Source organism: Apteryx mantelli, chromosome 34 (assembly GCF_036417845.1).
Source record: "Apteryx mantelli isolate bAptMan1 chromosome 34, bAptMan1.hap1, whole genome shotgun sequence".
Lineage (NCBI taxonomy): Eukaryota > Metazoa > Chordata > Aves > Apterygiformes > Apterygidae > Apteryx > Apteryx mantelli.
Genome location: NC_090011.1, coordinates 1,509,292 through 1,580,119, shown reverse-complemented (window position 1 = coordinate 1,580,119; position 70,828 = coordinate 1,509,292). Strand labels below are relative to the sequence as shown.

The following is a 70,828-nucleotide window of genomic DNA, read 5'->3' as shown; positions in this document are numbered from 1 at the left end:
AACTGATGGTTTTGTGTTATCCTTTCTAAATTAGGAATCGCATTATTTTAATGGATGTTACTAATCCAAGAACTTGTGTGAGGAAATAAACATCTTTTTTATTATTATTATATTACTGTCTCAGTCGTTGCTCCCGAACCTTCACAGCATGACAGCATGACAGACAGGCTGCCACACACAGCAGGCTCCCCTCCCTCCCCCAGGGTCTGTCGCAGCCACAGTGCATTTGCCCCTGCCTTGGCACCACACCTCACCTGTGATGGTCAGGTCGCGGGGGGCACTGAGCAAAGAGCTTCTCAGCCAGTTGCTCCCATTCCTGTGCTGGTAGCCACACGTGTACCTCCCCATGCTCTCCCGGGAGACCTTCAGGAGAATGGAAAAACTCAGTTGTCCCTGTTTGGCTTTCAGGCTGTGCACCTCCATCCCATCCTTGCAGAAAACTATTCGGGTAGCGGGAAACTCTCCGTCCATGGAGCAGCGAGCCAAAACTAGTTCTCCCTCCTGAGCCCTGGTCGCATTCAGGAACAGCTCAGGAGCTGGGAGGTCACCTGGAGGGACGACACAGGGAAGCCACAGGCCAGTGTTAGTGACTGTGGGTCTGGAAAACACTTTGCCTCCTCAGTGGAAGAGTCTCTTCTCCAAGGGTTTGCACCAGGGGAACAAACCTCCTGTCCCTTCTCATGCCCACCCCCACACACCTCCCTTGTCCAGGCCCGTCCCTGTGCTCACACTCACCTGGGGAGCTGCAGAAGTCCTGGGCAGTCACAGCAGCACCTGCATTGTGGGCACAGGGGAGAGTGGTTTGGGAGGCAATGGCCAGGCTCACCTGCAAGCACGCACCCAGGTCAGCACATGGTACCACTTGCATGTCCTTGTTAGACAGGCACCTTCCCTCCCGCTTTTCTCCATCCTGCACCTCCTCAGACCGGTCTCACCACTTGGAACTTTCCAGGCCAGTTTTGGTGGGTCCATTGGTCAGGATGTTTGTCCCTTAAGCACTCAAGAATCTGGCAAGTCTCACACCAATCCCTCCGGTCCTTTCTGGACTTCTGTGCTCCATACGCTGCCTCCCCATCTTCCTCCTTGCCCAGGACATGCCCTGTCCCTCACCCATTGCCAGCTATCAGTTGTGAGCCCAAAGACAGAGGAAACTCCCAACTCACAGAGCATCAGCAGGAGCAAGGCAAGGCGAGAAGGAGCCAGGGCTGTACATCCCGCATGCCCCAGCATTTTTCTTGAGCATCACAAGACACTCCGTCCTTGAAGTCTCTGCTTTCCTCTGAGCTCTGGACAGTGGTTCAAGACCTGCCTGGCTGCTGGCTTGCAGCGCATCTGGGAACCGTCCTGTTGCACATCTGTGGCTGGCGGTGTCTTTCCTGCAGTGAGAGACTGTGACGAGCTCAGCGTCCCCACATTTCAGGCCCTGCCTCAGCCCCTGCCTCGCTCGCTACGTCTTCAAAGCACAAGCAGGCTGCTTTCCGCTTTCATTTCCTTACACTCGGACACCAGGTCACAAGGTCAGCTTTGCCTGTCCCTCAGGCAGCATCCTCTCTGCACAGCCTTTCTGTCCCTTGACCCGGAGTGTGCCTTGCTCCCCTCGATGCAGGAACTACCACTGTTGCTCACGACCCAGACTACCACCAGTAACTGGATGTGCCAAAGTCCCCATGGGTGAGAAAACAAATGTAGCCTCTCCCAGAGCCTTCTGAGTCCTTGTCCTAGCCCATATTGCCTGCTGTGTAGGCAGCTGTGACCCTTTCAGTGGCCAAACGTGTCCCCGGCAGTTTCACTGCAGCAGCTGCCCCCTGCGAGCTGGCTTTGCAGCCTGAACCCCTCCCCCTGCCAGGTGGTCTGCAGGGCTCAGCATGCTCCTGCTGCTTCTTGGAATCAAGGGTGTGGGGCCTCCTCGGTGACACAGCTGCAGCGCTGTGCTCCTCGCCACGCACAGGCAGAACCACTAGAGACACCTGCCCGAGAAGCTAAAATCAGGGGTGGGGGGGATATTCACAGCTGCGAAGGAGGCACTGGAGAAGTTTGCTGCCGCATCTCTCGAATATGTGCTTTGGATGATGTAGGAAAGGCTGTGCTCTGGTTTCACCACCAGCGCCAGGACACTGCCTGGTCTGGCAGATGGAGGATGGAAAAAGTGTCTGCCATAGCCTTCACTTTCAGTACTGCGTTTCTAAATTTGAAGGTTGTCTATGACCAGCAAAACAGCCCCCAAGCAGTCAGCCCACAGGGAGACTCTCTCCTGCCACCCACAGCCTTCTCTCCTGTGCAGAGAGCGGACTCCTTCATCAAGCAGGGTTGTGGTGGTGTGGGAATGCGGGACTCCTTGCACACTTTTTTTTCCCCAGAAAAGACTGCTGGAGGTCTGTGCCATCAGTCCTGCATGCCATGCATGCAGGGAGCTGTGGAAGGGCTGCAGGCTCTTACTGCAAGGCAGGGCAGAGCCTTGGTGTGAGTTAGAGGTCAGAGGCACTGTCCTTGTGGGAAGGAGCCTGAAACCCACTTCCCCCCTGCCCACCCCTAGTCCTGCCACCAAGCCTCTCTCCTCAAGCTTGGCTCCCACCTCCCCATCCCCTTTCCTGACCGTGAAACCCCCATGCTGCCTCATGCTTCACAGCACAGGTGATCTCCTCCTCCTTGTACCCCAGCCTTTGGCTCGTAGTGCACACCTTGGGGCCAAAGCCCAGCAAGGGCAGTTTTACACCTGGGGGTGTTTGTAGGAGAGGGACCAGGGATGGAGGGCAGGGATGCTGCTGTCCCCGACTGTCTCTGCCCATCTCTGCCCTCTGCTCCCATCTAGAGCTGAACCTCCTTCATACATCTCTTCTTGCATGCCTCAGTGCAGAACCTCAGTGGGTCAGCTCAAGCCCTGCATGTTCCTGAGTTTAATGCCTCCTTCTTCCCTCAGTGCAGCTGCTGTGATGGAGGTCTCTGCAATTTGATCACTGGGCCAGTGCCTGGGGCATTAGTGTGGGAGGCTTTAGGTTCATGGGGGGAAGTTTGGAGTGGAGTGAGGGTCTGGGGGCTGCCGATGCTGTGCAGGGCACTGCCAGGCCGGGGGACTTGCGCTCCCAGCTGCCTGAGCCTGGAGGAATTGGGGTGAATGCCCAGGGGGTGGCTTGGATGTGTCAGCCTGAGACCCCGTGCAAGGTTTGGGAAGAGCCAGCCTGTGTCTGTAGGGGTTGGGGGATTGTCGGGGGCAGCCAGAAGATCTGGGAAGGCCTGCCTGGATCTGGCCCAGCCCCTGCCCTGTCTCAGCACAGGAGAGACTGTATCGCAGGCACAGCCCCAAAGACAGCTTCCAGGCTATGCTGAAAGACCACATTCCCATCTCCCCAGCAGCTGGATCTCTCCCTGCCCATGTCCCTGCTGAGGGCTGTCTCCTGTGGGAGGTGGAGCTCAGATCTCCCAAGACAGCTGCGTATATGGTGCAGAGGGCCCCACACAGCCTCTTTGTTGATCTTTGTGTGGGGAGATGAGCTGTGCCACCCTCAGCTCTGTAATTCTCTTGGTCTCATTTTCCAGGACTGTACCAGCAGATAGGGAAACCCTTGTCCCAGTTCAACTTTTAGGCTGTACACCTCCATCCCATCTTTACAGAAAATGATTTGGGTTACGAGTGACTCCGGAAAGACAAAACAGCGGATAATAACTAGGTCCCCAGGGTGAGCAGAAGGTATGTCGAGGTTCATTTGACAAGTGGGGAGATCACCTGGAGGAGAGGCAGTGATGGAGGGATGTCAAGGGCCAGCATTAATGTCTTTGAGGCTGAGTAATGCCCTGTGTCTGGGATGGAAGATCTCTTCTCCAAGATTTCACACCTGGAATCAAAACCCCTTTCCCTTCTGATCTCCATCCCTCACGCACCTCCCTTGTCTGGGCCTATTCTTATGCTCACGCTTATCTGGTGAACTGCAGAAGTTTCGGGTGGTCACACCAGCACCTGCACTCTGGGGCAGAGAGGGTGAACATTCAGTGAGTCAGTGACTGGGCTCACCTGTGAGCACCTTCCCAAGATACCATCCCACATCCATGCTGTGCCAGGCAGGGTATCTATTCTGGACACTCCCCATCTTCCCTGTGTGTTTTTACCCCATTGTCTCCAGGCTCTGCCCCATCATACACGTCAGATCTCTATATCCCAGCAGTGAACTCACTCCAACAAACCAGTGTCCAAGTGACAACTCTGTGTCTGCACAAATTGCAGAGTATCAGAGGCAGAAAGCTTCTTTGTATCAAATATTACTTTTACCACTGCCACCAAGAAAAAAAATTAACTTAAATTCAGTATAATAAAAAAGACAAAAGTAAACCCATGGTAGTCCCTCTGGGTGCCCGGTAGAGAGCTTGGTCAGTAAAACAGAAATAGAGAAGCCAGGCATTCCCCTTCTTTGGCTGCTACCTAAAAGATGTACACAGAATAATGAACTCTGAATTCCAATGTCTTTAAAGAAAATGGGGAGCTGTGATTTTTTCAGGCTGATTATTAAATATCAGTATTGTAGGTACAGAGAAGTGAGGATTGCTAAAAATACATGCTGTGCATAAAAGCAGAAGTTAGGCTTGTGCACAGATCTGCCTGGATTGGGATGAAGTACACATTATTTGAAATATTTCTTTCTTATTGAACTTAATTCTCTGCAAAACTGCGTCCCCACTGCCTGCTCGCAAAGGCCAGCAGCTCCATCCCTGGCCCACAGTAATCTCCTCTCTGACTTACAGAGCAGCAGCAATGCAATGGTGAGGGGACCAGGGGCAGGCGCCCAACACGCCATACCCCATGGCAGCTTGCTCGTCTCTAGCAGCACGCTGCTCCAGTCGTGAGCTTGCAGGCTCTGCTTTCTGAGCAGCTGTGGGGAGCAGCAGAAAAAGTGTCCGCTCCACAGTTTGCTGCATCTGGGAACAACCCTGACACGTATCTGTGGCCAGAGGCGCCTTCCCACAAAGAGGAGAATTAAAGTGTCTTCTTGGTCCTCTGCAGAAGCCTGGCCTTTGTCTCTGCCTTCTCTTGGTGCCTGTCCCTGCTTTTTCCCCTGGGTCAGAGAGGGCTGAGCACACCAATGTCTGCTTTCACAATGGGATCTGGGTCTCTCACAGTGAGCAGACCCCCCGCAAGATACATTAGGGAACCGTGATCAACCCAAGAGGGCAAATTTCCCCATTGCTCCTCTCTTGCCCAGCACTGCAGATCTGACCCTGCAAATAGGAGGGACTCATGGGTCTGGGAAGACCTGACTATCTATGTTAAGGGTCTGAGCACTAGGGTGGCAGCATTCCCAAGAAGCAAGTGGAGCTGCCTGTGAGCAGGCCTGATGCCTGTGAGCTGAGTGGCAAAGTAGCACCACAGCTGAAGTCTGTCTCTCTGCATTGAGTCAGAAATATCATGAAGATGTGCCTGCTGCCCCAGGCTGGGTTCCTACCCTGCCCTGCCTATTCCAGAGCTGTGGAGCAGATGGAATTGCACTCAGGGGAATCTTCCTGCTCTCAGAGCAGGTTGGAAAGAGTGTCGACACTGCATATATTTCCCCAGGCACATCCTGTTTTTCCTTCTGCAGCCCTTGTTTGGATGGGGAGGGAGAAATGTAGCCACTCTTGGATGGAATTTTGGTGCCTGAGTCTATTTGTGGAGAAGAGCAGCAGCAACACTGGAGGTGTAGAGGCAACACGTACACCTACAGTGTGCTCATGATATAGCAGACTCTTATTTGTGCATTGCACATGGTTACTTGTGTCTGCCTAGAAGAACATGGGTGGAGAAGGGGTTTGCAAACTGAAGGAGGTCAGGAAGGAAGTGACAGGCACAAATGTGAGTGCAGAGGGCCATTACAGGGAAGGGCTTTTCAAAGGGGCCTCCAGGAGCCAGGTCTCTCTCATCTCTTCCCATCAGAGGGCAGTGGATCGCACCTTGGAGGAAGGGTGCAGCGGCACTTCAGCACCTTGGCAACCCAGGCCAGCCACTGCTTTGCACCGCAGCTGCTGACCCGAGAGCAACCTTGCTCTGAAAATGCCCTCCCTTTCTCACATCTGCTCTCTGACAACTCTCAGCAGCGAGCTGTTTGCCTCCTGCTCACTCTGCATGCTCAGAAATAGCCTGTGCTATTTTTGGCACACAGCTCTGTTTGAAGTCCTCCTTTCTCTGCTCTTGGAGTTTGCACAGGTCATCTCGATGTGTTTACAGCAATGGCTCTGATAGTTGGCAATGAGATGCTTTTCCCGACATCAGCCATACGGCTCCTTCAAAAAAGACGCATTTCCTCACGATGCTCTGCTCAGTTTGAGCTGGGCTTGAAAGAGAATTTGAAAGCAGCAGCTAGGAATAGAGAGGCCTGTGGCTAAAAAAGGTGAGTGCAGAGGGTTGGAGGGCTGGAACTGTTACCAACTCTTTGCTGTTGTGAAGGAGAGGATGCTTTCTCGTGTGTCTCTGCTGAGTGATTTTGTGCATGTGAATGAAGGCGCCACTTTGCAGCAGACTGTGCATAGCCTGGAGCAGCAGATGATGCATATGTGCATTAAGGATGGGATGAGAGCACAGGTCTGCTGGGGTACCCCGTGGAGATTGCACTGGAAAAACAGAGCCACATGTGAGGCAGTTGGAGTCCATCTTCTGGGCAAGAAATGGGCACAATTCTGAGGCTAACTGCAAGCCAAGACTAGGAAGCATGGATGAACAGAGAACTAAAGCACCAGTGTAAAACAGATAGTAAGCAGCCTGTGCTCAAAATGACGAGAAAGAAAAACTGAAAGCAATTGCGGGAGCTTTCATCAGAAATGGCCTTGACTTCTTATAGCTTCAGCTAGTGCAGAGAACTCCTATCTGATACCTAATCTTCCATGGAGGATTGCGAGCGCTTTTTCTTCTCATGTGTTGCTATATTGCATGTCCTTTTTCTCAAGGCAAAATAAACCACTGCCAGTTAGCCTGAATTCAGAGTCTGGCAAAATTCATGGTTAGGAATTGTTACTGTGACATTTGTCAGATAAAGAGAAATTGAGGCAGACTTTCCTAGCTCGCTCTTTATCTATCTGAATTAGAGACATCTCAAGTTAGAGAGTGAATCCCACTCTCCATCCTGTGTTAATCACTGAAATCTCCCACATAGGATTCCCATCCTGCAGTTGGATTTTTATTCATTTCCTCTGACGCTGTTGTTCAGCAACCCTTGAGCTTTCTGAGAGGACTTGAGACCTCCTCACTCGGCTGTCAGGTGTGCCATAAGTCCTTTGTGAGACCTGGGCTCTTCTCGAGCATTGGCAGTCCTTGTGATGACACGTGGGAAGCCCTTGGGTCTCTGCAACACCTGTGTTTAGGAAAGTGTGTTTGACCCAAAGTGTCTGCATCTCCCTATGAAATATTAAGGAGTTATGTGATGACTGGCTGAGGCACAGATGTCATTTCACAAAGGCAGGAGGCAGGGGACCAGTTTTCCCAGTGCATTTCCATCCTCACGATTCTGACATCATTTAAAAGTTTAAGTGGCAGGAAAAAGCTGAGTTCCAACACGATTCCTCTCCTACCCATTTCTTCAGAGCTGGGGATTACTATATGCTGGCTAGACTTGTTGCTAGACAGATGCACTGCAGCTCTGAACACTGCCCCTTTTCCTCTAGCCTAAGGGATTTAATTCTCAAATTTGAGTTATAGCTGCACTCTTCCTAATTCTTGAAATTCCCACCTCTGCATTTTCAGTTCTTAGCCTGTAGAAGTGCAGCTGAAACTTGCTTGCAGCTCTCTCCTAATCTTGGCAAACTTTATGGCACCACATTGCTTATCTCTTTGCGTTACAATGGTTCTCACCCTTGTTTACATTTTCCCCCTTACCCTGTAGCAGCAAGGAAAAAAAAAATCACAGAAGTGCAGAATACTTTGGGTTGCAAAAGACCTCTGGAGGTCACAGAATGATTGAGGTTGGAAGGGACCTTTAAAGAGCATCTAGTCCGACCCCCTGCTCAAGCAGGGTCACCTCAAGCAGGGTGCCCAGGACCCTGTCCAGACGGCTTGTGAATATCTCCAAAGATGCAGACTCCCCAGCCTCTCATGGCAACCTGTTCCAATGCTCAGTCCCCCTCCCGGTAACAAAGCTTTTCCTTAGGTTCAGATGCAACTTGCTGTGTTTCAGTTTGTGCGCATTGCCTCTTGCCCTGTGGGCACCACTGGGAAGAGCCTGGCTCTGTCTCTTTTACATCCTCCCTGCACATATTTGCACACATCGAGGAGATCCCCCCGGAGCCTTCTCTTCTCCAGGCTGGACAGTCCCAGCTCTCTCAGCTTTTTCTCATGTGACACATGCTCCAGTCCCTTAATCATCATAGTAGCCCTTTGCTGGACTTGCTCCAGTGTCTCCATCTCTCTCATGTACTGGGGAGCCCAGAAGTGGACACAGCACTCCAGGTGTGGCCTCACTGGTTTTTAGCAGAGGGGAAGGATCACCTCCCTCCATCTGCTGGCAACACTCTTCCCAGTGCAGCCCAGGATACCATTGGCCTTCTTTGCCACAAGCGCACATTGCTGCCTCATGGCCAACTTGTTGTCCACCAGGACCCCCAGGTCTTTCTCTGCAGAGCTGCTTTCCAACAGGTCAGCCCCCAGCCTGCACTGCTGCAAGCGGTTATTCCTCCCTAGGTGCAGGACTCTGCACCTCCCTTTATTGAACTTCTTGAGGTTCCTCTCTGCCCACCTCTCCAGCCTGTTGATGGCCCTTGGAACGGCAGCACAGCTGTCTGATGTATCAGCCACTCCTCCCGGTTTTGTCTCAGCAGCAAACTTGCTGAGGGTGCGCTCTGTGCCTTCATCCTGGCCCTGATGGAGAAGTTGAACAGCCTTGGACCCAGTAGCGACCCCTGGCGGACACCACTAGCTACAGGCCTCCAACTAGACTTCTTGCCACTGATCACAGCCCTCTGAACTTGGCTGTTCAACCAGTTTTCACTCCACCTCACTGTCTGCTCATCCAGCCTGCATTTATTTGTGCAGTTAGAGGTGAGGGTTATCTAACTCACAGACCTGGAGGAGCTGTCTTTTTCCGTGACTTAAAGGAGTGGTTGCATGGTCAAATAGACTCTGGGGAGGGTTCAACACTGTTTTGAAAAAGAAATAGCTGTTGAGATTTGTTTTTTGGTTAGAAGCATGTGCTTCTAGGGCAGATGTCTAAAATAGGTCAAGCGAACAGCTCTGCAGCAGGGCACAAGTCTCTCACAGGTCCCGTGAAGCATTTGGAAGGCTCAACTGGGTGTCTTGGAACCTGTGGAATATTTGAAAAGCTACTAAATACAGGACTACTAAATTGAGTCTTAACCTTCTAAATTTCAGTCAGTGGGATCCCTTCCCTGAAACCGGTTCTATAGCAGAAATCCCAGATCTGCTGCCATAGATTTATCCCCTGTTGAAATTCTCAGGTGCCCAAGGACACCTCAGGGCTGTCTGAGGATTTTGCATGCAAGGTCTTCCAGATTGTAGGTGTATCCAGGTTTAATTACCAGATGTGTTTTCACTTTCGTTTCCTCTCTGCTGTTTAGGCATTTGCAGTCACAGCAACAGGAAGTGTATAATAAGACCAGAGAAAGCTGTGGAAGAATTCTCCCATCCTCTGAGTTAGTGGAGTATTGACCACTGAACAAAATGCCAGACAGAATGCAGTTCTTCAGAGCTTGGAGAAAGCATTATAATATTTTGTTTGTACCATTCTATGCCATAATTTTGATTGGGGTAGAAGAAATAATGGAGATTGAATTTAAATGTCCTCAGCGGGCAGGATTAAAGCGTTGCTATGTTGCGTCCTATTTTGTGCTTCCAGCTGTAATTATATTTTTCCTGAGCTTGATCATCCAGCCTTCCTTCATTCCCTGGGCTCGCTGCACGAAGAAAAACTCAGTTTTGGAGGTAATTGATTTAATTGTCAGAGCACTTTTACCTGCTCTACTTTGGTGCGTGATCCTGCTGTTGGATGGAAGATACATTGACTGTGTGATTCCAGTAAATGAAGGAAACAACACTCAAAAGACAAGACAGAACACAGCAACAGGATCACCGATTGATACCTACATACTCTCTCAGGTATGAGCCCTAGGAATCTAGGATTTTAGGTGCTTTGCTTTTCACCTTTTTCTCTCTGTGTGAAGAATCTGGGATCTATCACTATGGGAACCATTTTATCTGTTCTCTGTTTATCTGTTATTTTTTCAGGTTTGGGGGCTGTTTGTTCTTACTATTCTTGTTGTTGGTTATGGCCTGTACACTGTATACCCATTTTGGTTCTGCTGTAATGATGAAGAAGGACATAGGAGAAACGAGCTGGAGCTCCCATTAGAGGAAAGACCACAGGAATTCAGCGAACACCTCTTGGAATGACCTTGTGTGAGAGGATGGTGACACATGTTTGGGTGGGACATTAAAGCTGGGCTGGAAAAATACCCTGCTCTCACTGTTCTTTCCATAGCATGGCTCTAGTTCATAAATTGTCTCCTGAACTGAAACTCTTTCTAACGCAGTGTATAAAGCCAAACTGGCCTTTGCATCTTGCAAACACCTTTGCATCAAAGCTGGTGAGAAAAGATGGGGTGGGGGAGGGACACACAACGGTCAGTTTTCAGAGTGGAGTGTGTTTTCCTGATGCTATTTCTGAAACTTGCATTGCTCAGCTACAAACTGGTACGGAGAACAAACAATGATGCTGGTGGCACTGGTTATTTAGGCTTGGTTGAGGCAAGCTGGGAGGTCTCCTGACTTCTCCAGAGCAGAAGTACCCATCACGCAGCACTGCCTGAAGGAGAGAAAGGAGGAGACTTTCAGGGGCTGCCTGCTGGGTGGCAGTATCCCCTCCCTCCATCACATACTGGCAACGGCACACAACAGCTGCTAGAGAGGAGCCTGAGGTTGCAGGAGGATTTCCCTGATGCCCATCCCTTCTCCTTCTCCTGCTCACGCTGTGTTGCGAGACCTAATGTTGCCGCTCTGTCACTCGTGCAGCCACCTTCAAGGAAATGCAATAAGAAGATTCTGCTTTTGGCAGCAGGTGTAGGGCAACCTGGGAGCGAGGCTCCTCTTTGTGGTACCCCCTGGGCCTACAATTACCAATTGAACAAGCTGCTGCGTTTTGAAGGACTTCCTGCTACAGCATAGCTCAGACAGGGCCGGAAGGCACAGGCTGAGCTTAAACGGTGCTGCTGGGCCTTACACAGAGCTGCTGGGTGCGTGGGTGGAGGCCCCAGGTAAGGCTGCTCCGGGCCATTAAGGTCTATGAGTGCCCCCAGGGCCTTGGGTGCAGCCTCCCCTCCCAGCAAGGTGGGTCCTCACACCTTATGGAGATCTGGGTGCAGAAGGGACTTTCTGCAGAGTGATTTAACTGCTGTGAGGTGTCAGTGGGCTGTTTCAGGGGACACAGGAGCAGGGTAGGGCCAGGGAACTGGGAAAGGCACTTGGCAGGGGGATCTTGGACGAGGGTGGAGGTGTTCAGTCTGTTTATGAGGGGTCCTGGAAGCTCGACAGGCTGGAGGGGAAGGGTCCCAGTTGGCCCTGGGGAGGCCCAGAGGCTGGTCAGGCTGTTCCCAATGGGATGGGGAGCTGGGAGCTGAGTGTGGTAAAAGAGCTGTCAGGGCAGGGACCTGCCCAAGCTTCAAATGGAGCCCCTGGGCAGCAGGTGCGTTTGGGGCTCCGAAACAAGGTTGGTCAGGGCCATTAAGGCATATTAGTGTGCTCAGGCCAACTTGGGTGGACATCAATGATAGGCTCACTGAGCAGGCTACTATTGCAGCAGGGGATAAACCAGCTGTGGCAACTAGGGATGTTGTCCGGAATTTACTCCCCCGACTTTACCGGACCAGATCAGATCCCCATGAGCAAAACCATCCAGACTAAGATGCTGTGAACTGCCTTCCCCCCGCCCCCCCATCTTAAAGTGATTCTGCTACCTATGATTGAGGGTGGGACTGGTACAGTGGGGGAAGCCACAGTGCTGCTATCTCAGTTAGCAGAGGCATCCTCTGTTAGCGGAGACAGGAAATGAGGAAACAGCTGTGTAAATGAGAAAAAGAAGAGTGAGTCGTGGCACTATGTTCTGAGACCTGCTGCGAGTCGGTGTGCCATGGGGACTTTTGGATGGCAAACCCAGTGCAGAGCTGCTCGAGCGGTGTCTGCAGCTGCAGCCGGAGCAGCGCACACAGCCCCTGGGGGAGGGGAAGCGCAGCAAGCAGCCTGGAAAGTGGAGGGGGTGGGACGTGCAGCACCTGCTGCCCCGCTGGCAGCGTGCACAGAGCGGGAGCTGCCAGCAGCACAAAGAGAGACCAGGCAGCATTGCCCCTGCTGTACTTGCTTAGCTGTACAGTGTTTGTGGAGCAAAAAGCGTTATACCTGCAGAGGGCAAAAGCCTGGGGAGATGTGGCAAACTGATGATATTGGACCCTTACGGGAGAGGCAGCAGCACAGATATGTCCTGACCACTGTAGATGCCTGCTCCGGTCTATTGTACACCCACTCCTGTGCCGCAGCTCCCCAGGCTCACACCATTAAGGCATTAGAAAACTTGAGTGGGTTATATGGTTCCCCCGTGGAAGTCCAAAGTGATCAGGGTACCCATTTTGGAGGGAATGACATTCCAAATTGGGCCGGAGAGCAAGGAATCGCCTGGCATATCACGTACCCTACCATCCGCGAAGGGCAGGATTGATAGAGCGAATGAACGGACTGCTCAAAGAGCAGCTGTGCAAATTGTCCCCTCCTGGTACCCTCATGGGTTGGAGCAAAAACATTTGTCAGGCAACTGCCTGCCTCAGTGACCGCCCACTGCGTGGCTCTATCCCGTATGCTCGTTTCAAAGGGGAATCCATCAAGCAGCCACATGGGCTTAGAGTGCAACGGCTGCACCTCCAAGACTGCCTCCCTAGGCAAGCCATGCCCGGGAGTGCAGGCTTGGATCTGTGACTGCCACACAAAGAAAAAACCCTTGAACCAGAGAGCCAGCATCTTGTGAGTATGTGGTTAGCCATCACCATACCTCAAGGGTATTATGGTCGCGTGGTGCCCTGTAATAGCCTAGCTCTCCAGGGGGGTGGACATCAAAGCAGGAGTCATTGACTCGAACTACCTTGAGGGGGCAGAAGTTGCGATCCCTTACACCAGATCCCAACCCCTGCAATGTGCTCTGAGAGATCAAATAGCCCAACCGATATGTGAGTGGATAAGTGTCCCCACTATCCAGGAAATAGATTCCTTGCGACTGACCCAGCACCCAGGAGGTTTGGGGTCTACAGGGCGTGCTGTGTAGGTGAGTGACTGGCTAAACCTGAGCACTCGGAAGGGGAAATCATTGCTGATGGGCCAGGAGACACCCACCTGGCACTAATCAAAGGGGAAAGTGTCCCAGTCTACGGCCCCTCTAGGAAACTGTTGCCCAGAGAACCGTGTATCTGTTGAGCGGAGCCGTGACATTGCTGCCCTCCATCCTAACCCTGTGCACTGATGGCAATTGGGACACTGACGGAACTGCGGTGAGCACATCGAACCCAACAGCCACAAGATAAAGAGCCTATTTCCAGTACTACACGATGTAAAGTCCAAAGAATCCGTGTGGGACCACCCCTGGCAGTGACTGTCATCATGGCTGTTGAATTTCGGACTATGGGGAAAATGCATTATGCTCCTGGTTCTGGGCTGATTAGTCCTCTATGCATGCATGGTATAATTTACTATATACATATACGTGTATATATATATTCACTATGGTTTAGTTGCCTGCACACCTTTGCTCTTAGTTAGGCTAATCACAGAATCACAGAATCGCTGAGGTTGGAAGGGACCTCTGGAGATCATCTAGTCCAACCCCCCTGCTCAAGCACGGTCACCTAGAGCACATTGCACAGGATTGCATCCAGGCGCGATTTGAATATCTCCAGAGAAGGAGACTCCACCACCTCTCGGGGCAACCTGTTCCAGTGCTCTGTCACCCTCACAGTGAAGAAGTTTTTCCTCGTGTTCAGATGGAAGCGTCTGTGTTTCAGTTTGTGCCCGTTGCCTCGCGTCCTGTCGCTCGGCACCACTGAAAAGAGTCTGGTCCCATCCTCTTGACACCCTCCCTTCAGATACTTGTACACGTTGATAAGATCTCCTCTCAGCCTTCTCTTCTCCAAGCTAAACAGGCCAATCTCCCTCAGTCTTTCCTCATAAGAGAGATGCTCCAGTCCCCTCATCATCTTTGTGGCCCTTCTCTGCACTTGCTCCAGTAGTGCCACATCCCTCTTGTACTGGGGAGCCCAGAACTGGACGCAGTACTCCAGATGGGGCCTCACCAGGGCTGAGGAGAGCGGGAGAATCACCTCCCTCGACCTGCTGGCAACACTCTTCCTGATGCACCCCAGGATACCATTGGCCTTCTTGGCCACAAGGGCACATTGCTGCCTCATGCTTAACTTGGTGTCCACCAGTACTCCCAGGTCCTTCTCCACAGAGCTGCTTTCCAGCAGGTCAACCCCCAGCCTGTCCTGGTGACTGGGGTTATTCCTCCCCCAGTGCAGGACCCTGCACTTGCCTTTGTTGAACTTCAGGAGGTTCCTCTCTGCCCACCTCTCCAGCCTGTCCAGGTCTCTCTGAATGGCAACACAGCCCTCTGGGGTATTGGCCACTCTTCCCAGTTTGGTATCATCAGCAAACTTGATGAGGGAGCACTCTGTCCCTTCATCCAGGTCATTGATGAAGAAGTTGAACAAGACTGGACCCAGTACTGACCCCGGGGGACACCGCTAGCTACAGGCCTCCAACTAGACTCTGTGCCACTGATCACAACTCTCTGAGCTCTGCCGTTCAGCCAGTTCTCAAGCCACCTCACTGTCCACTCATCTAACCCACACTTCCTGAGCTTGTCTATGAGGATGCTATGGGAGACAGTGTCAAAAGCCTTGCTGAAGGCAAGGTAGACAACATCCACTGCTCTCCCCTCATCTACCCAGCCAGTCATTCCATCAGAGAAGGCTATCAGGTTGGTTAGGCATGATTTCCCCTTGGTGAAGCCATGCTGACTACTCCTGATCACCTTCTTTTCCTCCACATGCTTGGAGATGGCTTCCAGGATGAGCTGCTCCATCACCTTTCCAGGGATGCAGGTGAGGCTGACTGGCCTGTAGTTTCCCGCGTCCTCCTTCTTGCCCTTTTTGAAGACTGGGGTGACATTGGCTTTCTTCCAGTCCTCGGGCACCTCTCCTGTCCTCCATGACCTTTCGAAGATGATGGAGAGTGGCTTAGCAATAATGTCCGCCAGCTCCCTCAGCACTCGTGGGTGCATCCCATCGGGGCCCATGGATTTGTGGGTGTCAAGTTTGCTTAAATGGTCTCTAACCCACTCCTCCTCCACCAAGGGAAAGTCTTCCTCTCTCCAGACTTTCTCTCTTGCCTCCAGGATCTGGGGTTCCTGAGGGCTGGCCTGACCAGTAAAGACTGAAGCAAAGAAGGCATTCAGTAACTCTGCCCTCTCTGCATCCTTCGTCACCAGGGCACCCACCCCATTCAGCAAAGGGCCCACATTTTCCCTAGTCTTCCTCTTGCTGCTGATGTATTTGAAGAAGCCCTTCTTGCTGTCCTTGACATCTCTCGCCAGATTTAATTCCAAACGGGCCTTAGCCTTCCTCGTCGCATCCCTGCATACTCTGACAACGTTCCTATATTCCTCCCAAGTGGCCTGTCCCCCTTTCCACTTTCTGTAGACTTCCTCCTTCTGCTTGAGTTTTGCCAGGAGCTCCTTGCTCATCCATGCAGGTCTCCTGCCTCCTTTGCTTGACTTCCTACTCATAGGGATGCACCGCTCTTGAGCCTGGAGGAAGTGATGTTTGAATATTAACCAGCTCTCTTGAACACTCCTTCCTTCCAGGGCCCTCACCCATGGGATTCCTCCAAGTAGGTCCCTGAAGAGGCCAAAGTTTGCTCTCCTCAAGTCCAGGGTTGCGATCCTACTTGGTGCCCTGCTGCCTCCTCGCAGGATCCTGAACTCCACCATCTCATGGTCACTGCAGCCAAGGCAGCCCCCGACCTTCACATCTTCCACCAGTCCTTCTTTGTTTGTTAGTACGAGGTCCAGCAGCACACCTCTCCTTGTTGGCTCCTCCACCACCTGTGTCAAGAAGTTGTCACCAATGCTCTGCAGGAACCTCCGGGACTGTTTGTGCCTAGCTGTGTTGTCTTTCCAGCAGATATCGGGGTGGTTGAAGTCCCCCATGAGAACCAGGGCCTGGCATCGTGAGGCTACTTCCAGCTGTCTGTAGAAGGCCTCATCGACTTCCTCTTCCTGATCAGGTGGCCTGTAGTAAACACCCACAACAGTGTCACCCATGCTAGCCTGCCCTTTCATCCTTACCCAGAAGCTCTCGACTCGCTCTTCATCCACCCCTAGGCACAGCTCAATACATTCCAGTTGCTCTCTCACATAAAGAGCAACTCCACCACCTTGCTTTCCTGGCCTGTCTTTCCTAAAAAGCACATAGCCATCCATGATGGCACTCCAGTCATGCGAGCTATCCCACCATGTCTCTGTAATGGCAATGAGATCATGGCCCTGTGACTGCACACAGATCTCTAGTTCTTTCTGTTTGTTCCCCAAGCTGCGTGCATTGGTGTACAGGCATTTCAGAGAGGTGATCGAGCATGCAGGTTTCCCAGGAGGGGTAAAAGAGGGTCCTCCATAGCCACATCCCATGCACACTTCCCTGGCTGCATTCACCTGTTGGAGGCATCCTGACTTGAGCAGCCTTTTGCCAGCTACCCTGTCACTATAACTCTCCCCTTCCCCCATCTTTCCTAGTTTAAAGCCCTCCTTACCAGGTTGGCCAACCTGTTGGCAAAGACCCATGTTCCCCGCCTCGTGAGGTGGATCCCATCTCTCGCCATCAGTTGTCGATCTTCAAACAGGGTCCCATGGTCGTAGAAACCAAAACCCTGTTGCCAACACCAGCAGTGCAGCCAGTCGTTAACCTGGAAAGTCCGTCTCCTCCTCCTCTCATCCATCCCCCTCACTGGCAGGATTGAGGAGAAAATCCCGGAAAGGCATGTCTGAACCTTGTCCACACACTGGTGGCACCAATGCCACGTCTCGGTCAGTCAAGGGGCAGAGTGTAGTGAGAACACCTGTGGAAGATCTGGCGAGGGGTCAGTGACTGGCAGAGTACGTGGCAGCAGCCCCAGCGTGTGAAACTACACACTGACCAAATTCCCATCAGGGCCAGGCATGCATACTTCGTTTTGTCAACAACATCTAGCTGCTTCCCAGGCAGTAGCTGCTCGAGGTTAGTGCAGTTGAGATAAGGAAACAGTTCTAGTAGATTTAAGGGGCCCTTACGAACAGCGGGGGAAGTCCTGTCCGTGCGTCCAGCCTGTTCGTCCGACCCATACCTCCAGCAGCTTCCCATCGGCGACCCTTCTGCGCGGAACCTGGGGCTCCCCGTGCAGTCTGTAGTGCAAGTCCTTATCAAATCTATCCTGTTTAACCCCTTATGAACCTCGAGTGTCTCCCTCCGCCGGTATCCGACCCTCTCTTGCCCACCTTGCGGTCACACCCTCTGTCCCTGCCCCTTGCTGTGCTGCCTACTCTTGTTCTCTCCTGGTAGTGAAGGAGTTTGCTTTCTAACAGGCTGAGAAGCATTGCTCATTTCTTTGAGCGCATTTTCATTTTCCATAACAGTCTGCATATGGTTTCAGAGTTGAGAAATAAGTTCTCCCTGCAGCTTTTCCTGAGCTATCTCTTCCTTCTTGTTTTTCCTTCTCTAAGAGGACCTTCTTGTGTGTTGCCTTGTAGTTTTGTTGGTTCCTTTCCTTATAACAGTACTACCATGGAGAAATGGTCTACAGGAAATAAATGAAGGCAATGATGAGAATGGAAAATAATGCAGAAACCTCGAGGGGAAGTAATTGTAAGCAGTCACTCTCAATGGATTCTTTAAAATTACATTGTGCCTCACTACTACAGGGACTTTTAAAATTTCACAGTGACCAAGGTCTATTTACAAACTAGGATATCCTCTGTAACCATTGTCACGATGAGATTTTCTAATGATAAAGTAAACCCATCCTTAGCACACACCCTTAGCTCTCAGTGTTAGCAAGGACTCATGCTGCCCTGGAAACAGCTCTGAGACATGTTCTCTGGCGTAAACCTCGAGCTTCTAAAACATCCGTCTCTTGTATCTCAGTGCACTAGCCACAGTGAGGAAAGGGGAAATATGAAGGTGAACCTGGGGGCTGAGTTCGATGGAGCAGAAAGGGGAACTCCATGGTGCTGGGCACTGCTAGAGTCAGAGGCAGAGAAAGCGTCACACCTTGGCCTTTTGGCCATACCTTTCCATTTTGCTTTTCACACCCTGTGGCTTCCTGATTGTGTAGCACGTGATGAGAAAAAAAGCTGACTTGTTGGGGCTCTCTAGCGACTGTTGTTCTCACACCAAAGCAGAGGAAAGAAGCTTATTCCCCTTTCAGGAAATGCTGCTTGCAAGTGGTTGGGCAGGGCATGTCAACGTTTTTGTGGTTTGCCTCTCTTAAACACAGAGGCTGCCCAAATACATCAAAGAAGAAAGGGAATGCTTGCAAGATGCCTGCCCTGCAAGGTAGCTGCTGAAGCTGGGGACTGTTTCTTGCTGAGGAGTGGGTGGGAGGAGGTTTGTAGTGCAGCGGGAGATGTGTCCAACACAGATGGCTGCTGCGTGATGAACTCTGAGAGATCCTTGCTCAAGGAAAGGGGAGGCACACGGTGATGCTGGAGACAGGAGATGGGTAGGAGGGGGATCCTGGGGAGAGCGCAGAAACCTTCTAGGTGCGATTCATAGCGGGGGATGGAGAGAGCTTAAATTCAGTCATGTTCAGCACCATCCCCTTCACACCCTGAGCCTATTGCTATTGTCTTCTGATGGCTCCGAGCCCTTGATTCAAGATGCTTAAGAGGGTCCCAGTTGCCCCTGTGGAGGCCCAGAGGCTGGTCAGGCTACTCCCTAAGGGATGGGGAGCCAGGAGCCGAGTGTGGTAAAAGAGCTGTCAGGGCAGGGACCTGCCCAAGCTTCAAATGGAGCCCCTGGACAGCAGGTGCGGGTGGGCGTCCAAAACAAGGTTGGTCTGGGCCGTTAAGGCATATTAGTGTGCTCAGGGCCCTGATATCACCCAGATGGAAGTGTGCTGTTTCTTTTTGTTAGCTCTGTTTGCAGAATGATTCGACAAACAACCATGCTTTTCACTTACTTTATTTGTTTCTAAGTCAAAGGGAGAGGTTGGACCCTGCGGAGGTATGTAGTAAAGGGTCACACAGCTAGTGTTACATCTGTTAGATTTTCCTCTTGCTGTACGATAAATGGAAACGTAGAAATAGCGTGTGGATGAAAGCAAAGCAGATTAGGAAATGCATTCTTGATTTTGCATCTTCAAAGAGTGTCCACCAAGCGCAGGGGATGGCATCAAGGGAACATTTTCTTTCTGTTAAAACACCAATTCAATGTCATATCAAAAAACACCGGTTCAGCGTCTTCATGTCAAGAAACAGGCAAACAACATGCATCTGACACGTATCAGATGTTTATCTTAGGACGAAATGATTTGTTATCAAGTTGCCTGTCTCTATGCGCTTAATCTCTCCTCACAGTCAAAACTTCGTAGTATTTATACCAAGACTCATAGCCATCAGTGACCACAAAGAAAGCTCTGTGGCGGCCATGCACTTTCCCCAAACCATACTTGTTTCTTCCCACATAGACATCTTCCCATGGGCAACTCTTAACGGCATTTGACGGTGCATTGCCAAAGGATGCACTTCTCCATTCCAGCCATGCCCTGTTGCCTTCATTTACCAGGATCTTAAAATTAGTGGACGACCGCTCTTTTTCTCCATAGGGATAGTAACAATAGGGGCCCCGTTCTGGGGAGTAGGATCCCGTGTCACAACCTGACACAGCGCAGACATATTCTTGTCTTTTGGCATAATTGTTCCAGTTGGACACAGCCCACTCAGGCAACCTTCCTGTGAACGTGACCCATTTGAGGTTCGAACCAAATAACTGGCGTTTTCTCCGAGGAGTTATTTTGACCTCTGACAGCATGGAAAAATCCTTTCCCTCTGTACTGGAGAGTTTTACCGCTGGTGAGTGCCCCAGCACCTCACGATCTTCCCCCTGTCCCTGGGGAGATGCTGCTGAAGGGAAGAGAAAGGGGAAGAAGGACCACTATTAGTACGGTAGCGTTGGCATGCTGCCGTTCTCCTTGAGCTATTCACAGCTATTTAGGATTTGGCCATCTAATCGGACAAGCATGAAAGCACAAGATATCGAAGCTGAAAGGAATGAGACATTCAGAAGGAAAGCAATCCTTTCACTCAGGGATATTTCTCCTGGCCTTGAGGCGGTAATCCCCATAGCTAGTTATCATCTCATGTAACCACTGATGTATTATTTTCCCATCTGAGAAGTGGGAAATGCTTTGCATCAAGCACTGACACATCTTCCTATTCAGCAGCAAAAAAAGGCTCTTTTAGGCAGTAATTCACTGGGTTTAATGCTGGCGTCTGCTATCGTGTAGGTGAGGCACACCCTGAACTGGTATATGCATTGACTATATCTTCATTGAGCAAGGTGGGAATTGAGTGGAGTGACTGGTCCTGACGGAGACATCACCCACTCATCAGGGAACTGTCACTCATCCTCAAGGTCTCTCTGTGTCTTCTTCAGGGAATTCCTTTTCTCAGAAATCTTCCCTTACTCTTGTGTAATTATGGAAGGCAGACGTGATCCTGTCCTATATCTCCTTTGGCTATGATGGTGTTTTAAGTGGTGGCCTAACTGCAGCAAGAGCCTGCATTTAGATGCCTAAATTTACATCTCTTGCTCTCAGGCTGAATCTCCCTGCCACCCCTGGAAGCCCATAGGGGACTGAACTTAGGGGCATGAATCTGGCTACAAGTCCTACTTGAAGGACATAGTTCAGCTGCCCTCACAGAGGAATGTGGTGCTAGTTGATATGCTCTAGGATATCTGAGACATTAACACAGGGCTGACTGAGATAATACAGGACCCACAGGAGAGCTGTGCCCTTCTGCAGCATCTGCTGCAGTTTAGGAATGATACCCCAGAGCATTAAATATGCTACTAGTCTCCTGAGTTAAGTCCTTAATGTATGCGTCTAAGGTGCCTCATTTAGGGCTGAGTTATGAAACCTTGAGTTATGAAAGAAAAGACCTGAGCGGGGAAAAAAACAGTCTTATTAAGCGGTGACAAAATTACTCAGTCTGATCTTAGAAGCTGGTGAATGATGTGGTCTGTGTAAGAACAGAAGTCAGAGAAATGAGAAGGGGATACGAGGGGATACAGAAATCAGAGTGGGATTGCTTTTTCAGGTTAATACACCTCCTTCCATGTTTCCAGTTAGGGGTTCGAGAAGTTGTTTCAGTTGTGAACCATTCACATTTGCATTGGTTTCTTGGCTTTGACAGCCAAGTCCTGGCAGAAGGCTTGCTTTAGGATCAGCTGAATATTTGTCTGCACTCCACTGACTGCTCTGATTGCACTGCAATAGTTTATCATGGGAGGATAGACCCTTAGCCCACATGCAATCATCTCTCAGTCTGGATCTAACTCCCATTCAGAAGGATTCAACGGGAATTATTCTCCTTTAACAAAACATCTCGCCTTGTGCCCTTAATACACCTGAGAAGCTACAGACATCATGAATAGACTCGGATTTCCTTTAGAGGCGGCAACTCACAGTACCTGTTGGAGGCGAGATGCTTTCTTCTACAATTCTCCTCAGGGCTGAAGGCAGGTTGCTGGCTTGGGCAGTGGCTTTCCCACTCAGGGACAGGAGGACGAGCAGAGTGCAAAGCTGGAGCCACATCTGGAATCAAAGGCACAAGGACAGCTTATCAGCGACAGCAGCAGTCACGACTTCCAGCTTGGTGAGAGAAGGTACAGGGGCCAAAAAGAGAGGTGGATTCAGGATCTTTATAGCTGAGGGAGATCAATGGGAATTCCTAGTATGTGACTGACTGCATTCTTGAAATAGCAGCTGCTCTGCTTTCAAGGAAAAGGATGACTGGCTCAGCAAGGGTTGCTCACTTTTCTGAAATGAATCTGAGATTATAGAGTAAGAACTCAGTCTTTTCTCTCCAAAGCTCCCCTGAGTTGAGAGCTTTCCAAAATATCGATACCTTCCTCGCATTTGTTGTTCTGCGTGATTCAGTGAAATGCCATCAGGCCCTGTTCTGGTGACAGACAAGAGCAAAAGATGGGCATTTTGCATTCTTAGATGTGGCTTGACTCTGAGGAGGTGGCAATAACAACTCTTTCTAAGTGAAACTGTCCCTGTATTCAGTTTAACAGGAGGCCAGTTTTTCAGAAAGCTGTGGAGAAACTGGTTAGCAAAACATGAAAGAGCCCAGCTTCCTTAGTATAGCGCAAGTCCTGCAGACCGTCTCCTGCTGCGGTTCCCTGAAGCACTGGAGGGGCAGCCGAATAGGAGAAAGAAATAGAAAAGAGAGGTTTGCTAGGGAAGTTTGGACAGCCCAGAGGTGTAGTGGGAAATGTCGCCCTAAACCCAAGAGGGTTCTAACCTAGAGAAACTGTAGCTTTAAATCACCGATAGCATCTTGTTTTTAAGCCCTAACCTCCCAGCCTGTCCCAGGCAGCATTGTTTGACCACATATGGTCTATGCAAGTCAATGTTGACACTTCCAGTCATGTTTATCCATGCGATCCTCCTGCTATGCCTTCTGCCACAAGTGCTTGACATTCTGCATGTCAGACTGGACTGTTCTTGTGCATTCTTTTAGAAATTATTTGTTCTCTGCAATTTGCTGATATGACAGCATATCGGATGCCAGCACAGGGCACTCTGCTTATCTTAATTCATACACCTCCCTTAACTTGTACTTCCTACATTCATAACCTTTTCACTTTATCCTAACGTTTTCCAGAGCTTTCTTTTTTCTTTCCCTTAATGACAATTTTATTATTTCTGTTTTGACACAACAGTTTTTAGTACTGCAGCAACGAGCTCGTAGTCTCATGACTTCATTAATTAAAATGTCCTATGTAAAACTTCTCATATGAGAGAGTCCTGTCCCGTATTCCTGACATGTGGATTAAATGTAAAGAGGACCTTGCACAGCCTAATGTTGCAATCATGCTAATAAGTTCTATTTGGCCGAGCTCTATTTAAATGTCACAGCTCTTGCTTTCTACAAATATAATTCAAAGTCAGATAATCTTCTTTGTCCTGGCTGTCATGCCTTCCCTAAGGCAGTATTTGTTCCTTATTTCAGTAGATAATGCATGTAGGAAATGTAGCTTTTCACGAGTGTTTTTTTGCTGAAAACATTAAAAATAAAATTAACACTTAATATTATCATTCTTCTTTCAAACAAGGTGGGTTCTGTGCGGGTGATATAATTCATAATAGGTGTCTGACTTACAGAGCAGCAGCAATGCAATGGTGAGGGGACCAGGGGCAGGCGCCCAACACGCCATACCCCATGGCAGCTTGCTCGTCTCTAGCAGCACGCTGCTCCAGTCGTGAGCTTGCAGGCTCTGCTTTCTGAGCGGCTGTGGGGAGCAGCAGAAAAAGTGTCCGCTCCAGTTTGCTGCGTCTGGGAACAACCCTGGCATGTATCTGTGGCCAGAGGCGCCTTCCCACAAAGAGGAGAATTAAAGTGTCTTCTTGGTCCTCTGCAGAAGCCTGGCCTTCGTCTCTGCCTTCTCTTGGTGCCTGTCCCTGCTTTTTCCCCTGGGTCTGAGAGGGCTGAGCACACCGATGTCTGCTTTCACAATGGGGTCTGGGTCTCTCACAGTGAGCAGACCCCCCGCAAGATACATTAGGGAACCGTGATCAACCCAAGAGGGCAAATTTCCCCATTGCTCCTCTCTTGCCCAGCACTGCAGATCTGGCCCTGCAAATAGGAGGGACTCATGGGTCTGGGAAGACATGACTATGTATATGAAGGTTGTACGGGAAAACGCAGAAGAATGTCGAGGAGATCGGCAATGGAAGCTAGCCAGACTGGTCGCCTGCTGCTGCCAGGATGGCCCCAGATTGACCGGAGGGGGCTGGTAGCTGCAGTGCTTGCCACTCTGGCAGTCCCCAAGTACTGGCCAGAGTTGGCACAGGGGGAAAATGTTACCCTGAAGGCGGCTGAATCTGCTTTACAGGCTATGCCCTTCCGTGCTGCTTCGGAAGCAGCTTGGAAGCTAGCCAGACGATTAGGGTGGGCACTGTTGATGGGCATTCGAGCCTTAGATAATGAGCTATCGTCTTTGCAGCCACAAAGAAAAGATCTGGAGAAGGAGAATGGAGATTTGCATGACGTGAAGGCGGTAGCACAGGAGTTGATCACGAGCCAAACTGCAAAGAGTCGGGAATTAACCCATAGGGTAGAGCGATGAGCTTTACGAGTGGCTAACAAACGCCATGCGCGCTATGGTAAAGCCCCAACTACAGTTGCCCAGGTGAGAGCAATAATAACTAGACCTTTCTGGGACCTGGAGGAGTGGGATGGTAATATTTGGAGTACTTCATCTGACTCGGAGATTGAATTTGGATTAGAAGGAGAACCGGCTACTCCCCAGGTCCGACCTCTTGTGCAACTGAAGGGGGAGAGGCAAGTAGATGGGAATACAGTGGAGCAATCTAGGACGTCTATCCCGAAGGAATTGTGTCAATTTTTACCTGCTTTCCAGCAGCGGCCTGGGGAGTCTTGTTAGCCTGGTTAGTGAGAGCATGGGATGCAGGTGCCGGATCGCTTAGTCTCATAAGAGAGGAGCTGAATTTGATGAGCCCCTTTATCAACTGATGCTCAAATACAGTATTATCTTACCCAATTAACTTCTGCGCAGGATGGGGCAGGAAATGTTATTGTAGCTCCAACATTATATCAATAGTTAGGCGTCACTGTGGAAGGTGCTTACCCGTTCACAGGTGAATTAGCCGCTACAGTGGGAGCGTGGCATACTTTTGAGGAAGAGATCAACATGTTGTGACAGCTAAGGGTAGTAACTGGATTAGCAGATGAAGAAGGACTGGATGGTGTGGAAATAATGCGGCAGATGAAAACCCAGTGAAGGGGGGCTTCAAGTGCCCTAAAGCTGTTACTAGGTGGCACCGTAATGCCTGCAACTGGAACAGTGGGGGCTTTGGTAAACAATATAAGGGATTTGGCACTTGTTGGTGAACCAGCTACTAAGCAAGTGAGAGCAGCTCGGAATTCGAAGGCGAGAAAATTGGCAGGGACTACTAAATTGAGTGGAAAGGTAACAAGGCGACAGGTGCGGACTGATTTGCTGCAGGCAGGGGTATTACGTGCTGAGATAAATGGTCTTTCTACTGTTGACTTATTCAAGCGGTGGCAGCAGTTACCTGCTGATCAGCAATATCAAACACAGCCTACTGCCCCTCCTGCTCCAGCCACAGTGTGGAAACTGCCGGCCAAGAGACAGTGAGGGGAAGGAGGGTCCCCTGCAATAGGAGCGTCCGTTGAAGCTTATCATTGGGCGGGGGGACCCACGCCCTTATGTACCCCTGTGAATTCGCTGGCGCTCTGGAGGAGAAATTGCTGTGCTCGCTTTAGTAGGTAGCGGGGCAGAAGTTACCGCACTACATAGCGCGGTAGCTCCGGGGAAGGCTACTACCCATATACGTGGGTTGGGCGGGTCGGCCACTCCAGCGACACAGGCTGTGGTTATGTTAGCAGTTGGCAAAATCCCCTCCACACACACATTTTCTACCCCAGTTTTATTAGCACCGATTGACGAGTACCTCTTGGGGATCGATGTGTTACTGGGCAGAGATATTCAGATCCTGCACGGACTGTTCTCCTTTGGAAAAAATCCTGTGTTACCACAGTTGCGATCCACTACTTTGATTAGAGGGTATCCAAAATGGGAGCCAGTGGATTTACCGGTTCCCCCCACTGTGGTGCAAGTGAAGTAATATGGAATTCCTGGTGGGGAAAAGGAGATTCAGGAAACTAGAGATGCTTTATTGCATACTCAGATAATACACCCTGCCCTGTCAGCTTTCAATAGTCCTATGTGGCCTCTTTGGAAGCCTGATGGCTCATGGCGTATGACTGTGGATTACAGGGAGCTAAATAAAATTGCCCCACCATTAGCAGCCGTAGTACCTGGCACAGTAATTCTGCTGGAAGGCATAGGGAAACATCTGCAGGAATGGAAAGCTCTCATGGATTTGGTGAATGCATTCTTCTCTATCGCTATATCCCCGCAGTCGCAAGATCAGTTTGCATTTACACGGAACAATAAGCAATATACGTTTCAAGTCCTTCCTCAGGGCTAGAAACACAGCCCCACCATTTGCCACCAGAGGATCTCAGCTGATCTCCCTCCCCCCCCCCCTTACAGAGTGTACCATCCATCACTATATTGATGATATTTTGATAATGGGACCTTCTAAAGAACGAGTAAGTGAGCAGTTGTCATTGCTGGTACAGACCCTGCAGGAGCGGGGATGGGCTGTAAACCCTAGGAAGACATCAGTGTGCAATTCTTAGGGACAGTCTGGAGGGGGCAGATGAAAGTTATCCCTGAGAAAGTGCGCAATACTATTCAACAGTACCCTGTTCCCACTGCTGTAAGACAACTGCAAGCTTTTTGGGGCCTTTTGGGTTCTGGCAGACCTTTATACCCCACTTAGCATATTGAATGTGGCCGCCACAGTGTTTGACCAAAAAAAGTAGCCGGTGGCAATGCACTAAAGAACAGCAGCAAGCCTTCGACCTGTGCAAGGAGGCGGTGGTCCAACATTGCGAACTATTCACTCCACATGAGGGACAACCTTTTGAGCTGGAGGTAACGGTTATGGGGGATACAGTGTCTTGGGGGTTGTGGCAGCAATGTGCCCACGCAAGGCGGGAACCTATAGGTTTCTGCTCCCGTTCCCTGCAAGGGGCCGTAGCAAATTATACACCTCTGGAAAAACAGCATTTGGCTGTGGTGTGGGCTTTGCAGGATACCGAACGAGGTACAGTGTGATATGTGCTAATTTGTTACATCAAAGTGAGAAACAGCCTTGGGAACATCCTGGATTGTGATATGTGCTAATTTGTTACACCAAAGTGAGAAACAGCCTTGGGAACATCTGTGGGAACATCCTACATCCTGTGGTGGGGGCATGTACCCCACCTGAGATAATTGAGTTGAGCTAGCGAAGCGGCAATATTAGTTTAGATAGCCTAATATGGCGATGGCGATGTCACACAACTGTGAAATATAGCATGACCATGGAAGTCGTAAAATATATGCGTGATCTGAGGGTCAGCACTCACAATGCAGAGGAAGACTCCAGCCTTCATCCCCACGACCACCAGAGGGCTGAAGAAGACCCCCTAGCAACAGCCGGCGCAACCGCAGAAGTTACAGGAAGTGCCCCGTATACCCGGAACTGGAATCGCATATAAGGAGACTGTGAGGGGGGGGATTGCGCGCGCCGTTGGTAGAGCAGGAGACTCCCTGGCTGCCCAGCGCTGTTTTGCTTACTTGTAACTTGCTCAATTATTCCATTAAATTGGATTGTATGCAAACCAATTGGAGTGGTCGTGTTTGCCTAAAACACAGGACGTGACCCAGTGGCTGCACACAGCCCCATCCCCATTCAGGCATGGGTGATGGATGATACTGTCAGGGCCCACGTGGGGGTGGCCCAAGCTGCAGCTCAGTGGAAATGGAAGCACTATTTACAAGCCTGGTTTAAGGTGGGGAGAAAGGACCCTGCATGCAAGCTTGTTAGGAAAAGTACTGTGGAGGAATGGTTAAGCGAGAGAGGGCATGATCTGACTGGGATGAGCAATCCCATTCTCAGGGTAAGGGAAGGAATGTAGGCCAAGGCGAGCGAGCCTTGCAGCGGCCGAGCAAGCCTTGCAGCGGCCTTGAGCACTACAAAAGAAGGTATTCACAAAACTGGTAAACAAGTCTGGACGGAACTAGGTTCCATAAATGTCGATGGAGCGCGGACAGCAACCTTGCACCAATCATGTATCCGCTTTATACGTATGGACAGAAACTGTAACCAATCATGTAACTATTGCTAGCGCATGCGTATTGCTTGGCGATATATATACTTTGTGTAAGCTCTAATAAAGGGAGAACGACCATACTCATATTGAGACTCCGTCGTTACTCCGGGCCCGTTCCCCCCACTCCGACAAAGTACGTTTTGAGCCCATGCCTCTACTGTCTGAGCTGGAGGGGCTGCCCCCCTTGTTCCCCCAACAGAGCTGTTGCCTGTCCAAGAGGCCCCTCCTTTTGAGAGGTTGTCTCCTGAGCAATGAGAGTGGGCCTCGTTTTCTGATGGCAGTGCAGTGTATTCCTGGGCAGGAGAGCGAGTGTGGCGCTCTGTAGTGCATAATCCTGCCACGGATACTATCTGTTTTGCCTCAGGAATGGGATACTCAAGTCAGTGGGCCGAATGAAAGGCTGCAGCTATAGCTCTCGATGAGGGAGATGCACGCTACCTCTATATGGATAGCTGGGTACTATACAAGGGTCTGCGAACCTGGTTACCAGCATGGGCCACCGCACAGTGGAAGATACATGACAAGGAACTCTGGGGGAGCCCCTTGTGGGAAAGGATTTGGGACATTGTGCAAGCTAAAGCTGTGTCTGTGCGACATGTTGACGCCCATCAGAAGCAGGAGACCTTCGAAACGCGGCATAATACAGCAGTTGATCAGATGGCAACTGCCTCAGAGTTAAAGCAAGCTTGGCAAGAGCATGAACGATCAGGACATCGTGGCCCCATCAAAGTGCAGGCTTGGGATCTATCACCAGGCCATCCCATGTTAGTGCTACATTGGTATAAGACAGCCCGTGCTAACTGTCCCGTTCGTATGAAGATAACAAAAGTGCCTTTCACCAGTATCTGTGGTCACATGAAGTGAGGCGAACAACCGTTTGCAAGCTGGCAAGTAGATTATGTAGGCCCATTGCCCCCCTCACAGGGACAAAAGCATATATTAACTGCTGCAGACATTTACCCAGGCCTTATGTACGCATATCCTACCTCCTAGGCGAATCAATCCTCTACTGTACAGGGCTTAGAGCAACTCATGTATACTTACGGTATACCAAAAGAAATACGGAGTGACCAAGGTACCCACTTTGCAGGCCATGTAGTACAAGAATGGGCAAAGGACTTGGGGATCGCCTGGGTCTTGCATATACCGTACCACCCTCCAGCTAGTGGATTAATAGAGAGAATGAATGGCCTGCTAAAAGAACAAATCCAAACACTTACCACCACGCAAACGTCAAGGGGGTGGGTGAGCATGCTCTCACAAGCGCTGTTTATGCTTAACAATAGGTGTGTTGGAATGCTTACTCCCTATGAGCGAGTACAAGCCAAACTGACGCTAGCAATCCCTGCTCGGATATCTGTAATGGAAAGGGGGATTGCCCCTTGCATATTCGCCTCCGGGGAGGTAGAATTCTGTACACCGGAGCAGCTCACGATTACTGAACAAAGAGTTATAAGCTTACATTTAAGCCTCGACTGCCCTTCACAGTGTGTATGGCTGTTTACACCTTTGATACCTGTTCAAATAGCCCCACTCTTATTGACTTCTTCTCAAGATTTATCTTTCCAGGTTTCCGTATCCACACCAGTGAATGTCTCACAGGGAGCACTGATACTGTGAGGAATTCTGATCCACAGTGCTGGAGTGCCTCATGCTCAGCAAACACCCTCAACACACTCTTTAGCCAGTGTGTGCATGCTAACTCCTCAAAAGGAAAAACGGCCTGGCACTGTTTTAGCAGATGGTCCAGGAGTCACTGCTCTAGTTCTTCCTGATGGTGATACCATGCCTTTCTATCTACCCATCAACAGGTTATCATGCCGGCATCTGTAAGTTGCCGTTGGGATGTTGCCTCTTGCTGACCACAACAGATGCCGTTAATCTACAAGACCATCCAGCTTCCCATGTGAATACATGGATTTGGCTCACACAAAGATCAGCTAATCTCTCTGCTTCCTGTATTGCAGGAGGGCGATCAGTGAATGGTGTCTTAGCTACGTGTTACATAGGTGTACCAGCTCCACTCGTGGTATTGCAGAGTTATATTAAAAAAAAAAAAAGTTGATATTTCTGTTACTCTCATGAATTTATACGATTTGGGCATTGTTTCCCAAAAGACAACACCTTGGCCTTACTCTTTTCGTATAGCTAACATATCTAAAGCATATATTGGCTTTTGCTTTGTAAATGCTTCCTCTGTTCTGCGGAATGTAACCAATACACAGTTAATTTGTAATGACACTGTGAATATTACCTATGCGCCTGCTCACCTTATACTACCATTCGGGTGGTTCCTTCTGTGTGGCACTACAGCGTATACCTATGTGCTGGCCAACGCCACAGGTGGCCCATGCACTGTAGGTCATGTTACTTTAAGCATCCTTCCCTTTATGACGGAGCAGTGAAGGACCTTGCGGCATATCCTAGCAGCAGCAACACTGGAGGTGTAGAGGCAATACATACACCTACAGTGTGCTCGTGATATAGCAGACTCTTATTTGTGCGTTGCACATGGCTACTTGTGTCTGCCTAGAAGAACATGGGTGGAGAAGGGGGTTGCAAACTGAAGGAGGTCAGGAAGGAAGTGACAGGCACAAATGTGAGTGCAGAGGGCCATTACAGGGAAGGGCTTTTCAAAGGGGCCTCCAGGAGCCAGGTCTCTCTCATCTCTTCCCATCAGAGGGCAGTGGATCGCACCTTGGAGGAAGGGTGCAGCGGCACTTCAGCACCTTGGCAACCCAGGCCAGCCACTGCTTTGCACCGCAGCTGCTGACCCGAGAGCAACCTTGCTCTGAAAATGCCCTCCCTTTCTCACATCTGCTCTCTGACAACTCTCAGCAGCGAGCTGTTTGCCTCCTGCTCACTCTGCATGCTCAGAAATAGCCTGTGCTATTTTTGGCACACAGCTCTGTTTGAAGTCCTCCTTTCTCTGCTCTTGGAGTTTGCACAGGTCATCTCGATGTGTTTACAGCAATGGCTCTTATAGTTGGCAATGAGATGCTTTTCCCGACATCAGCCATACGGCTCCTTCAAAAAAGACGCATTTCCTCACGATGCTCTGCTCAGTTTGAGCTGGGCTTGAAAGAGAATTTGAAAGCAGCAGCTAGGAATAGAGAGGCCTGTGGCTAAAAAAGGTGAGTGCAGAGGGTTGGAGGGCTGGAACTGCTACCAACTCTTTGCATATATGGAAGAGGTCTGCCCTTGTGCTTCTCTCCCCTAGACAGAGCCAGTTGCCAGTTCCTCAATGAGAGGTGTTTGGCCAGTGTCACGGAGGAGCGATGCACTTCACTCGTAAGAGGGAAGCAGCACTATGTTTACTGCAGTAAGACAGTGACCTAACAAAGTTCAATCGTAAATAAGAATGATTTAACGAGGTTCGATTGGCAAGGTTCACTCAGTTATTTACTGCATGAAGGACAGGGTCAGATGCACGTGCAACGGAGACCCTCCCGTTGAGTCACGAGGTTCAGAAAGGACCCCCTTGCTTTCCAAACTCCTTCTGAGAGGAGCCTGAGTGCGGCTGGATCCAATCTTAGTCCCAGACTTGGTCAACGGTTCATGTCTAAAGGAGTATGTGAGAAGGGGACCCTCCCGTTGAGTCACGAGGTTCGGACTAGACCCCCTTGCTTTCCAAACTCCTCCTCAGAGGGGCCTGGGTGCGGCTGGATCTGATCCTAGTCTCAGACTTGGTCAACGGTTTATGTCTAAGGGATTATGTGCACAATTAATCAAAGACATAACTCAGCAAAGTTTTGTGAAGTTCGCAAAAATTCAGCATGCTATTGATCACTTACCTTCAGTGACAGAGGATCTGTGGTGGGTACAGAATCTCTCAACCTTGAAGAGTAACCTTGAGAGGCGTCCCTGCTCAAGAGGAGGTTCTGCAGTGCAGCCCGCTGCCATGCAGGAGAGCTCAATGGGCTCTGGGCTGCCCCCTATTTATCGGGGGCGAGATGATTGACTCATAGTCATATTTGCATGCTAGACGGATCTTAGTTGGTGCATGCTCTATTAGCCCCTGTCTACGTGGCTGTTTACAGGGAGGTCGGGTTGAGAGGGAGAGAGCACATCAGGGCGGGGAAAAGAGCACACCGTCACAGCCAGACATAGCCATCTTGGCTTTTTTCACGGGCAGCATTACTCTCCCCTGCCTCCCCCAGCTGCCTGCGTGGGCTTCCAGAAGTAACAAAGGAGTTTGGCTGTTGAGAAGGAAAGGATGCTTTCTCGTGTGTCTCTGCTGAGTGATTTTGTGCATGTGAATGAAGGTGCCACTTTGCAGCAGACTGTGCACAACCTGGAGCAGCAGATGATGCATATGTGCATTAAGGATGGGATGAGAGCACAGGTCTGCTGGGGTACCCCGTGGAGATTGCACTGGAAAAACAGAGCCACATGTGGGGCAGTTGGAGTCCATCTTCTGGGCAAGAAATGGGCACAGTTCTGAGCCTAACTGCAAGCCAAGACTAGGCAGCATGGATGAACAGAGAACTAAGGCACCAGTGTAAAACAGATAGTAAGCAGCCTGTGCTCAAAATGACGAGAAAGAAAAACTGAAAGCAATTGCAGGAGCTTTCATCAGAAATGGCCTTGACTTCTTATAGCTTCAGCTAGTGCAGAGAACTCCTATCTGATACCTAATCTTCCATGGAGGATTGCGAGCGCTTTTTCTTCTCATGTGTTGCTATATTGCATGTCCTTTTTCTCAAGGCAAAATAAACCACTGCCTGTTAGCCTGAATTCAGAGTCTGGCAAAATTCATGGTTAGGAATTGTTACTGTGACATTTGTCAGATAAAGAGAAATTGAGGCAGACTTCCCTAGCTCACTCTTTATCTATCTGAATTAGAGACATCTCAAGTTAGAGAGTGAATCCCACTCTCCATCCTGTGTTAATCACTGAAATCTCCCACATAGGATTCCCATCCTGCAGTTGGATTTTTATTCATTTCCTCTGACGCTGTTGTTCAGCAACCCTTGAGCTTTCTGAGAGGACTTGAGACCTCCTCACTCGGCTGTCAGGTGTGCCATAAGTCCTTTGTGAGACCTGGGCTCTTCTCGAGCATTGGCAGTCCTTGTGACGACACGTGGGAAGCCCTTGGGTCTCTGCAACACCTGTGTTTAGGGAAGTGTGTTTGACCCAAAGTGTCTGCATCTCCCTATGAAATATTAAGGAGTTATGTGGCTGAGGCACAGATGTCATTTCACAAAGGCAGGAGGCAGGGGACCAGTTTTCCCAGTGCATTTCCATCCTCACGATTCTGACATCATTTAAAAGTTTAAGTGGCAGGAAAAAGCTGAGTTCCAACACGATTCCTCTCCTACCCATTTCTTCAGAGCTGGGGATTACTATATGCTGGCTAGACTTGTTGCTAGACAGATGCACTGCAGCTCTGAACACTGCCCCTTTTCCTCTAGCCTAAGGGATTTAATTCTCAAATTTGAGTTATAGCTTCACTCTTCCTAATTTCTTGAAATTCTCACCTCTGCATTTTCAGTTCTTAGCCTGTAGAAGTGCAGCTCAAACTTGCTTGCAGCTCTCTCCTAATCTTGGCAAACTTTATGGCACCACATTGCTTATCTCTTTGTGTTACAATGGTTCTCACCCTTGTTTACATTTTCCCCTTTACCCTGTAGCAGCAAGCAAAAAAAAATCACAGAAGCGCAGAATACTTTGGGTTGCAAAAGACCTCTGGAGGTCACAGAATGATTGAGGTTGGAAGGGACCTTTAAAGAGCATCTAGTCTGACCCCCTGCTCAAGCAGGGTCACCTCAAGCAGGGTGCCCAGGACCCTGTCCAGACGGCTTGTGAATATCTCCAAAGATGCAGACTCCCCAGCCTCTCATGGCAACCTGTTCCAATGCTCAGTCCCCCTCCCGGTAACAAAGCTTTTCCTTAGGTTCAGATGCAACTTGCTGTGTTTCAGTTTGTGCGCATTGCCTCTTGCCCTGTGGGCACCACTGGGAAGAGCCTGGCTCTGTCTCTTTTACATCCTCCCTGCACATATTTGCACACATCAGTAAGATCCCCCGGAGCCTTCTCTTCTCCAGGCTGGACAGTCCCAGCTCTCTCAGCTTTTTCTCATGTGACACATGCTCCAGTCCCTTAATCATCATAGTAGCCCTTTGCTGGACTTGCTCCAGTGTCTCCATCTCTCTCATGTACTGGGGAGCCCAGAAGTGGACACAGCACTCCAGGTGTGGCCTCACTGGTTTTTAGCAGAGGGGAAGGATCACCTCCCTCCATCTGCTGGCAACGCTCTTCCCAGTGCAGCCCAGGATACCATTGGCCTTCTTTGCCACAAGCGCACATTGCTGCCTCATGGCCAACTTGTTGTCCACCAGGACCCCCAGGTCTTTCTCTGCAGAGCTGTTTCCAGCAGGTCGGCCCCCAGCCTGCACTGCTGCAAGCGGTTATTCCTCCCTAGGTGCAGGACTCTGCACCTCCCTTTATTGAACTTCTTGAGGTTCCTCTCTGCCCACTTCTCCAGCCTGTTGATGGCCCTTGGAACGGCAGCACAGCTGTCTGATGTATCAGCCACTCCTCCCGGTTTTGTCTCAGCAGCAAACTTGCTGAGGGTGCGCTCTGTGCCTTCATCCTGGCCCTGATGGAGAAGTTGAACAGCCTTGGACCCAGTAGCGACCCCTGGCGGACACCACTAGCTACAGGCCTCCAACTAGACTTCTTGCCACTGATCACAGCCCTCTGAACTTGGCTGTTCAACCAGTTTTCACTCCACCTCACTGTCTGCTCATCCAGCCTGCATTTATTTGTGCAGTTAGAGGTGAGGGTTATCTAACTCACAGACCTGGAGGAGCTGTCTTTTTCCGTGACTTAAAGGAGTGGTTGCATGGTCAAATAGACTCTGGGGAGGGTTCAACACTGTTTTGAAAAAGAAATAGCTGTTGAGATTTGTTTTTTGGTTAGAAGCATGTGCTTCTAGGGCAGATGTCTAAAATAGGTCAAGCGAACAGCTCTGCAGCAGGGCACAAGTCTCTCACAGGTCCCATGAAGCATTTGGAAGGCTTAACTGGGTGTCTTGGAACCTGTGGAGTATTTGAAAAGCTACTAAATACAGGACTACTAAATTGAGTCTTAACCTTCTAAATTTCAGTCAGTGGGATCCCTTCCCTGAAACCGGTTCTATAGCAGAAATCCCAGATCTGCTGCCATAGATTTATCCCCTGTTGAAATTCTCAGGTGCCCAAGGACACCTCAGGGGCTGTCTGAGGATTTTGCATGCAAGGTCTTCCCTCTATGTCATTTCACCAGCAATTTCTTTATTAGATGAGCGTAAGCTACAAATATGTTATCCTAATCTACAAATAAGATTGTAGGTGTATCCAGGTTTAATTACCTGATGTGTTTTCACTTTCATTTCCTCTCTGCTGTTTAGGCATCTGCAGTCACAGCAACAGGAAGTGTATAATAAGACCAGAGAAAGCCGTGGAAGAATTCTCCCATCCTCTGAGTTAGTGGAGTATTGACCACTGAACAAAATGCCAGACAGAATGCAGTTCTTCAGAGCTTGGAAAAAGCATTATAATATTTTGTTTGTACCATTCTATGCCATAATTTTGATTGGGGTAGAAGAAATAATGGAGATTGAATTTAAATGTCCTCAGCGGGCAGGATTAAAGCGTTGCTACATTGTGTCCTATTTTGTGCTTCCAGCTGTAATTTTATTTTTCCTGAGCTTGATCATCCAGCCTTCCTTCATTCCCTGGGCTCGCTGCATGAAGAAAAACTCAGTTTTGGAGGTAATTGATTTAATTGTCAGAGCACTTTTACCTGCTCTACTTTGGTGCGTGATCCTGCTGTTGGATGGAAGATACATTGACTGTGTGATTCCAGTAAATGAAGGAAACAACACTCACAAGACAAGACAGAACACAGCAACAGGATCACCGACTGATGCGTACATACTCTCCCAGGTATGAGCCCTAGGAATCTGGGATTTTAGGTGCTTTACTTTTCACCTTTTTCTCTCTGTGTGAAGACTCTGGGATCTATCACTATGGGAACCATTTTATCTGTTCTCTGTTTATCTGTTATTTTTTCAGGTTTGGGGGATGTTTGTTCTTACTATTCTTGTTGTTGGTTATGGCCTGTACACTGTATACCCATTTTGGTTCTGCTGTAATGATGAAGAAGGACATAGGAGAAACGAGCTGGAGCTCCCATTAGAGGAAAGACCACAGGAATTCAGCGAACACCTCTTGGAATGACCTTGTGTGAGAGGATGGTGACACATGTTTGGGTGGGACATTGAAGCTGGGCTGGAAAAATACCCTGCTCTCACTGTTCTTTCCGTAGCATGGCTCTAGTTCATAAATTGTCTCCTGAACCGAAACTCTTTCTAACACAGTGTATAAAGCCAAACTGGCCTTTGCATCTTGCAAACACCTTTGCATCAAAGCTGGTGAGAAAAGATGGGGTGGGGGAGGGACACACAACGGTCAGTTTTCAGAGTGGAGTGTGTTTTCCTGATGCTATTTCTGAAACTTGCATTGCTCAGCTACAAACTGGTACGGAGAACAAACAATGATGCTGGTGGCACTGGTTATTTAGGCTTGGTTGAGGCAAGCTGGGAGGTCTCCCGACTTCTCCAGAGCAGAAGTACCCATCACGCAGCACTGCCTGAAGGAGAGAAAGGAGGAGACTTTCAGGGGCTGCCTGCTGGGTGGCAGTATCCCCTCCCTCCCTTTCCCTCCATCACGTACTGGCAACGGCACACAACAGCTGCTAGAGAGGAGCCTGAGGTTGCAGGAGGATTTCCCTGATGCCCATCCCTTCTCCTTCTCCTGCTCACGCTGTGTTGCGAGACCTAATGTTGCCGCTCTGTCACTCGTGCAGCCACCTTCAAGGAAATGCAATAAGAAGATTCTGCTTTTGGCAGCAGGTGTAGGGCAACCTGGGAGCGAGGCTCCTCTTTGTGGCACCCCCTGGGCCTACAATTACCAACTGAACAAGCTGCTGCGTTTTGAAGGACTTCCTGCTACAGCATAGCTCAGACAGGGCCGGAAGGCACAGGCTGAGCTTAAACGGTGCTGCTGGGCCTTACACGGAGCTGCTGGGTGCGTGGGTGGAGGCCCCAGGTAAGGCTGCTCCGGGCCATTAAGGTCTATGAGTGCCCCCAGGGCCCTGGGTGCAGCCTCCCCTCCCAGCAAGGTGGGTCCTCACACCTTATGGAGATCTGGGTGCAGAAGAGACTTTCTGCAGAGTGATTTAACTGCTGTGAGGTGTCAGTGGGCTGTTTCAGGGGACACAGGAGCAGGGTAGGGCCAGGGAACTGGGAAAGGCACTTGGCAGGGGGATCTTGGATGAGGGTGGAGGTGTTCAGTCTGTTTATGAGGGGTCCTGGAAGCTCGACAGGCTGGAGGGGAAGGGTCCCAGTTGGCCCTGGGGAGGCCCAGAGGCTGGTCAGGCTGTTCCCAACAGGATGGGGAGCTGGGAGCTGAGTGTGGTAAAAGAGCTGTCAGGGCAGGGACCTGCCCAAGCTTCAAATGGAGCCCCTGGGCAGCAGGTGCATGTGGGGCTCCGAAACAAGGTTGGTCAGGGCCATTAAGGCATATTAGTGTGCTCAGGCCAACTCGGGTGGACATCAATGATAGGCTCACTGAGCAGGCTGCTATTGCAGCAGGGGATAAACCAGCTGTGGCAACTAGGGATGTTGTCCGGAATTTACTCCCCCGACTTTACCGGACCAGATCAGATCCCCATGAGCAAAACCATCCAGACTAAGATGCTGTGAACTGCCTTCCCCCCGCCCCCCCATCTTAAAGTGATGCTGCTACCTATGATTGAGGGTGGGACTGGTACAGTGGGGGAAGCCACAGTGCTGCTATCTTGGTTAGCAGAGGCGTCCTCTGTTAGCGGAGACAGGAAATGAGGAAACAGGTGGGTAAATGAGAAAAAGAAAAAGAAGAGTGAGTCGTGGCACTATGTTCTGAGACCAGCTGCGAGTCGGTGTGCCATGGGGACTTTTGGATGGCAAACCCAGTGCAGAGCTGCTCGAGCGGTGTCTGCAGCTGCAGCCGGAGCAGCGCACACAGCCCCTGGGGGAGGGGAAGCGCAGCAAGCAGCCTGGAAAGTGGAGGGGGTGGGACGTGCAGCACCTGCTGCCCCGCTGGCAGCGTGCACAGAGCGGGAGCTGCCAGCAGCACAAAGAGAGACCAGGCAGCATTGCCCCTGCTGTACTTGCTTAGCTGTACAGTGTTTGTGGAGCAAAAAGCGTTATACCTGCAGAGGGCAAAAGCCTGGGGAGATGTGGCAAACTGATGATATTGGACCCTTACGGGAGAGGCAGCAGCACAGATATGTCCTGACCACTGTAGATGCCTGCTCCGGTCTATTGTACACCCACTCCTGTGCTGCAGCTCCCCAGGCTCACACCATTAAGGCATTAGAAAACTTGAGTGGGTTATATGGTTCCCTGGTGGAAGTCCAAAGTGATCAGGGTACCCATTTTGGAGGGAATGACATTCCAAATTGGGCCGGAGAGCAAGGAATCGCCTGGCATATCACGTACCCTACCATCCGCGAAGGGCAGGATTGATAGAGCGAATGAACGGACTGCTCAAAGAGCAGCTGTGCAAATTGTCCCCTCCTGGTACCCTCATGGGTTGGAGCAAAAACATTTGTCAGGCAACTGCCTGCCTCAGTGACCGCCCACTGCGTGGCTCTACCCCGTATGCTCGTTTCAAAGGGGAATCCATCAAGCAGCCGCATGTGCTTAGAGTGCAACGGCTGCACCTCCAAGACTGCCTCCCTAGGCAAGCCATGCCCGGGAGTGCAGGCTTGGATCTGTGACTGCCACACAAAGAAAAAACCCTTGAACCAGAGAGCCAGCATCTTGTGAGTATGTGGTTGGCCATCACTCAAGGGTATTATGGTTGCGTGGTGCCCTGTAATAGCCTAGCTCTCCAGTGGGGTGGACATCAAAGCAGGAGTCATTGACTCGAACTACCTTGAGGGGGCAGAAGTTGCGATCCCTTACACCAGATCCCAACCCCTGCAATGTGCTCTGAGAGATCAAATAGCCCAACCGATATGTGAGTGGATAAGTGTCCCCACTATCCAGGAAATAGATTCCTTGCGACCCACCCAGCACCCAGGAGGTTTGGGGTCTACAGGGTGTTCTGTGTAGGTGCGTGACTGGCTAAACCGGAGCACTCGGAAGGGGAAATCATTGCTGATGGGCCAGGAGACACCCACCTGGCACTAATCAAAGGGGAAAGTGTCCCAGTCTACGGCCCCTCTAGGAAAATGTTGCCCAGAGAACCGTGTATCTGTTGAGCGGAGCCGTGACATTGCTGCCCTCCATCCTAACCCTGTGCACTGATGGCAATTGGGACACTGACGGAACTGCGGTGAGCGCATCGAACCCAACAGCCACAAGATAAAGAGCCTATTTCCAGTACTGCACGATGTAAAGTCCAAAGAATCCGTGTGGGACCACCCCTGGCAGTGACTGTCATCATGGCTGTTGAATTTCGGACTATGGGGAAAATGCATTATGCTCCTGGTTCTGGGCTGATTAGTTCTCTATGCATGCATGGTATAATTTACTATATACATATACGTGTATATATATATATTCACTATGGTTTAGTTGCCTGCACACCTTTGCTCTTAGTTAGGCTAATCACAGAATCACTGAGGTTGGAAGGGACCTCTGGAGATCATCTAGTCCAACCCCCCTGCTCAAGCAGAGTCACCTAGAGCACATTGCACAGGATTGCATCCAGGCGGGTTTTGAATATCTCCAGAGAAGGAGACTCCACCACCTCTCGGGGCAACCTGTTCCAGTGCTCTGTCACCCTCACAGTGAAAAAGTTTTTCCTCGTGTTCAGATGGAAGTGTCTGTGTTTCAGTTTGTGCCCGTTGCCTCGCGTCCTGTCGCTCGGCACCACTGAAAAGAGTCTGGTCCCATCCTCTTGACACCCTCCCTTCAGATACTTGCACACGTTGATAAGATCTCCTCTCAGCCTTCTCTTCTCTAGGCTAAACAGGCCCAGCTCCCTCAGTCTTTCCTCATAAGAGAGATGCTCCAGTCCCCTCATCATCTTTGTGGCCCTTCGCTGCACTTGCTCCAGTAGTGCCACATCCCTCTTGTACTGGGAAGCCCAGAACTGGACGCAGTACTCCAGATGGGGCCTCACCTGTGCCGAGCAACAGGACGCGAGGCAACGGGCACAAACTGAAACACAGACGCTTCCATCTGAACATGAGGAAAAACTTTTTCACTGTGAGGGTGACAGAGCACTGGAACAGGTTGCCCTGAGAGGTTGTGGAGTCTCCTTCTCTGGAGATATTCAAAACCCGCCTGGATGCAATCCTGTGCAATGTGCTCTAGGTGACCCTGCTTGAGCAGGGGGGTTGGACTAGATGATCTCCAGAGGTCCCTTCCAACCTCAGCGATTCTGTGATTCTGTGATTCTGTGAGTTTGCTTTCTAACAGGCTGAGAAGCATTGCTCATTTCTTTGAGCGCATTTTCATTTTCCATAACAGTCTGCATATGGTTTCAGAGTTGAGAAATAAGTTCTCCCTGCAGCTTTTCCTGTGCTATCTCTTCCTTCTTGTTTTTCCTTCTCTAAGAGGACCTTCTTGTGTGTTGCCTTGTAGTTTTGTTGGTTCCTTTCCTTATAACAGTACTACCATGGAGAAATGGTCTACAGGAAATAAATGAAGGCAATGATGAGAATGGAAAATAATGCAGAAACCTCGAGGGGAAGTAATTGTAAGCAGTCACTCTCAATGGATTCTTTAAAATTACATTGTGCCTCACTACTACAGGGACTTTTAAAATTTCACAGTGACCAAGGTCTATTTACAAACTAGGATATCCTCTGTAACCATTGTCACGATGAGATTTTCTAATGATAAAGTAAACCCATCCTTAGCACACACCCTTAGCTCTCAGTGTTAGCAAGGACTCATGCTGCCCTGGAAACAGCTCTGAGACATGTTCTCTGGCGTAAACCTCGAGCTTCTAAAACATCCGTCTCTTGTATCTCAGTGCACTAGCCACAGTGAGGAAAGGGGAAATATGAAGGTGAACCTGGGGGCTGAGTTCGATGGAGCAGAAAGGGGAACTCCATGGCGCTGGGCACTGCTAGAGTCAGAGGCAGAGAAAGCGTCACACCTTGGCCTTTTGGCCATACCTTTCCAATATGCTTTTCACACCCTGTGGCTTCCTGATTGTGTAGCACGTGATGAGAAAAAAAGCTGACTTGTTGGGGCTCTCTAGGGACTGTTGTTCTCACACCAAAGCAGAGGAAAGAAGCTTATTCCCCTTTCAGGAAATGCTGCTTGCAAGTGGTTGGGCAGGGCATGTCCACACTTTTGTGGTTTGCCTCTCTTAAACACAGAGGCTGCCCAAATACATCAAAGAAGAAAGGGAATGCTTGCAAGATGCCTGCCCTGCAAGGTAGCTGCTGCAGCTGGGGACTGTTTCCTGCTGAGGAGTGGGTGGGAGGAGGTTTGTAGTGCAGCGGGAGATGTGTCCAACACAGATGGCTGCTGCGTGATGAACTCTGAGAGATCCTTGCTCAAGGAAAGGGGAGGCACACGGTGATGCTGGAGACAGGAGATGGGTAGGAGGGGGATCCTGGGGAGAGCGCAGAAACCCTCTAGGTGCGATTCATAGCGGGGGATGGAGAGAGCTTAAATTCAGTCATGTTCAAGCACCATCCCCTTCACACCCTGAGCCTATTGCTATTGTCTTCTGATGGCTCCGAGCCCTTGATTCAAGATGCTTAAGAGGGTCCCAGTTGCCCCTGTGGAGGCCCAGAGGCTGGTCAGGCTACTCCCTAAGGGATGGGGAGCCAGGAGCCGAGTGTGGTAAAAGAGCTGTCAGGGCAGGGACCTGCCCAAGCTTCAAATGGAGCCCCTGGGCAGCAGGTGCAGGTGGGCGTCCAAAACAAGGTTGGTCTGGGCCATTAAGGCATATTAGTGTGCTCAGGGCCCTGACATCACCCAGATGGAAGTGTGGTGTTTCTTTTTGTTAGCTCTGTCTGCAGAATGATTCGACAAACAACCATGCTTTTCACTTACTTTATTTGTTTCTAAGTCAAAGGGAGAGGTTGGACCCTGCGGAGCTATGTAGTAAAGGGTCACACAGCTAGTGTTACATCTGTTAGATTTTCCTCTTGCTGTACGATAAATGGAAACGTAGAAATAGCATGTGGATGAAAGCAAAGCAGATTAGGAAATGCATTCTTGATTTTGCATCTTCAAAGAGTGTCCACCAAGCGCAGGGGATGGCATCAAGGGAACATTTTCTTTCTGTTAAAACACCAATTCAATGTCATATCAAAAAACACCGGTTCAGCGTCTTCATGTCAAGAAACAGGCAAACAACATGCATCTGACACGTATCAGATGTTTATCTTAGGACGAAATGATTTGTTATCAAGTTGCCTGTCTCTATGCGCTTAATCTCTCCTCACAGTCAAAACTTCGTAGTATTTATACCAAGACTCATAGCCATCAGTGACCACAAAGAAAGCTCTGTGGCGGCCATGCACTTTCCCCAAACCATACTTGTTTCTTCCCACATAGACATCTTCCCATGGGCAACTCTTAACGGCATTTGACGGTGCATTGCCAAAGGATGCACTTCTCCATTCCAGCCATGCCCTGTTGCCTTCATTTACCAGGATCTTAAAATTAGTGGACGACCGCTCTTTTTCTCCATAGGGATAGTAACAATAGGGGCCCCGTTCTGGGGAGTAGGATCCCGTGTCACAACCTGACACAGCGCAGACATATTCTTGTCTTTTGGCATAATTGTTCCAGTTGGACACAGCCCACTCAGGCAACCTTCCTGTGAACGTGACCCATTTGAGGTTCGAACCAAATAACTGGCGTTTTCTCCGAGGAGTTATTTTGACCTCTGACAGCATGGAAAAATCCTTTCCCTCTGTACTGGAGAGTTTTACCGCTGGTGAGTGCCCCAGCACCTCACGATCTTCCCCCTGTCCCTGGGGAGATGCTGCTGAAGGGAAGAGAAAGGGGAAGAAGGACCACTATTAGTACGGTAGCGTTGGCATGCTGCCGTTCTCCTTGAGCTATTCACAGCTATTTAGGATTTGGCCATCTAATCGGACAAGCATGAAAGCACAAGATATCGATGCTGAAAGGAATGAGACATTCAGAAGGGAAGTAATCCTTTCACTCAGGGATATTTCTCCTGGCCTTGAGGCGGTAATCCCCATAGCTGATTTTCATCTCATGTAACTACTGATGTATTATTTTCCCATCTGAGAAGTGGGAAATGCTTTGCATCAAGCACTGACACATCTTCCTATTCAGTAGCAAAAAAAGGCTCTTTTAGGCAGTAATTCACTGGGTTTAATGCTGGCGTCTGCTATCGCGTAGGTGAGGCACACCCTGAACTGGTATATGCATTGACTATATCTTCATTGAGCAAGGTGGGAACTGAGTGGAGTGACTGGTCCTGACGGAGACATCACCCACTCATCAGGGAACTGTCACTCATCCTCAAGGTCTCTCTGTGTCTTCTTCAGGGAATTCCTTTTCTCAGAAATCTTCCCTTACTCTTGTGTAATTATGGAAGGCAGACGTGATCCTGTCCTATATCTCCTTTGGCTCTGATGGTGTTTTAAGTGGTGGCCTAACTGCAGCAAGAGCCTGCATTTAGATGCCTAAATTTACATCTCTTGCTCTCAGGCTGAATCTCCCTGCCACCCCTGGAAACCCATAGGGGACTGAACTTAGGGGCATGAATCTGGCTACAAGTCCTACTTGAAGGACATAGTTCAGTTGCCCTCACAGAGGAATGTGGTGCTAGTTGATATGCTCTAGGATATCTGAGACATTAACACAGGGCTGACTGAGATAATACAGGACCCACAGGAGAGCTGTGCCCTTCTGCAGCATCTGCTGCAGTTTAGGAATGATACCCCAGAGCATTAAATATGCTACTAGTCTCCTGAGTTAAGTCCTTAATGTATGCGTCTAAGGTGCCTCATTTAGGGCTGAGTTATGAAACCTTGAGTTATGAAAGAAAAGACCTGAGCGGGGAAAAAAACAGTCTTATTAAGCGGTGACAAAATTACTCAGTCTGATCTTAGAAGCTGGTGAATGATGTGGTCTGTGTAAGAACAGAAGTCAGAGAAATGAGAAGGGGATACGAGGGGATACAGAAATCAGAGTGGGATTGCTTTTTCAGGTTAATACACCTCCTTCCATGTTTCCAGTTAGGGGTTCGAGAAGTTGTTTCAGTTGTGAACCATTCACATTTGCATTGGTTTCTTGGCTTTGACAGCCAAGTCCTGGCAGAAGGCTTGCTTTAGGATCAGCTGAATATTTGTCTACACTCCACTGACTGCTCTGATTGCACTGCAATAGTTTATCATGGGAGGATAGACCCTTAGCCCACATGCAATCATCTCTCAGTCTGGATCTAGCTCCCATTCAGAAGGATTCAACGGGAATTATTCTCCTTTAACAAAACATCTCGCCTTGTGCCCTTAATACACCTGAGAAGCTACAGACATCATGAATAGACTCGGATTTCCTTTAGAGGCGGCAACTCACAGTACCTGTTGGAGGCGAGATGCTTTCTTCTACAATTCTCCTCAGGGCTGAAGGCAGGTTGCTGGCTTGGGCAGTGGCTTTCCCACTCAGGGACAGGAGGACGAGCAGAGTGCAAAGCTGGAGCCACATCTGGAATCAAAGGCACAAGGACAGCTTATCAGCGACAGCAGCAGTCACGACTTCCAGCTTGGTGAGAGAAGGTACAGGGGCCAAAAAGAGAGGTGGATTCAGGATCTTTATAGCTGAGGGAGATCAATGGGAATTCCTAGTATGTGACCGACTGCATTCTTGAAATAGCAGCTGCTCTGCTTTCAAGGAAAAGGATGACTAGCTCAGCAAGGGTTGCTCACTTTTCTGAAATGAATCTGAGATTATAGAGTAAGAACTCAGTCTTTTCTCTCCAAAGCTCCCCTGAGTTGAGAGCTTTCCAAAATATCGATACCCTCCTCACATTTGTTGTTCTGCGTGATTCAGTGAAATGCCATCAGGCCCTGTTCTGGTGACAGAAAAGACCAAAAGATGGGCATTTTGCATTCTTAGATGTGGCTTGACTCTGAGGAGGTGGCAATAACAGCTCTTTCTAAGTGAAACTGTCCCTGTATTCAGTTTAACAGGAGGCCAGTTTTTCAGAAAGCTGTGGAGAAACTGGTTAGCAAAACATGAAAGAGCCCAGCTTCCTTAGTATAGCGCAAGTCCTGCAGACCGTCTCCTGCTGCGGTTTCCTGAAGCACTGGAGGGGCAGCCGAATAGGAGAAAGAAATAGAAAAGAGAGGTTTACTAGGGAAGTTTGGACAGCCCAGAGGTGTAGTGGGAAATGTTGCCCTAAACCCAAGGGCCAGGCAGAAACTGGAGCAAGGCAGAAACCTGAGCAAGCTGAAGCCCTGGAGTAATAACAGATTCACATCTCCCAGTCCTTCTTGCTCACTGTAAGCCGTGCACTCTGGCTGCTTGGGGCAGGGACCCTCTCTTTACCGTGTGGTCCAAGCACTGCTATCGCTTGCCCTGGAGAAATACCAAACAAGTTCTCGGTCGGTGTTATTCACACACAGGCTGCTGGTGTTGGCAGGTGATATCCCTGGTCAATGGCACGCAGATCTGGTGTCCTCCTCTCTGCTCTTGGAGCAGCTGGTGAGGACAGCCTAGCACCATGCCAGAGGCAGCCCTGCCAGAAATTACCAGTTCAAGGCTCTCAAGCAGCCTGAGCTGACAGGGACTTTGAGCCACCTCCCCCAGGAGCTGTGTGGGGATTGTCCTTTCCTGTGTCATGTCCAGCAGGAATGAGGACCTCCATGATCTGGGGACAAGATGCGCCCCAGTTTGTAGGGCATAACTATGAGGTGTGGTTACGCAGATGCATGACCACGGGACCACCGTATTAGTATACATCCCCTCCAGCTCTGCGTGCTCTAAAGCAGGGTTTGAGTCAAACATGGACCATTCCAAGCAGCCAGGGTATTTTCAGAGGGGAAAACTGTTTTTTTAAATCCTGCCCAGAAAAACCTCCGGGAGGCTGCTTAATGCCTTAATTCTCAGCAGCCGATATTGCCAGCTCCGTAAAACTTAAGCTGACCTGAACTTGCTCGGTGGCTGACCATCCATATCAACACACAGCAGTGAGCACGTGTCTGTGGGCTTTGTTTCCCTAGGTCCAGACCTGTAAAAGTTGGTCGGGCAAGCCACAAACTCCAGACTTTGTTGATGTCCAGAATCTGCTGTGATTCATCCCAGCTCTCAAAACCCCCTAACCTAGAGAAACTGTAGCTTTAAATCACCGATAGCATCTTGTTTTTAAGCCCTAACCTCCCAGCCTGTCCCAGGCAGCATTGTTTGACCACATATGGTCTATGCAAGTCAATGTTGACACTTCCAGTCATGTTTATCCATGCGATCCTCCTGCTATGCCTTCTGCCACAAGTGCTTGACATTCTGCATGTCAGACTGGACTGTTCTTGTGCATTCTTTTAGAAATTATTTGTTCTCTGCAATTTGCTGATATGACAGCATATCGGATGCCAGCACAGGGCACTCTGCTTATCTTAATTCATACACCTCCCTTAACTTGTACTTCCTACATTCATAACCTTTTCACTTTATCCTAACGTTTTCCAGAGCTTTCTTTTTTCTTTCCCTTAATGACAATTTTATTATTTCTGTTTTGACACAACAGTTTTTAGTACTGCAGCAATGAGCTCGTAGTCTCATGACTTCATTAATTAAAATGTCCTATGTAAAACTTCTCATATGAGAGAGTCCTGTCCCGTATTCCTGACATGTGGATTAAATGTAAAGAGGACCTTGCACAGCCTAATGTTGCAATCATGCTAATAAGTTCTATTTGGCCGAGCTCTATTTAAATGTCACAGCTCTTGCTTTCTACAAATATAATTCAAAGTCAGATAATCTTCTTTGTCCTGGCTGTCATGCCTTCCCTAAGGCAGTATTTGTTCCTTATTTCAGTAGATAATGCATGTAGGAAATGTAGCTTTTCACGAGTGTTTTTTTGCTGAAAACATTAAAAATAAAATTAACACTTAATATTATCATTCTTCTTTCAAACAAAGTGTGTTCTGTGCGGGTGATATAATTCATAATAGGTGTCTGACTTGCAGAGCAGCAGCAATGCAATGGTGAGGGGACCAGGGGCAGGCGCCCAACACGCCATACCCCATGGCAGCTTGCTCGTCTCTAGCAGCACGCTGCTCCAGTCGTGAGCTTGCAGGCTCTGCTTTCTGAGCGGCTGTGGGGAGCAGCAGAAAAAGTGTCCGCTCCAGTTTGCTGCGTCTGGGAACAACCCTGACACGTATCTGTGGCCAGAGGCGCCTTCCCACAAAGAGGAGAATTAAAGTGTCTTCTTGGTCCTCTGCAGAAGCCTGGCCTTTGTCTCTGCCTTCTCTTGGTGCCTGTCCCTGCTTTTTCCCCTGGGTCAGAGAGGGCTGAGCACACCAATGTCTGCTTTCACAATGGGGTCTGGGTCTCTCACAGTGAGCAGACCCCCCGCAAGATACATTAGGGAACCGTGATCAACCCAAGAGGCAAATTTCCCCATTGCTCCTCTCTTGCCCAGCACTGCAGATCTGACCCTGCAAATAGGAGGGACTCATGGGTCTGGGAAGACATGACTATCTATATGAAGGGTGTATGGGAAAACGCAGAAGAATGTCGAGTAGATAGGCAATGGAAGCTAGCCAGACTGGTCGCCTGCGGCTGCCAGGATGGCCCCAGATTGAGCGGAGGGGGCCGGTAGCTGCAGTGCTTGCCACTCTGGCAGTCCCCAAGTACTGGCCAGAGTTGGCACAGGGGGAAAATGTTACCCTGAAGGCGGCTGAATCCGCTTTACAGGCTATGCCCTTCCGTGCTGCTTCGGAAGCAGCTTGGAAGCTAGCCAGACGATTAGGGTGGGCACTGTTGACGGGCATTCGAGCCTTAGATAATGAGCTATCGTCTTTGCAGCCACAAAGAAAAGATCTGGAGAAGGAGAATGGAGATTTGCACGACGTGAAGGCGGTAGCACAGGAGTTGATCACGAGCCAAACTGCAAAGAGTCGGGAATTAACCCATTGGGTAGAGCGATGAGCTTTACGAGTGGCTAACAAACGCCATGCGCGCTATGGTAAAGCCCCAACTACAGTTGCCCAGGTGAGAGCAATAATAACTAGACCTTTCTGGGACCTGGAGGAGTGGGATGGTAATATTTGGAGTACTTCATCTGACTCGGAGATTGAATTTGGATTAGAAGGAGAACCGGCTACTCCCCAGGTCCGACCTCTTGTGCAACTGAAGGGGGAGAGGCAAGTAGATGGGAATACAGTGGAGCAATCTAGGACGACTATCCCGAAGGAATTGTGTCAATTTTTACCTGCTTTCCAGCAGCGGCCTGGGGAGTCTTGTTAGCCTGGTTAGTGAGAGCATGGGATGCAGGTGCCGGATCGCTTAGCCTCGTAAGAGAGGAGCTGAATTTGATGAGCCCCTTTATCAACTGATGCTCAAATACAGTGTTATCTTACCCAATTAACTTCTGCGCAGGATGGGGCAGGAAATGTTATTGTAGCTCCAACATTATATCAATAGTTAGGCGTCGCTGTGGAAGGTGCTTACCTGTCCACAAGTGAATTAGCCGCTACAGTGGGAGCGTGGCGTACTTTTGAGGAAGAGATCAACATGTTGTGACAGCTAAGGGTAGTAACTGGATTAGCAGATGAAGAAGGACTGGATGGTGTGGAAATAATGCGGCAGATGAAAACCCAGTGAAGGGGGGCTTCAAGTGCCTTAAAGCTGTTACTAGATGGCACAGTAATGCCTGCAACTGGAACAGTGGGGGCTTTGGTAAACAATATACGGGATTTGGCACTTGTTGGTGAACCAGCTACTAAGCAAGTGAGAGCAGCTCGGAATTCCAAGGCGAGAAAATCGGCAGGGACTACTAAATTGAGTGGAAAGGTAACGAGGCGACAGATGCAGACTGATTTGCTGCAGGCAGGGGTATTACGTGCTGAGATAAATGGTCTTTCTACTGTTGACTTATTCAAGCGGTGGCAGCAGTTACCTGCTGATCAGCAATATCAAACACAGCCTACTGCCCCTCCTGCTCCAGCTACAGTGTGGAAACTGCTGGCCAAGAGACAGTGAGGGGAAGGAGGGTCCCCTGCAATAGGAGCGTCCGTTGAAGCTTATCATTGGGCGGGGGGACCCACGCCCTTATGTACCCCTGTGAATTCGCTGGCACTCTGGAGGAGAAATTGCTGTGCTCGCTTTAGTAGGTAGCGGGGCAGAAGTTACCGCACTAGCTCCGGGGAAGGCTACTACCCATATACGTGGGTTGGGCGGGTCGGCCACCCCAGCGACACAGGCTGTGGTTATGTTAGCAGTTGGCAAAATCCCCTCCACACACACATTTTCTACCCCAGTTTTATTAGCACCGATTGACGAGTACCTCTTGGGGATCGATGTGTTACTGGGCAGAGATATTCAGATCCTGCACGGACTGTTCTCCTTTGGAAAAAATCCTGTGTTACCACAGTTGCGATCCACTACTTTGATTAGAGGGTATCCAAAATGGGAGCCAGTGGATTTAGCGGTTCCCCCCACTGTGGTGCAAGTGAAGTAATATGGAATTCCTGGTGGGGAAAAGGAGATTCAGGAAACTAGAGATGCTTTATTGCATACTCAGATAATACACCCTGCCCTGTCAGCTTTCAATAGTCCTATGTGGCCTCTTTGGAAGCCTGATGGCTCATGGCGTATGACTGTGGATTACAGGGAGCTAAATAAAATTGCCCCACCATTAGCAGCCGTAGTACCTGGCACAGTAATTCTGCTGGAAGGCATAGGGAAACATCTGCAGGAATGGAAAGCTCTCATGGATTTGGTGAATGCATTCTTCTCTATCGCTATATCCCCGCAGTCGCAAGATCAATTTGCATTTACACGGAACAATAAGCAATATACGTTTCAAGTCCTTCCTCAGGGCTAGAAACACAGCCCCACCATTTGCCACCAGAGGATCTCAGCTGATCTCCCTCCCCCCCCCCCTTACAGAGTGTACCATCCATCACTATATTGATGATATTTTGATAATGGGACCTTCTAAAGAACGAGTAAGTGAGCAGTTGTCATTGCTGGTACAGACCCTGCAGGAGCGGGGATGGGCTGTAAACCCTAGGAAGACATCAGCGTGCAATTCTTAGGGACAGTCTGGAGGGGGCAGACGAAAGCTATCCCTGAGAAAGTGCGCAATACTATTCAACAGTACCCTGTTCCCACTGCTGTAAGACAACTGCAAGCTTTTTGGGGGCCTTTTGGGTTCTGGCAGACCTTTATACCCCACTTAGCATATTGAATGTGGCCACCACAGCGTTTGACCAAAAAAAGTAGCCGGTGGCAATGCACTAAAGAACAGCAGCAAGCCTTCGACCTGTGCAAGGAGGCGGTGGTCCAACATTGCGAACTATTCACTCCACATGAGGGACAACCTTTTGAGCTGGAGGTAACGGTTATGGGGGATACAGTGTCTTGGGGGCTGTGGCAGCAATGTGCCCACGCAAGGTGGGAACCTATAGGTTTCTGCTCCTGTTCCCTGCAAGGGGCCGTAGCAAATTATACACCTCTGGAAAAACAGCATTTGGCTGTGGTGTGGGCTTTGCAGGATACTGAACGAGGTACAGTGTGATATGTGCTTATTTGTTACATCAAAGTGAGAAACAGCCTTGGGAACATCCTGGATTGTGATATGTGCTAATTTGTTACACCAAAGTGAGAAACAGCCTTGGGAACATCTGTGGGAACATCCTACATCCTGTGGTGGGGGCATGTACCCCACCTGAGATAACTGAGTTGAGCTAGCGAAGCGGCAATGTTAGTTTAGATAGCCTAATATGGTGATGGCAATGTCACACAACTGTGAAATATAGCATGACCACGGAAGTCGTAAAATATATGCGTGACCTGAGGGTCACCACTCACAATGCAGAGGAAGACTCCAGCCTTCATCCCCACGACCACCAGACGGCTGAAGAAGACCCCCTAGCAACAGCCGGCGCAACCGCAGAAGTTACAGGAAGTGCCCCGTATACCCGGAACTGGAATCGCATATAAGGAGACTGTGAGGGGGGGGATTGCACGCGCCGTTGGTAGAGCAGGAGACTCCCTGGCTGCCCAGCGCTGTTTTGCTTACTTGTAACTTGCTCAATTATTCCATTAAATTGGATTGTATGCAAACCAATTGGAGTGGTCGTGTTTGCCTAAAACACAGGACGTGACCCAGTGGCTGCACACAGCCCCATCCCCATTCAGGCATGGGTGATGGATGATACTGTCAGGGCCCACGTGGGGGTGGCCCAAGCTGCAGCTCAGTGGAAATGGAAGCACTATTTACAAGCCTGGTTTAAGGTGGGGAGAAAGGACCCTGCATGCAAGCTTGTTAGGAAAAGTACTGTGGAGGAATGGTTAAGCGAGAGAGGGCATGATCTGACTGGGATGAGCAATCCCATTCTCAGGGTAAGGGAAGGAATGTAGGCCAAGGCGAGCGAGCCTTGCAGCGGCCGAGCAAGCCTTGCAGCGGCCTTGAGCACTACAAAAGAAGGTATTCACAAAACTGGTAAACAAGTCTGGACGGAACTAGGTTCCATAAATGTCGATGGAGCGCGGACAGCAACCTTGCACCAATCATGTATCCGCTTTATACGTATGGACAGAAACTGTAACCAATCATGTAACTATTGCTAGCGCATGCGTATTGCTTGGCGATATATATACTTTGTGTAAGCTCTAATAAAGGGAGAACGACCATACTCATATTGAGACTCCGTCGTTACTCCGGGCCCGTTCCCCCCACTCCGACAAAGTACGTTTTGAGCCCATGCCTCTACTGTCTGAGCTGGAGGGGCTGCCCCCCTTGTTCCCCCAACAGAGCTGTTGCCTGTCCAAGAGGCCCCTCCTTTTGAGAGGTTGTCTCCTGAGCAATGAGAGTGGGCCTGGTTTTCTGATGGCAGTGCAGTGTATTCCTGGGCAGGAGAGCGAGTGTGGCGCTCTGTAGTGCATAATCCTGCCACGGATACTATCTGTTTTGCCTCAGGAGTGGGATACTCAAGTCAGTGGGCCGAATGAAAGGCTGCAGCTATAGCTCTCGATGAGGGAGATGCACGCTACCTCTATATGGATAGCTGGGTACTATACAAGGGTCTGCGAACCTGGTTACCAGCATGGGCCACCGCACAGTGGAAGATACATGACAAGGAACTCTGGGGGAGCCCCTTGTGGGAAAGGATTTGGGACATTGTGCAAGCTAAAGCTGTGTCTGTGCGACATGTTGACGCCCATCAGAAGCAGGAGACCTTCGAAACTCGACATAATACAGCAGTTGATCAGATGGCAACTGCCTCAGAGTTAAAGCAAGCTTGGCAAGAGCATGAACGATCAGGACATCGTGGCCCCATCAAAGTGCAGGCTTGGGATCTATCACCAGGCCATCCCATGTTAGTGCTACATTGGTATAAGACAGCCCGTGCTAACTGTCCCGTTCGTATGAAGATAACAAAAGTGCCTTTCACCAGTATCTGTGGTCACATGAAGTGAGGCGAACAACCGTTTGCAAGCTGGCAAGTAGATTATGTAGGCCCATTGCCCCCCTCACAGGGACAAAAGCATATATTAACTGCTGCAGACATTTACCCAGGCCTTATGTACGCATATCCTACCTCCTAGGTGAATCAATCCTCTACTGTACAGGGCTTAGAGCAACTCATGTATACTTACGGTATACCAAAAGAAATACGGAGTGACCAAGGTACCCACTTTGCAGGCCATGTAGCACAAGAATGGGCAAAGGACTTGGGGATCGCCTGGGTCTTGCATATACCGTACCACCCTCCAGCTAGTGGATTAATAGAGAGAATGAATGGCCTGCTAAAAGAACAAATCCAAACACTTACCACCACGCAAACGTCAAGGGGGTGGGTGAGCATGCTCTCACAAGCGCTGTTTATGCTTAACAATAGGTGTGTTGGAATGCTTACTCCCTATGAGCGAGTACAAGCCAAACTGACGCTAGCAATCCCTGCTCGGATATCTGTAATGGAAAGGGGGATTGCCCCTTGCATATTCGCCTCCGGGGAGGTAGAATTCTGTACACCGGAGCAGCTCACGATTACTGAACAAAGAGTTATAAGCTTACATTTAAGCCTCGACTGCCCTTCACAGTGTGTATGGCTGTTTACACCTTTGATACCTGTTCAAATAGCCCCACTCTTATTGACTTCTTCTCAAGATTTATCTTTCCAGGTATCCGTATCCACACCAGTGAATGTCTCACAGGGAGCACTGATACTGTGAGGAATTCTGATCCACAGTGCTGGAGTGCCTCATGCTCAGCAAACACCCTCAACACACTCTTTAGCCAGTGTGTGCATGCTAACTCCTCAAAAGGAAAAACGGCCTGGCACTGTTTTAGCAGATGGTCCAGGAGTCACTGCTCTAGTTCTTCCTGATGGTGATACCATGCCTTTCTATCTACCCATCAACAGGTTATCATGCCGGCATCTGTAAGTTGCCGTTGGGATGTTGCCTCTTGCTGACCACAACAGATGCCGTTAATCTACAAGACCATCCAGCTTCCCATGTGAATACATGGATTTGGCTCACACAAAGATCAGCTAATCTCTCTGCTTCCTGTATTGCAGGAGGGCGATCAGTGAATGGTGTCTTAGCTACGTGTTACATAGGTGTACCAGCTCCACTCGTGGTATTGCAGAGTTATATTAAAAAAAAAAAAAGTTGATATTTCTGTTACTCTCATGAATTTATACGATTTGGGCATTGTTTCCCAAAAGACAACACCTTGGCCTTACTCTTTTCGTATAGCTAACATATCTAAAGCATATATTGGCTTTTGCTTTGTAAATGCTTCCTCTGTTCTGCGGAATGTAACCAATACACAGTTAATTTGTAATGACACTGTGAATATTACCTATGCGCCTGCTCACCTTATACTACCATTCGGGTGGTTCCTTCTGTGTGGCACTACAGCGTATACCTATGTGCTGGCCAACGCCACAGGTGGCCCATGCACTGTAGGTCATGTTACTTTAAGCATCCTTCCCTTTATGACGGAGCAGTGAAGGACCTTGCGGCATATCCTAGCAGCAGCAACACTGGAGGTGTAGAGGCAATACATACACCTACAGTGTGCTCGTGATATAGCAGACTCTTATTTGTGCGTTGCACATGGCTACTTGTGTCTGCCTAGAAGAACATGGGTGGAGAAGGGGGTTGCAAACTGAAGGAGGTCAGGAAGGAAGTGACAGGCACAAATGTGAGTGCAGAGGGCCATTACAGGGAAGGGCTTTTCAAAGGGGCCTCCAGGAGCCAGGTCTCTCTCATCTCTTCCCATCAGAGGGCAGTGGATCGCACCTTGGAGGAAGGGTGCAGCGGCACTTCAGCACCTTGGCAACCCAGGCCAGCCACTGCTTTGCACCGCAGCTGCTGACCCGAGAGCAACCTTGCTCTGAAAATGCCCTCCCTTTCTCACATCTGCTCTCTGACAACTCTCAGCAGCGAGCTGTTTGCCTCCTGCTCACTCTGCATGCTCAGAAATAGCCTGTGCTATTTTTGGCACACAGCTCTGTTTGAAGTCCTCCTTTCTCTGCTCTTGGAGTTTGCACAGGTCATCTCGATGTGTTTACAGCAATGGCTCTTATAGTTGGCAATGAGATGCTTTTCCCGACATCAGCCATACGGCTCCTTCAAAAAAGACGCATTTCCTCACGATGCTCTGCTCAGTTTGAGCTGGGCTTGAAAGAGAATTTGAAAGCAGCAGCTAGGAATAGAGAGGCCTGTGGCTAAAAAAGGTAAGTGCAGAGGGTTGGAGGGCTGAAACTGCTACCAACTCTTTGCATATATGGAAGAGGTCTGCCCTTGTGCTTCTCTCCCCTAGACAGAGCCAGTTGCCAGTTCCTCAATGAGAGGTGTTTGGCCAGTGTCACGGAGGAGCGATGCACTTCACTCGTAAGAGGGAAGCAGCACTATGTTTACTGCAGTAAGACAGTGACCTAACAAAGTTCAATCGTAAATAAGAATGATTTAACGAGGTTCGATTGGCAAGGTTCACTCAGTTATTTACTGCATGAAGGACAGGGTCAGATGCACGTGCAATGGAGACCCTCCCGTTGAGTCACGAGGTTCAGAAAGGACCCCCTTGCTTTCCAAACTCCTTTGGAGAGGAGCCTGGGTGCGGCTGGATCCAATCTTAGTCCCAGACTTGGTCAACGGTTCATGTCTAAAGGAGTATGTGTGAAGGGGACCCTCCCGTTGAGTCACGAGGTTCGGACTAGACCCCCTTGCTTTCCAAACTCCTCCTCAGAGGGGCCTGGGTGCGGCTGGATCTGATCCTAGTCTCAGACTTGGTCAACGGTTTATGTCTAAGGGATTATGTGCACAATTAATCAAAGACATAACTCAGCAAAGTTTTGTGAAGTTCGCAAAAGTTCAGCATGCTATTGATCACTTACCTTCAGTGACAGAGGATCTGTGGTGGGTACAGAATCTCTCAGCCTTGAAGAGTAACCTTGAGAGGCGTCCCTGCTCAAGAGGAGGTTCCGCAGTGCAGCCCGCTGCCATGCAGGAGAGCTCAATGGGCTCTGGGCTGCCCCCTATTTATGGGGGGGGAATGATTGACTCATAGTCATATTTGCATGCTAGACGTTGGTGCATGCTCTATTAGCCCCTGTCTACGTGGCTGTTTACAGGGAGGTCGGGTTGAGAGGGAGAGAGCACATCAGGGTGGGGAAAAGAGCACATCGTCACAGCCAGACATAGCCATCTTGGCTTTTTTCATGGGCAGCATTACTCTCCTCTGCATCCCCCAGCTGCCTGCGTGGGCTTCCAGAAGTAACAAAGGAGTTTGGCTGTTGAGAAGGAAAGGGTGCTTTCTCGTGTGTCTCTGCTGAGTGATTTTGTGCATGTGAATGAAGGTGCCACTTTGCAGCAGACTGTGCACAACCTGGAGCAGCAGATGATGCATATGTGCATTAAGGATGGGCTGAGAGAGCGCAGGTCTGCTGGGGTACCCTGTGGAGATTGCACTGGAAAAACAGAGCCACATGTGGGGCAGTCGGTGTCCATCTTCTGGGCAAGAAATGGGCACAGTTCTGAGCCTAATTGCAAGCCAAGACTAGGCAGCATGGATGAACAGAGAACTAAGGCACCAGTTTAAAACAGATAGTAAGCAGCCTGTGCTCAAAATGACGAGAAAGAAAAACTGAAAGCAATTGCGTGAGCTTTCATCAGAAATGGCCTTGACTTCTTATAGCTTCAGCTAGGGCAGAGAACTCCTATCTGATACCTAATCTTCCATGGAGGATTGCGAGCGCTTTTTCTTCTCATGTGTTGCTATATTGCATGTCCTTTTTCTCAAGGCAAAATAAACCACTGCCTGTTAGCCTGAATTCAGAGTCTGGCAAAATTCATGGTTAGGAATTGTTACTGTGACATTTGTCAAATAAAGAGAAATTGAGGCAGACTTTCCTAGCTCACTCTTTATCTATCTGAATTAGAGACATCTCAAGTTAGAGAGTGAATCCCACTCTCCATCCTGTGTTAATCACTGAAATCTCCCACATAGGATTCCCATCCTGCAGTTGGATTTTTATTCATTTCCTCTGACGCTGTTGTTCAGCAACCCTTGAGCTTTCTGAGAGGACTTGAGACCTCCTCACTCGGCTGGCAGGTGTGCCATAAGTCCTGTGTGAGACCTGGGCTCTTCTCGAGCATTGGCAGTCCTTGTGACAACATGGGGGAAGCCCTTGGGTCTCTGCAACACCTGTGTTTAGGGAAGTGTGTTTGCCCCAAAGTGTCTGCATCTCCCTATGAAATATTAAGGAGTTATGTGATGACTAGCTGAGGCACAGATGTCATTTCACAAAGGCAGGAGGCAGGGGACCAGTTTTCCCAGTGCATTTCCATCCTCACGATTCTGACATCATTTAAAAGTTCAAGTGGCAGGAAAAAGCTGAGTTCCAACACGATTCCTCTCCTGCCCAGTTTCTTCAGAGTAATTTCTGCTGGGGATTACTATATGCTGGCTAGACTTGTTGCTAGACAGATGCACTGCAGCTCTGAACACTGCCCCTTTTCCTCTAGCCTAAGGGATTTAATTCTCAAATTTGAGTTATAGCTGCACTCTTCCTAATTTCTTGAAATTCCCACCTCTGCATTTTCAGTTCTTAGCCTGTAGAAGTGCAGCTCAAACTTGCTTGCAGCTCTCTCCTAATCTTGGCAAACTTTATGGCACCACATTGCTTATCTCTTTGTGTTACAATGGTTCTCACCCTTGCTTACATTTTCCCCTTTACCCTGTAGCAGCAAGCAAAAAAAAAAAAAAAAATCACAGAAGTGCAGAATACTTTGGGTTGCAAAAGACCTCTGGAGGTCACAGAATGATTGAGGTTGGAAGGGACCTTTAAAGAGCATCTAGTCCGACCCCCTGCTCAAGCAGGGTCACCTCAAGCAGGGTGCCCAGGACCCTGTCCAGACGGCTTGTCAATATCTCCAAAGATGCAGACTCCTCAGCCTCTCATGGCAACCTGTTCCAATGCTCAGTCCCCCTCCCGGTAACAAAGCTTTTCCTTAGGTTCAGATGCAACTTGCTGTGTTTCAGTTTGTGCGCATTGTCTCTTGCCCTGTGGGCACCACTGGGAAGAGCCTGGCTCTGTCTGCTTTACATCCTCCCTGCACATATTTACACACATCGAGGAGATCCCCCCGGAGCCTTCTCTTCTCCAGGCTGGACAGTCCCAGCTCTCTCAGCCTTTCCTCATGTGACACATGCTCCAGTCCCTTAATCATTGTAGTAGCCCTTTGCTGGACTTGCTCCAGTGTCTCCATCTCTCTCATGTACTGGGGAGCCCAGAAGTGGACACAGCACTCCAGGTGTGGCCTCACTGGTTTTTAGCAGAGGGGAAGGATCACCTCTCTCCATCTGCTGGCAACGCTCTTCCCAGTGCAGCCCAGGATACCATTGGCCTTCTTTGCCACAAGCGCACATTGCTGGCTCATGGCCAACTTGTTGTCCACCAGGACCCCCAGGTCTTTCTCTGCAGAGCTGCTTTCCAGCAGGTCGGCCCCCAGCCTGCACTGCTGCAAGCGGTTATTCCTCCCTAGGTGCAGGACTCTGCACCTCCCTTTATTGAACTTCTTGAGGTTCCTCTCTGCCCACTTCTCCAGCCTGTTGATGGCCTTTGGAACGGCAGCACAGCTGTCTGATGTATCAGCCACTCCTCCCGGTTTTGTCTCAGCAGCAAACTTGCTGAGGGTGCGCTCTGTGCCTTCATCCTGGCCCTGATGGAGAAGTTGAACAGCCTTGGACCCAGTAGCGACCCCTGGCGGACACCACTAGCTACAGGCCTCCAACTAGACTTCTTGCCACTGATCACAGCCCTCTGAACTTGGCTGTTGAACCAGTCTTCAGTCCACCTCACTCATCCAGCCTGTAGTTCCTCAGCTTGCCTATGAGGATGTTATGGGAGACAGTGTCAAAAGCCTTGCTGAAGACAAGGGACACAACATCCACTGCTCTCCCCTCATCTGCCCAGCCAGGCAGAAGGCTATCAGTCTGGTTAAGCATGCTTCCTGCTTTGTGAATTCATGCTGAGTGCTCCTGATCACGTTTCTTGTCCTCCATGTGCCTGCAAATGGTGTCCAGGATGAGCTGCTCCATCACCTTCCCAGGGGTCGAGGTGAGGCTGACCGGCCGGTATTTCCCTGGCTCCTCCTTCCTGCCCTTTTTGAAGATCAGGGTGACAGTTGCTTTCTTCCAGTCCTCAGGCACCTCTCCCGATCACCATGACCTCTCAAAGGTGATTGAGAGTGGCCTAGCAATGACATCCGCCAGCTCCCTCAGCACTCGTGGGTGCATCCCGTTAAAGCCCATGGATGTGTTTACGTCCAGGATGTTAAAGTGATCCCTAACCCAATCCTCCTCCACCAAGCAAAGTTCTTCCTTTCTTCGGACTTTGTCCCTGGTCTCCAGGGCCTGTAGTCCAACTTCCTGATCAAAGTAGGTCTAGTTAGATCGGATTGCTAGAGTCTTGAACGCTTCCAAGGGTGAAGATTTCTCACCTCGTTCCAGTATTTGACCACCCTCATGGTTAAAAAGAAAAAAGAAAAAACCCCAACCCCCTCCCCACAAAACAGCTTGCATCTAATCAGAATTTCCCATTCCAGCTTGTGTTTGTTGCCTCCCATCCTATCACAGTACACCTGTGAGAAGAGGCCATAGGATTAGAAAATTATAGCAAGAACGTCAAGCCCCAAAATTGTCTTTGTGTCTTAGAGTTGTAGAGAAAGTAATGAAGAAAGATATTTCTAACACTCTGTAATAGCCCTGTCCTGGTGTTACAATAGCACTGGTTAGTGACAGTCATGAAAAGATTGACCTCTGGATTCGTTGCAAGAACTTGTTTTGGATTTCTGCCCTGACTGCCAAAATGTTTTCCAATGTGCAACTGTGTGAAATAATCTAGTTTCAAAGTTATCACAGTTTTCAATAACATATGCATATTAAGTTTCCTCCCTGTATGTCATTTCACCAGCAATTTCTTTATTAGATGAGCGTAAGCTACAAATATATAATTCTAATCTACACAAAAGATGGTAGGCATATCCAGGTTTAATTACCAGATGTGTTTTCACTTTTGTTTCTCGTCTGCTGTTTAATCATTTGCAGTCACGGCAACAGGAATTGTATAATAAGACGAGATAAAGCCGTGGAAGAATTCTCTCGTCCTCTGAGTTAGTGGAGTATCGACCACTGAAGAATATGCCAGACAGAAAGCAATTCTTCAGTGCTTGGAAAAAGCATTATAATATTTTGTCTGTACCATTCTATACCATAATAATGATTGTGGTAGAAGAAATAATGGAGACTGAGTTTAAATGTCCTCAGCGGGCAGGATTAAAGCTTTACTATGTTGCGTCCTATTTTGTGCTTCCAGCTGTAATTATATTTTTCCTGAGCTTGATCTTCCAGCCTTCCTTCATCCCTTGTGCTCGCTGCACGAAGAAATACTCAGTTTCGCAGGTAATTGATCTAATTTTCAGAGCACTTTTACCTGCTGTACTTTGGTGTGTGATCCTGCTGTTGGATGGAAGATACATTGACTGTGTGATTCCAGTAAATGAAGGAAACAGCACTCAAAAGACAAGACAGAACACAACAACAGAATCACCGACTGATACGTACATACTCTCCCAGGTATGAGCCCTAGGAATCTAGGATTTTAGGTGCTTTACTTTTCACCTTTTTCTCTCTGTGTGAAGACTCTGGGATCTGTCACTATGGGAACCATTTTATCTGTTCTCTGTTTATCTGTTATTTTTTCAGGTTTGGGGGCTGTTTGTTCTTACTATTCTTGTTGTTGGTTATGGCCTGTACACTGTATACCCATTTTGGTTCTGCTGTAATGATGAAGAAGGACATAGGAGAAACGAGCTGGAGCTCCTATTAGAGGAAAGAACACAGGAATATATTACAGAAAGCACGACAGACACTGCACAGCAGATAATTAAGCAGCACCTGGAGCCTACAATCAAGCCTCTCCTTACAGAAGTTTTTAAAAAAACAGATTTTAAAAAACTGTTGGAAAATGCAGGGAAGACTGTGAAGTGTATTACTAAAAAGTTGTGGAACGATGAAGGGCAAGAGTTGGCTGTTCTCCATTCTCCAGCCTCAAATGTGGTGCCACCATCCAGCACTGATGTGCACCACAGCAAAACTGTCCTGTCCTCTGAGAGCAGCAGCTGCATCCATTAACTCACAGCTATGAAGCAGCACCTAGGGGATCTCAACCTCTCAGGCTTTGCCTTTGCCTGAAGCACAGAATGAGGAAGAAATATCTTCAGGTCTCAAAGAGGAGGAGAAATCCTGAAAATGGTGCAGATCCACATTGTCTGCATTTGCAAGGAAGTCCAAATTATTAAGCATCTTACGGCAACATAACTTTCTGAGCTTCACAAGCATCAGCATCTACATCCCCATTAAAGGGAGATCACAAACTAAGAGGGATTTGAACCTGCTGCCCCATTTTATTGTGCTTTTCAAGCCAAGCGGATCTCAGCTCCCTTCAGTGCATACCAGGAATTTGGGGTCTTTTGCTCTGTTCTTTCAATGTCCTCAGCGGGCAGGATTAAAGCTTTGTTACATTGTGTCCTATATTTGGTTTCCAGCAGTAATTATATTTTTCCTGAGCTTGATCTTCCAGCCTTCCTTCATCCCCTGTTCTTGCTGCATGAAGAAAGACACAGGAACAGGGTAGGGCCAGGGAACTGGGAAAGGCACTTGGCATTGGAGATCTTGGACCAGGGTGGAAGTGTTCAGACTGTTTATGAGGGGTCCTGGAAGCTCGACAGGCTGGAGGGGAAGGGTCCCAGTTGGCCCTGGGGAGGCCCGGAGGCCAGTTAGGCTGTTCCCAACGGGATGGGGAGCCGGGAGCCAAGTGTGGTAAAAGAGCTGTCAGGGCAGGGACCTGCCCAAGCTTCAAATGGAGCCCCTGGGCAGCAGGTGCATGTGGGGCTCCGAAACAAGGTTGGTCAGGGCCATTAAGGCATATTAGTGTGCTCAGGCCAACTCGGGTGGACATCAATGATAGGCTCACTGAGCAGGCTACTATTGCAGCAAGGGATAAACCAGCTGTAGCAACTAGGGATGTTGTCCGGAATTTACTCCCCCGACTTTACCGGACCAGATCAGATCCCCATGAGCAAAACCATCCAGACTAAGATGCTGTGAACTGCCTTCCCCCCGCCCCCCCATCTTAAAGTGATGCTGCTACCTATGATTGAGGGTGGGACTGGTACAGTGGGGGAAGCCACAGTGCTGCTATCTCAGTTAGCAGAGGCGTCCTCTGTTAGCGGAGACAGGAACTGAGGAAACAGGTGGGTAAATGAGAAAAAGAAAAAGAAGAGTGAGTCGTGGCACTATGTTCTGAGACCAGCTGCGAGTCGGTGTGCCATGGGGACTTTTGGATGGCAAACCCAGTGCAGAGCTGCTTGAGCAGTGTCTGCAGCTGCAGCCAGAGCAGCGCACACAGCCCCTGGGGGAGGGGAAGCGCAGCAAGCAGCCTGGAAGGTGGAGGGGGGGGACGTGCAGCACCTGCTGCCCCGCTGGCAGCGTGCACAGAGCGGGAGCTGCCAGCAGCACAAAGAGAGGCCAGACAGTGTTGTCCCTTCTGTACTTGCTTAGCTGCGCAGCGGTTGCGGACCAAAAAGCCTTATATCCGCAGAGGGCAAAAGCCTGGGGAGATGTGGCAAACTGATGATATTGGACCCTTACGGGAGAGGCAGCAGCACAGATATGTCCTGACCACTGTAGATGCCTGCTCCGGTCTATTGTACACCCACTCCTGTGCCGCAGCTCCCCAGGCTCACACCATTATGCATTAGAAAACTTGAGTGGGTTATATGGTTCCCTGGTGGAAGTCCAAAGTGATCAGGGTACCCATTTTGGAGGGAATGACATTCCAAATTGGGCCGGAGAGCAAGGAATCGCCTGGGCATATCACATACCCTACCATCCGCGAAGGGCAGGATTGATAGAGCGAATGAACGGACTGCTCTAGAGCAGCTGTGCAAATTGTCCCCTCCTGGTATCCTCATGGGTTGGAGCAAAAGGATTTCTCAGGCAACTGCCTGCCTCAGTGACCGCCCACTGCGTGGCTCTACCCCGTATGCTCGTTTCAAAGGGGAATCCATCAAGCAGCCACATGGGCTTAGAGTGCAACGGCTGCACCTCCAAGACTGCCTCCCTAGGCAAGCCATGCTCGGGAGTGCAGGCTTGGATCTGTGACTGCCGCACAAAGAAAAAACCCTTGAACCAGAGAGCCAGCATCTTGTGAGTATGTGGTTGGCCATCACCACACCTCAAGGGTATTATGGTCGCGTGGTGCCCTGTAATAGCCTAGCTCTCCAGGGGGGTGGACATCAAAGCAGGAGTCATTGACTCGAACTACCTTGAGGGGGCAGAAGTTGCGATCCATTACACCAGATCCCAACCCCTGCAATGTGCTCTGAGAGATCAAATAGCCCAACCGATATGTGAGTGGATAAGTGTCCCCACTATCCAGGAAACAGATTCCTTGCGACCCACCCAGCACCCAGGAGGTTTTGGGTCTACAGGGTGTGCTGTGTGGGTGCGTGACTGGCTAAACTTGAGCACTCAGAAGGGGAAATCATTGCTGATGGGCCAGGAGACACCCACCTGGCACTAATCAAAGGGGAAAGTGTCCCAGTCTATGGCCCCTCTAGGAAACTGTTGCCCAGAGAACTGTGACCTGATGAATCTGTTGAGTGGAGCCATGACATTGCTGCCCTCCATCCTAACCCTGTGCACTGATGGCAATTGGGACACCAACGGAACTGTGGTGAGCACATCAAACCCAACACCCACAAGATAAAGAGCCTATTTCCAGTACTGCACGATGTAAAGTCCAAAGAATCCGTGTGGGACAAACCCTGGCAGTGACTGTCATCATGGCTGTTGAATTTCGGACTATGGGGAAAATGCATTATGCTCCTGGTTCTGGGCTGATTAGTTCTCTATGCATGCACGGTATAATTTACTATATACATATACATGTATATATATATTCACTATGGTTTAGTCGCCTGCACACCTTTGCTCTTAGTTAGGCTAATCCCGGAAAGGCACGTCTGAACCTTGTCCACATACTGGTGGCACCAATGCCACGTCTATGTCAGTCAAGGGGCAGAGTGTAGTGAAAACACCTGTGGAAGATCTGGCGAGGGGTCAGTGACTGGCAGAGTATGTGGCAGCAGCCCCTGTTTATGATGCTACACACTGACCAAATTCCCATCAGGGCCAGGCATGCATACTTCGTTTTGTCAACAACGTCTAGCTGCTTCCCGGGCAGCAGCTGCTCGAGGTTAGCGCAGTTGAGATAAGGAAACAATTCTAGTAGATTTAAGGGGCCCTTACGAACAGCGGGGGAAGTCCTGTCCGTGTGTCCAGCCTGTTTGTCTGACCCATACCTCCAGCAGCTTCCCATGGGCGACCCCTCCTCGTGGTGATATAATTCATAATAAGTATCTGAAAATGGAATAATAGACTTCATACATACATACGCATGCTGTTTTATAGAGTACTACTTACTGTCTTGTCATTAAAGAGGTGTATAGTCAGGATGGTTGAGGAGTAAGAGAGATCTTTTAATTTATACCTACGGATGGAGAATTGTACATTTCTAGGGGAAACATTCCTGCTAGCACATGTAGTTTTCTAAAAGAAGTAATTGAAGAATTGCATGCAGTTGCGATGGTAATAGAAAGGTAAACAATTTTTCATAGTTAGTATGCATTTTCCTAACTCTTGCAGTTTTGATAAGTTGATTGCATTTTAAACAAACTCTATGAATACATCTGGGAGAGAAAGTCCACGGTCTAATTTAGGTATTCTCTTGTATATGATCTGTCAGCAGTTTTTAAGGGTTTTTCTTTAGTTTGTTCATTTGTTTGTTTTACAGGGAGAGTTCTGTCAGGCACAGTTCTGTTTGACTTCCCATTCCCTGTTTTTTTCGCTCACTAATACTCCTTCTTGCATCCAGGGTCACTGGTCAGGCACAGGGACAGTCCTTCTCTTCAGCAAGCAGGTAATGATAGGTGCCGATACCAGGAGGAAAAAAGCCAGCACCCAGATGCCCAGAGACACTGCAGTACCAGTACTGCAATGTGGGAGGGAAACGAAGAGGTGGTGGAACCACACATGCCAGGGCTGTGCTATGGATTTCATTATCTGATGAACCAGCAGTGTGTGCATATTTCTTCTATGCGGATTGTTTGATGCACAGAAATGGTGTCACAGGATGCAGCACTTAGAGAGGTTTTGTGACACAAATTCAGTGAAGGTGTAAACTCCACACTGATCTATGCTCACAGGATGAACGCTGTAGTTTAGGGGAGGGCACATCTTTTAGCTGCATTATCTAATATCATGGCAAAGGAGGACACAGCTAGCACTGGACATGTATCATCAAATACAGTAAAAGACTCTGTGAGGTGAGGATGTTCTGTTCAGAGATTATCTCAGTCACCCACCTGAAAATGCATGAGTGCTACTCACAACTTCTTGGGGCTTGGGATGACTATGGGCATCTGAGACCTGAGACACTCAGGTAACATAACATAACATTCAGTTACCTACACCCACAAATCTAGTGTCCCTTGAGGCACTCTTTAGCCTCCTGCCTGGCTCCAGCAGTGTCCCATTAGTCTGCTGCCACATCTGCCAGCTCCATGCAGATGTCCTGGATGCCTGGAGCATCTTCAGGAGCTCCAGACACCTATCTTTAAGCAACAGAGTCCTGCCCTTATTTCTATACTGACAAGAGTGACTTGCTAGTGAAAAACACTAGTTGAAATGTGGTCAGAGATAGATGTTCTCTCATTGGCAAAAATAAAAAATGACCACAAAATATAAACAGATCCATCCTCTAATCCAGCTATCCACCCACTCATTTTTCCTGTTCATGTTCCTCTTTCTATGTATTTATCTCTCTGCCTGCCTACATAGCTACTGTTTTCTCTTTTATGTATCATCCATCCCTATGTGACTGCTTCCTACACAATAACATTGTGCTGAAAGGCATTGATGGGGGGAACTCAAAGATGTGTACAAGCATGTGTGGAAGGCTCTAAGCATCTGTCAACCAGAAGTAAAATAAGTGTTCAGTGTCTCTTAACATAGCAACTACTGACCTTACAGAAACCTCCAACCCTAGCGCAGGCTGGCTGGAAAGCCTAAGAAAAGAGTATGCCTTGAGGGTTTGTGCTTTTCTTTGCAACTGCCTGAAAACACAGGACCTAGCAGAAGCTATGGGCATGAGAAAGCTGCCCAGAGGCACCAGACAGCAGCCAGGGTGCTGGCAGAAAGCACAGAGTTGGGGGAGAGCATTAGCTGCTAAAAAGTAGTGACAGAGAAGGGTCTGCAGGACTGAGAATACAGCCTGGAGGTTTCCAAAGGAGTGAGATGTCTCCTGCCATTTGTGGTGACTACATTCAGTGTGCTGTACGAATTCATGACTGAACAGAACGACAAGAAAGGAGTAACTGGAGACAGGAGATTTGTCTGGATGATCGAGAGAGAGGGGTGGTCACATTTCCTCTAGTCCTGCCAAACCTGAATATCCAGTGTGCACCCAGATATCAGCTGTGCAGAAGCAGCATATCAGCTGTGGGTGCTCAGTGATGTGTTCAAACGGACACAGCCCAGTCCCTTAGGACTTTTTTTTTGGAAAGCAGGGCCACTATGAAACATTTATCCATTAGATTTCCTACTCAGGCTGAAAAGAAAGGATGGAAAACCACTCACGCTGTGAGGGAGCTCTAGCAGGAACAACATCAGCATGATCCAGGTGGTTTTGCACCTGAAACTCTGCCTTTCTCTCTCTGTTCTCCAAGTACCCTGCTCTCTGCCAAGCTGTGCCTGCACGTACCTGGTGCTGTAACTTGCAGGAACCAGGGACTGCTAGGAAGGGAATTTCTCTCGTGGTTTTGCTCATCCTTGTGCTGGTAGTGGCAGGAGTATGTCCCCATGCCTTAAGGGAATGCTTGCCAGGTTTGCTCAAAGAAGAACTTGGATTTATCCTTGGCAAGGACCACAATTTCCTTCCCAAATCGGCAGAAGAAAACGCATGTCACAGGGATGTCTGGAGACACTACACAAGTGAGGGTGACAGTGTCCCATTCATGAACAGAGCTCATGTCCAGGAGCAGTGATGAAGCCTAACTCAGCCCATCCACGCCATACTTACAGAGCAGGCAGATGCCCAGCACCGTCATCCTCAGGAGAGGTGGTGAAAGTCTCATTAGTCTGGGTTTTCATCATGAGCACTGTGGGGATCCAGTAGGGATGGGCTCATTCTTGGTCTCTTTCTGCTGCATGGTGTCAGTGAGGTAAGTTGCTCTTGCAGTTCCCTCTAATCTTCAGGCAGCCAAGTAGCCGCTCGTGCTCTCTGATGCATCCTCCTGTTCCTCAAGGCTCAGAGAGTAGCAAACCCACAGCTTTCGTTCTGCTGAGAAACCTTGTCACTAGTCACTGTGTGGCCTGTGGGACCATCTCCCCAATGCACAATGTGCACCTTGTCACAGACATCTGCAAAATTGGCTATAACCTGCAGGGTCTTTCTTCCTTAGCTGCAGCATCTTCACAGTTCATGTTGCAGAAAGTGGTTTGTGTGCACAGGAAAGCTTTTGAGTCACACGCCCTTAATCCATACATGCAAACACATGCCTTGTATATAAATGTATATATCTATATATAATTTCTCTCACTGTGCTTTTATTAGCTCTGACAGTAGCTACTTCATTGTGCAGGGAGTTATTCCACTGTGACATTTCACCAATGTATTACTAAGCCAAGTGAAACTGTGCTGCTTCTGTCATGTCTCTGCTGCTATCTCACCTCATTGCCAGGGTCGGGGCACTCCTAGACCTTTCTCAAAGCAATGCATGATCTCCCACAGACCTTTCCATCCTGAGCAGTTTTCTGGTAATGCCAAGACCACAGAGTAGGCAGCAGATGGAGGTTTCAGGGACTTCATGTGTCCCTTAAGCACTTTATAGGGTGATGTCAATGATGCTGTTGCTCACAGGACTGGGCATTTAAATCTGTAGGACTGGAATAAATCATGCCCGTCACTTGGACTGGCTACCTATGCCAACACTAAAGTTTTATGGTATCCATCTGTCAATTGGAGCTGTTGGAAGACATCTGGTTTGATGTAAGGAGGGTTGGCTTACACATTCGGCAAAGGCACCAAGCAAGAAATTTCCATGTGCATGCAAGCCCTAAGCCTCTACTTGCTGCTGAATCTCTTGCCCTTCTTGAAATCTCCCCAGGGTCGTCTAGAACATGGTCTTAGAGGGGCCACAGCACATTTTTGAGGAAAAATGTAATTTCATTGAGACATGACATTTCTTAGAGAGAGTGGCTTAAGCTCAAGCAGTTTATATAATTCTAAGGTCTTCCCTGTAACTGGTAAAAGTGACCTGGGAGAGGCTCAACACAAAGACAATGGAGAACTTTGATACCAAAGACAATGACAAAACTCCTTTTAATGATGGCCTTTACCTGTAGCTTGGTGAAAGGAATCTTTGTGTTGAGCAAGTTAATTGCTGTAACAAATGGTCATTTATTAACCACCTGGATTAAAAGAAGGCAAAGTCCTCAAATCTAGGTGCTTAGAACCAGTCACCAGATCTCTCCTTCAGATTTAATACCCACATCCGCAGACAACATATTCTTTAGGAAGCTGTCAGAGCTTCTCTTGATCTTCTGAATATCAGTGTCAGTGTAGATGAGTCCGTTCAGCCTTAGGTCAGCTACTTAGTTTATAAAAATATCTGAATATCATTCCCATATGGTCCCTACCTACATTTAATGTCAAATTCATTAATCACCAGTGTGGCCTCAGCTCCATATTGTGCTTACCCTCATTTTGGACTGACTTTGTTGTCTGTGTTAATGATTAAATCATTTCCAAACACATCTGTTGTTTAACAGCTCGGACCTGTAAAAGACAAAGAGACTGGGCAGCAAATTCTGCTTGCCCTAAAGTAAGTTTCCAAGTGCTTGATCTGGTTCTCTAGAAGTGTCCTCTGAGATGCACTGGGATGTCTCACCTGGCCTATAGTTGCTGCTCCAAAATGCTTCCAGAGCAATTCAGCACCTTAAGGTAGATATGTACTGGCTGGTCAGGCTGAACAGCACCCTAAACTCCAGTGACTGCACTGGCAAAAGGCAGGACTCCTTTGCTTAACTGTAGATGTCTACTGCTATTACAGAGGCTCCAGAGCACCAGAAATCAGCTAGGGAGTCTGGCAGGTGTCATGTGGAGGAGATCTGTACCCTTCTGAGGATGCACGTGGTGGTAGCCCATGGCATCTCTAATGTCCCTAGAGGTCTGTGTGGAGGCAGGTGAGTCAATCCCTGGTATTTTTACCATAAGCTCAGTGCCACCCCAGAAGATAACAACAAGATTGGGATTAAAGCATTTTAACTTTTGTAGTTTCAGATTAGACCACACTTATTCGATATTACATCAAGAAATTACATCATGACCAGAGTTGTCTGTTGTCTGTCACCATCACGATGTTCAGCCCTCCCCCTCGAGAGAACCTCATCCACTCTCACAGTTTGGAAAAATTATACTGATGAGAAAATAAGCTGTGAAAACCACTAAGAAAAAGAAACACAACCCTTCTAATAACACAAGCTCACATAGTTGTGGTTAATCCGTACAGCGATATGACTTCCTCTATAAGGACACCTGCTTATCACACACCAGACAGCCTGAGACCACAGTTCTGAGGTCTACCTCAAAGAAGAGTCACCAGCATTCAGACAGCATGGGTCTGCTGTCACTGTCATGTCAGAGCTAACTGCTGTTGAAAACCTCCCATGCTCCTTTTATAGCTTGCAAGGAAAAGTGGTGCAAAGCACCCCTCTGAAGCAATTATAGAAAAAGATACAACCATGCTATAATACCTAACAGCCAGTGATCTGTCTCTCCCTTCCTGTTGGGATTTGCTCTTTGGCTAGACTTTCTGAGGTCTATTCTCAGCAAGAGGGAAGACTAGCTGGGAGACCAGCTGCAGAAAGTGATTCTACATCTGGGACTGAAAATATTTATGGAAAAAAAGACATCCAGGGTGTCTGACTTAGTTCTTTTACAAATAGAAATAATAGGGAAACTTGGGGTTTAAACATTTCTGAGAACAGAGCAGGATGTTTATTCAGGGCCAGAGCAGCCTGATAGGTCCACCAGCCCTCTCCAACCTCCCCAATACGTGACTCTGATTTGACCTAATGACTATGTGCCTCCCAAAGTGTGAACACTGGAATACCAAAGAGGTCTTTCACTCCTCCCCATGTGTCTCTAGTACTTCCTGTGGTGTGCCAGAAGGTGGGAAGGGTGGTTGAGAGCCATGGGACAAGTAAAAATCCAAATAATCGCCCTAGCAGACTCTTCCACATTGGCCTTATTGTGTCCGTATTGTGCTTGCCAGTGCTGGGACTCTCTTTCAGCTTAGGAGAAGTGCACTTGCAATTGTGTTGTGGGGAAGAAACAGTTTCGCTCTTGTGGTGAACACAAACAAGCACCAAGAGCACCAAGGAAGGAAGCGCCTCATGGAAGCATCACGTTTCTGGGGCACTATGCTTTCTTATAAGGATGCCTAACACACCAAAAGGCAACAGCTAAATGGCTGCAAAGAGCATGGGGAGGCCTACACAGCTGCAATTACTTTTCAGAGGAACTTTGAAATGCAGGTGTCTAACATAATCTGAGCAGGAACAGGCTTTGACTCCCCCTTAATAAGTGTGCATAGCACTAGAACTGTCAGCACCACAGGACAAACCGTCTTTTCATATTTCACTTCTCATTTAATGAAGAGAGACATGGGGTACAAACACCAGGGAACAGTGAAAACAGGAAGACAGGTAGCTGCAGAGGCTGCTAGTGCAGCCCCTTTGTCCAGGTTGATAGCTCTTGATGGCTCCTCTCGGGAGGCAAGGGGTTGCATCGCACTGTAAAGGACATGCACAGCTCTACCTCACGGCCCTCCTGAATCCCTCAGTCCAAGCTTGCCTGACTGTCACCACCAGAGTTTGGTTGGAGACAGCAGATATGTCACTGTCCTGCTCTGGCTGCTCTCTTGCACTTTCCCTTCTCCCTCT

The 70,828-nt window shown here is 49.2% G+C and overlaps 3 protein-coding genes across 3 annotated transcripts in view; all 3 read right to left on the bottom strand.

Moving 5' to 3' along the window:
* Positions 1–19,291: 19,291 nt before the first annotated feature.
* On the bottom strand, positions 19,292–31,851 carry LOC136994903 (natterin-3-like). Its single transcript, XM_067314322.1, has 3 exons — positions 31,823–31,851; positions 21,718–21,841; positions 19,292–20,147 (listed from the first exon to the last, which is right to left on the bottom strand). The coding sequence occupies exons 2-3, from the start codon at positions 21,839–21,841 to the stop codon at positions 19,585–19,587; spliced, it is 687 nt and encodes a 228-aa protein (XP_067170423.1). The 5' UTR covers positions 31,823–31,851; the 3' UTR covers positions 19,292–19,584.
* A 10,242-nt stretch (positions 31,852–42,093) lies between these two features.
* Positions 42,094–55,621, bottom strand: LOC136994902 (natterin-3-like). Its single transcript, XM_067314320.1, has 3 exons — positions 55,593–55,621; positions 44,598–44,721; positions 42,094–43,027 (listed from the first exon to the last, which is right to left on the bottom strand). Exons 2-3 carry the CDS (start codon positions 44,719–44,721, stop codon positions 42,465–42,467), a joined length of 687 nt encoding a protein of 228 aa, XP_067170421.1. The 5' UTR covers positions 55,593–55,621; the 3' UTR covers positions 42,094–42,464.
* Positions 55,622–70,624: 15,003 nt separating this feature from the next.
* Positions 70,625–70,828, bottom strand: part of LOC136994906 (E3 ubiquitin-protein ligase TRIM39-like) — a 2,204-nt gene continuing 2,000 nt past the window's right edge. Inside the window, exon 3 of the mRNA XM_067314327.1 lies at positions 70,625–70,828. This exon is cut by the window's right edge and continues 612 nt beyond it. The gene's annotated coding sequence lies outside the window, so the exon portion shown is untranslated.

Coding starts and splice junctions, on each gene's coding strand:
- LOC136994903 (XM_067314322.1), bottom strand. CDS start 21,841: ATGTGGCTCCAGCTTTGCACTCTGCTCGTCCTCCTGTCCCTGAGTGGG. Junction 20,148..21,717: donor AAGCATCTCGCCTCCAACAG/GTACTGTGAGTT, acceptor TCTTCCCTTCAG/CAGCATCTCCCCAGGGACAG.
- LOC136994902 (XM_067314320.1), bottom strand. CDS start 44,721: ATGTGGCTCCAGCTTTGCACTCTGCTCGTCCTCCTGTCCCTGAGTGGG. Junction 43,028..44,597: donor AAGCATCTCGCCTCCAACAG/GTACTGTGAGTT, acceptor TCTTCCCTTCAG/CAGCATCTCCCCAGGGACAG.